This window comes from Megascapheus bottae, chromosome 11, assembly GCF_031878675.1.
Source record: "Megascapheus bottae isolate mThoBot1 chromosome 11, mThoBot2.hap1, whole genome shotgun sequence".
Taxonomy (NCBI): domain Eukaryota; kingdom Metazoa; phylum Chordata; class Mammalia; order Rodentia; family Geomyidae; genus Megascapheus; species Megascapheus bottae.
This window is the reverse complement of record NC_143519.1, coordinates 41,042,390-41,103,337: the sequence shown is the minus strand read 5'-3', so window position 1 is coordinate 41,103,337 and position 60,948 is coordinate 41,042,390. Positions and strand designations below refer to the sequence as shown.

At 41.2% G+C, this 60,948-nt stretch overlaps 1 long non-coding RNA gene across 1 annotated transcript; it reads right to left on the bottom strand.

The window, feature by feature from the left end:
- Positions 1–4,394: 4,394 nt before the first annotated feature.
- LOC150056934 (uncharacterized) lies at positions 4,395–13,052 on the bottom strand. The gene is made up of 4 exons (XR_016537020.1): positions 12,975–13,052; positions 8,352–8,431; positions 6,670–6,799; positions 4,395–4,481 (listed from the first exon to the last, which is right to left on the bottom strand). It is a non-coding gene; the product is annotated as an uncharacterized LOC150056934 (long non-coding RNA).
- Between the last annotated feature and the right edge of the window lie 47,896 nt (positions 13,053–60,948).

The window sequence follows — 60,948 nt, the reverse complement described above, 5'->3', positions numbered from 1 at the left end:
AAACCTTAATACGACTTTTGTTGACACAGAAGAACAAGCATGGAGAGAATGATTTAAACCAGCTTGAGGCTAGGTATGTGTCTCCATTGTTGTCTGCTGTTTCTGTGGCTGGACTAGGAGGTGCCTTGAGTGTGGGTGACACAGCCAGGCTGATCAGCTCATGATTTTTCCAGTGTTCTAGGCCAAACCTTCATAGCAGGAGAATGGCTATCCCTACCTTCTGATCTTTCCACATCAAGTTCCTTCCATTATGTTCCATCCAGATTGAACTACTTGCCATTTGCCTTGCATGCCACCCTCATCCCTTTTTTTCTGCTGCCTCTGTCTTTGCAAAAGTATTTTGGAATTCCCTCTTTCATCTCCTTCCCTGACTACTGGTCATTTGTTCTCAGCAGTCACCCTCTAGGAAGGCTAATGGATTGTACCTTTGTAACAACACTTCATAGCTTGCACCTTGAAGCCCTCAGTGTGTAGTCATTGTCTTCAGCTCCTCAGTGCTGTGTGAGGACAGTGACCAGGAGAATTTTTATCTCCGTAGGCTTGCCATTGGAGTTCAACTGTGGAGCTCAATGTTATGCTCAACAATGCATGACACTTAGGATACATGTGTCTAATTAGTTCATTGACCAATCCCTTCGATCTCAAAGTTGGGGAAGTACCAGAGACTTGGAAACTTCAGCAGAAATGTGTGAATCGACTTCTTCCTTAGGCTGAATTCCTCGCAGGAGCTGACTCTGGAGTGAATTAATGTTTACATTCTACTCCTTAAGATTGCTAACAGATTGACCCAGACCTTCCTACCAACCAGCTCAGTGAATCTTCACAGCAGCACTATAAAACAGGTGGAAATATCTTTGAGCAACTAAGGCCAGAGAAAGGTTATGGACTAGATTCAAAATCTCAGAGGGCCACAAAATGGCAAAGGCAGATTTGGATATGGTCAGTTTGTTACTGGCCCCACCTGTGACCACTCAGTCAGCCACAACACACATTCAGATATACGATGATGGCAGGGAGAGGAAAGATCTGGGTAGGACTAGCTTGGTCTGGTCTAAACAGTTCTGTCATCTTCAGGCTTTGAGTATGACCCCTCACAGAGCTCAGGCTAGAAAATTTGTGCTGTATGGCCAGGCAGTCTTGGAAAAAGCTCCACTGGGTCTCTTGGAACTCAAGGATCTATAGTATCAACAGTTATTACTAGAACCTGGTATGGTGGTTTATATGCTCATACACATGCATGCACATACGTATGTACACACACACACACACACACACACACACATTTCCCTAGATTCCTTTGGTCTCTAATTGAAGAATAGTGAGTGTCAAGTCTTGCACAGGGCCTGGTAAGGGGCAGCACAGAAATTCCAAAACAATTCCAGTAAGAGAAAGTCCTAGGAGCCAAAGTTTAGGTATTGCTGTGTTTGCTCAGAGTTCTGGGCAGGAGTTTGGGGTGGGAGGGAAAAGGCTTCCAGCTGTTCTCCATCAGCCCTAGGCAATGTCAGAACCTGGAATCTGTCTGTTTTGCAGCCCTACAGGGCTTTGCTGCTTACTGAAGACCAAAGTGCTGCCTGGAGTCCCCAGAAATTCTGGCAATAAACACTCACTGAAACCCTTTACCAACTGGCTCTGTCCCAAACCAAAATGAGAAATAAGTTGTTAGGATGAGAGGAGAAAGAGGGAGAGGGAGAGGAAGGTGAAGAGGGAGGGAGAGAAAGGAAGGAAGGAAGGGAGAGGGAGAGGGAGGCAGGAGGTGGGGAGAAATTTCTGGGAAAGGAAACTGTTTTAAATGGGAATGTTCACTTGGAACTCCTGAAAGTTGTGGTCAAGTGAATACAACAAATTTGATTTCTACAAATGGGTCTTCTGTGGGGGTGGGGTGGGGACCTGATATGCTGTGAAATCTTGGCATTTTGTTGTGTGGCATTGGGGAGGGGTGAAGAGGGAGTGTTCACTCATCTTGAAAACTGCTTCCATGAGCAGAGTTCATGGCCCAGTCACGAGCCACAGGGCAACTTCTCCGGACAATCATTGTCACAAAGCAAGCAAGCTGCTAATGTACAATATCCTGTATCACCTTTAAAACAACACTATGGTCTTGATTCTCTTGCCCTCACTGGACAGAGGAAGACATTCGAACTCAAGTTGTAGATGTCATTTGTTCAAGATTCTATGCTACAATTTGAATTCAACTCTTCCAGACTTTGAAATCCATGTTGTTTCTGTTACTCTTCTTTGTATGTATGTGGATATTTGTTATTAAAAACTCAAAGTCTCAGGCTGGATCGGTGTGCTGCAATAGGAAATGGAAAAACTATTTCTCAATATATAAATTGAGCATCTCAGATGAGCATGCAAGTAACCCCAAGAGAGGACCCAAAAGCCAGTGGCCCAATCCCATTTCTGGGATCTCAAGTTTTTCCCTCCCTCCTTAGTAAGATAAATGTGATGCCATAAGCCCTTATCCTCTGTTTTAAAATTTTATTTATTTGCTTGTTTATTTATTATCTTTACGTAGTTGTACAAAGTGTTTACAATTCCATAAGTCAGGTAATGAGAACAATGGTTCTTGGCCAGTGTCATCACTACTCCCATGTTACATAGTTCACTTTTTACATAATGTACATTGAGTATCATGTCTACATTTGCTCATCCTTCCTCCTTCCATTTCTCCTTCCCCCGTAAAACATGTGTCTACTTCCTGGTGTTTATTTTGATATTAGCTGTAACTAACTCAAGGACGTTACACCTTTGATATACCATCCTTTAGTAAGTATTTGGGTGTAAAAGCATATTTGTATTTTAGATCTAGTTTCCAGATATGAGAGAAAAAAATGTGCTATTTGTCTCTCCAAACCTGGCTTCCCCTACTTAAAATGATTTTTATAGGTCATCCATTTCCCTGAAAATGACATGATATTATTCTTTCTAATGGATGAGTAAAATTGGACTTGTAGATATATGTACCACATTTTCTCTACTCTGTTTTTTTTTATGACTTGGTTGATTCATGTCTTTAACTTGCTTCCAGTATTCTAAAATATAAGACATTTACATATTTTGCTAGTTGTTTTGCTTATTTTTAGACTGAAATCAAGGCATATATGGATTGTAATTGAGATGATATTTTTAAAAAGTTTTTGGTGTGATATAACTTAAACTTTAGGAATGATATGATTCATAGCATCCATAGAGGAGAAGGTTGGTGGACAGGCCTATCATCTCTCTGAGGCTTCTTCCATAAAGGGCATACTCGCAGAGAAATCACTGGGATCTGTATGATAGTAACAAGATCAGCCTGGGAATAAAGGATAATGTAAGGAAACTGAGGCCTGGTGAAGGTAACTCAGAAATATGGTCTGCTTTTTGTCTGCTGTCTGATTGCCTGCTTGTTTACTTATTCAGCAAAGCACTGCCCAGTTTTCTTACTATTGTGACTTTGTCCAGAAATTCCTATTCTGCGATGGAAGTCAAGGACCCTAAGTGAAGAGTTTCTACATTTAAAGGGAAGCTTCACTAAACCTTACCTCCCTCTGGTGACAGGAAGATCTTGATGTAATATAGTTCTTTTCGTATCCTAGTTTCATCTATACACCAAAGTATGCTTCATATAAAATAATGGCGATAAAACCAGAACTTATACTCCTTATATGGATTTAGCCTGTTAAGAAAATAATTCAATGAGCTGGGCACAGTGGCTCACACCTGCAATCCTAGCTACTTAGGAGGCTGAGATCCGAGAACTGAGGTTCAAAGCCCAGGCACTAAAGACCGTGAGACTCTTATCTCCAATTAACCACTAGAAAACCGAAAGTGGCGCTGTGGCTCAAGGGGTAGGGTGGTAGCCTTGAGCTGAAGAGCTCAGGAATAGTGCCCAGGCGCAGAGTCCAAGTCCCAGGACCAACAACAACAAAAAAAATTCAAAAGTTTGGAAGTATGGCTCAGGTGATAAAGTATTAGCCAATAAGCAAAAGCATCAGATTAAGAATTCAAATCTCAGTCTTAGACAAAGAAAAATAAGACTTAAAAAATTTGTTCCTGTAAGTGACATAACATTTAGGTGTATCTGTTAAATTGATAAATGTCTACCAATCCTCTCTGAGAAAATAAAATGCATAGATATGAACCCCAAGAATACCTAGTATTCCCCTTTACTGTTTAAAAAAGATTTACAAGATTTAATGAATCATTCTTACAACAATCTTGTATGCGTTTCAAGATGAGGAAAACTGGGCATAGAGAAAGCAATCAATTGCTTGAATTGAAACACTGGACAGTAGATGGGCCACCAAGGTTTATACTTGCTTTGTTTATACTTCCTTTCTTCGTTGAACAAATGTATACAGGTTGCTAGTCTTTGTAGGTACTTACTTTGAGCAAACTGATGAAAGGTCACCGACACCAACAGAGCAGAGCTAGAGTTGACCCCAAACTGTGGCTGTCATGCTTAGCAGGGCATCAGTAAATACTCTCTACAGCTCCTGATGGGATCAAAGAGGTGGCAAAGGCTGAGTTTGTTTTAATAAGTTGGCTTTACACTGTGAGTTTCTTAGGAATGGTTAAGTGTCCCTCTTATTGGATCCCATCTATGGATATGTGAAGTGTTGTTTGAGAACCATGGACATTTTTTTTTAAGACAATGAAAGTATTGATCCCTTACTAATTAAGGATTTTTTTTTTCTCATAGAGGAAAGTCTGTCCCTTTTTCAATGGAATAGCTGTGCTTATGTTCCTTTGCAGGTTACTCTGCTTCTTCCACATTTGCCTTGCTTAGGTTCAAGCTTATGTAGTAAAGGATTAAGACTGAGAAGAAAAATTTCTAAGCACCCAAAGGCCTCTATCCCTTTGATGATTCTTACAACCATAACAACAAATACCATGAATAGCCTTCTTTCCTTGTTCTCAGCTCTCAAAGAACTGGCTCATTGAAATGTGTGCAGAATGTTGACTGGATAAGTGAAAATACCTCAAGGCCGAGATTCAGGATGGCTTTTCTGATCTTGACTCCTAGAATCTTGATCAGGTCCTCATAAGTCTCTGGGCCTCGTGTCTTTGTCTTTGTGATTGGAAGGCAAGATTTCAGATCCACTCTAACTCAGATCACTGAACACTATTCTTTGTTTAGGAATTCTCTGGAACAGCAGATACAATAGCTTATAGTCTATAGTCTACCTTAAAATTCTGCTTCTAGTAAACCTATGGAAAACCCAAATCAAATCAACTCCAACTTTCCGGAGAATGCAGAGGAGCTGGAGCCTAAAGAAAAGGGGGTGTATTATTATTATTATTATTATTAATTATTATTATTATTATTGTGTGTGTGTGTGTGTGTGTGTGTGTGTGTGTGTGTGTGTGTGGTTTCTGTGCCTTGAACTCAAGGTTTGGGTGCTCTCCTTGAGCTTTTTTCACTCAAAGTGGGTACTCTACCACTTGAATCATAACTCTTTTCTTTTGTGGTGTTTAATTGGATATAAGAGCTTCATGGACTTTCTGCTCAGGCTGGATTTGAACCGTGATCCTCAGATCTTAGCCTCCTAAGTAGCCATGGTGCCCAACAATTTATTTGATCATTTATTAGGCACTTATACTGTGCTAGGTGCTATGCTAAGTACTTTATTATTATGTTTTCTTAATTCTTATATTTTGGTCCTCTCATTATCTTCATTTAGAAAACAGGAAGACCTATGTTCAAAGAAGTGAATTAACTTGTCTCCGCTCATAGTATAACAGGTGATAGAAACGAATTAAAACTAGGTTTGCATGGTTTCAAAAATCTGTACTTCAGGAGAGGTATTCAGAGAGTTCTTCAGAAGGCACCCACCTAGTGCATGTGCAGGTGCTGTATTCTTGGGACAGAGCCCCTTTCCCCCCATCCACTCCAAGGGAGGCTCTGTTCATTCTCTAGAGGACATTGAAGTCTGGCCGAGGTCCAGAGCTGAAATAAAAGCCCTGTTTGTCAGTCCTGCCTAACTCAAGCCAAACCAAGCCAAGCCAGCCAAAGTGCAAGAGTAAGTAGACTCTTTGTACAAAGGAAAGGAAACGAACGGACTTTTCCGGTCCTGGGGTCCTCCATGAGTAAAGCAATGGGAATCAGTATGGAAAGAACCCAAAGTGATTTCCAGAGTGAAACTGGAATGTCACAAGTTCTAAAACCTTTGTGCCAATTATACGCACGCATATGTACACACACAGTTAAGTGGTTGTACAGAAGGGTTTTAGTTCAACATGTCAGCTTATGACATGTTGGGAACATTTTCAGTTCAGTGTACATATTTGAGGAACTCATGAGACCTTGATTTCAAATAAATTAGTCTTGCTTTCTGTTCATATTAACAAAGCTGCCATTGATGGAAACCAAAAGTCATTGAAACCCCAAGCACGAGGCATCTTGGGAAAATAAATCAGGTGATGACTGCTTTGAGAAACACTGTATGTGGGCACTTTGATCGATCTCTTCCCTTCCAGGATTTCATTACCAACCACCAGCCATACCTCGTACACCTCCTGGACCCGAGACACACACACACACACACACACACACACACACACACACACACACACACCCATCTCTACTGGTAGACAGCCTTCTCTAACAATAGATTCACTATACTTCTGCTCTGGAAAAACACCACTTCTGCTCTGGAAAACACCATAAACCAAAGAACTCACGGATGCATCATCATCTGGTGGCTGGAACACTTTGGTGAAGAGGACCAATAAAATCAGCGGGCTGCTGGGTTCATCCCCACTCTTTTCACTGCCCGTGCTGAGCATTACGAAAGGTGTTGTCTCAGGTTTACTACCAATTGAAAACATTGCACACTCATTCCTGAATTTTCAATGTAGTGCTGCTTATTCCTGCAAAGCAATGGTTTATCCCTCAAGTTCTCCTCTCCCTCGTTTGCTCTCATCTGCTGGGGGAGGTCCCAATTAGCCTCTCTAAACCTCACAGTCTGAGTTCAGATAGGAATATGAATGCCTACCATCTCCTGCTACAGATGAGGTTACAGAGGCCCTGAACATCTGGCTAAGGTTCCAGTGTCTGGGGACACACCAGCTATCATGACCATTAGTCTTGGGACCCCTTTTTTACCTACCCAACTTCTAGCAAACATAAATAAACTTATTCTTTGGGGAGCCTGGAGAAAGTGTTGTGAAGCCTATGGATTTTAGCTTTGATGGCAGGCAAGAAACAATCAAAGCTGACCTTGCAGGGAAAGAGATAAGATTCTCCCCACTTTCCATTTTCTCAATGCAGCTCAAACCAAAGCAGCACAAAACCAAGATTCACTAAATAAAACCATTGGAAAACTGGGTCCAAATGACCAAGGCTGCAGGATACAACACAAATGCCTTCTCATCTTGTCTGAGAGCTGAGCTGAAGTGACAAGCGGTGGGACCAGTGGGGGCTCTTGTCCCTACTGCAGCCCAGCTCCGGATGAATTACCCACAGGAGAACAACGAGGCTATTTCTCACGAGTCATTTGTCAAGTTGACATCTCTGCCTCGAGTTATTTAAGGCTTTCTAAAGATCCTTCTCTCCTCCCCTGAGTCAGGAAGCACCTGTGCAGCTGCTGAACTGTGGTTTTACTCAATAGTACTTTGATATCCCTGACGGCCATCAATTACTCTCTGTTCCTGCTGCCCTAGACTTGGGCTGAAGGAAGCAGAGCGAAGCTTAGTAAGATGATGAAGGGAAAGTGGGCAGGGAGTTTCTCCAGGATCTGAGTCCAGACTGTCTGGAGGTGGCTTTTTGTTGAATCCTGTGGGGATCCTCTAGGTAAGGACAGTCCGAGGTTTTGGGCTATCTGGAATGTTCCCAAAAGACCAGGTTTCCTTCCTGGAGAAGAACTGTGTTCCTCAAGGAAAATGACGTGTGTTAAATGTGCAAACTCAGTCTTTAGATTCAGGTAAATGAGTTAAGAGTGATGGAACTTGGAAACAGATCAGAAGAGAAACAGAAATAATGAAAAGACTTGGAGAATGGATGCCTGAGGGTAGTTAGGATTAGAATTGTTGAGTCTAGGGAGGTCAAAGGTGTACAAAGAACCAGCTTTGATTATGGGAAAGATAATTGTGTACAGGTTAGGATCATTTCCACTGGAAATGTGATGCATGTTGGAGACACTTCAGTTGTTCTCTGAAGATTTTACACAGTTTGTGCTGGCGTGTCTGGATTTTCATGTTCTTCTTATTCATAACCTGAGGGTCTCCTTCCTTAGAGATTTGCATGAATGAAAATGACATCCGTCCAACTGGAATGGTTTAGGGAAAGTCTGAATGGCACACCCTTCTCTTCCTCTTGGTTTACACCAACCAGCACCTCAGTTAAAGCTTTTTGGGGGACTCACCTCTTTGTCACACTAGGTCCACTTTGCATACTGATGTCCTGCTGAGCTTCCTTAAATTCATCTTCTGTTATGTCAATGCCCTGCTTTAAAAAAAAATAACCAAACAAAAAACATTGAGGCTTATATAATGAGTGATTGCTGTCCTTAACGTACCATGTTATCTCTCATCTCTTTTGCTGTCCCTTGGTTATCTCATATTGTTATAGTATCTCACTTTGTTATCTGATATATTGGATATATTTGTATTTGGTTATTTGAAATTGGATAGGGAAGGGGGGAAAACAAGATGAGGGATGGGGGTGGGGGCGAGGGAAATGGGTACCAAGACATGAGAAAGGGTATCAATGTACGTGAATTAATGTACCTTCTATCTGGTGAATATAATGCAACCCTTCTAATAATTACAATAAAAAATATATAAAAAAAACCAAAACACTGAGGCTTGTGTTAGTTGGTTTGCATTATGCTAACAAAAATATTTGAAAAACAAGACAAGCCTGAAAGAGACCAACGATCTAAGGACTTCCCACCAGGCCCCACCCCTTAAATGTCTTCTCCCCCATCCCCACCCCTTCCCAACTGCACCACCTGGGAAGCCTTTATTATATGGGCTGTTGGGAGGGACACTCAAGATCTAAATTATAGCAATGCCTAGTCATTCACTTGTTCAAAAACTTTTGAGCATCTGTTGTTGTTGGGCATCTATTCTAGGCCTGCTGGTATACTAAGCCTTTGTGTACAGTGTAGCACAAAATAGACCTCAAGCTCTCCCAGTCTTTGTGGCCTTAACCTGGGATCTTCTAAGGCCCCTGTCACTATGTATCTGTGCCTCTCCTAATTTACAACCACCACAGACCTTCTTGTCTACTAGCTTAATCTATGTACTATGCCAGATACCTGCTGGAACCTTCTTCTCTCAATACTTCTGCACACAGTACTCTCATTCAGAGCTTTGCTCTTTGTTGAGGTTAAAACAAATCTTTCTAACATTACAATTTTGAATTCTCCAGCACCTTAGCTCCCACGAAGTTCTTTACCTGGCTCTAGATGGTTTGTTCTTGCTTCAAAAAAGAGAGCATACAGATCTGTACTTGCTCTGAGCACTTGTGTCTTTACTTGCTATGAGGAAGCCTTGAAATAACCTGTGGCCTTTTCTCCCTATCCAGAGCTTTTGTATGAGTTGTGAGGAGACATCTTAGTGTAGGCTGATCCCATCAGAGCATTTGACACGATGAAAGAAGGAGGCGAGGTGTAAAATCTCTGAATTTAAAAGGCAGAAAGGATTTGGGGATCATTTTAAAGCACTGTCTCATTTTTTCAGATGTGGAAGTAAGGACCAGAGGAAACGGAGTTATGCAAAGCCCCAAGGTGAAGTGGTAGCAGAGTCAAATCTGGTTTTCCTTGTCCACAGTACCACTCTGTGGTACTTACTTTGTGCACAATACCACTCTGTGGTCTTTGCATGGCTCAGCACCTGAGATCCTCAAGAACTGATTATCTCAGTGTACACAGGAAAAAACGAAAAGTATAATGGTTCCTTGTATTTCTAGCAAATGGAGACAAATTTATTGGCTTAAATAATACAGGTTTCTTATCCCATAGTTTTTAGATCAGAAATCTGTCATTGATCACATCAGGCTAAAACCAAAGTGTTACTGGGGCTGTGTTCTTTTCTGGAGGCTCCATATTTCCTGCACTCTTGCCTTCTTAGAGGGTGTCTATATTCCTTCACCTTTCACCTTCAACGACAACATTAGGTTGAGTCAAGCTAATGCGCCAACGTTGTTAGGTTGAGTCCATCTCACTTGATAGCACTCTAAGCTCTCTTCTACCACATTTTAAAGTGATGAAAGGTGATCTCTCACTTTAAGTGATATAAAAGAAACCTCAATTGCCCTCTGTCATGTAACATAGTATATCCACAAGTCTCAGGGATTGGAATGTGAAGATTTTGGTGAGGCCATTGTTTTTCTTAACACAAGAATCAAGGGGAAAAAAAGACTTTCTGTCTTGAAAATGATAATCTGATATTCTAGACCTCTGTATTCAACTTCATGCTTTTCTTTTCTTCTTCTTTTTTTTTTTTTAACCAGTCCTGGGCTTAAGCTCAGGGCCTGAGCACTGTCCTTGGATTTTTCTCAAGGCTAGAGCTCTACCACTTGAGCCTCAGCACCACTTCCGGCTTTTTCTAAGTATGTGGTACTGAGGAATCGAACCCGGTCTTCGTGCATGCTAGGCAAGCACTCTACCACTAGGCCAAACTCTCGGCCCCATGATCAGGGATTCTTGTATTGGAAGTGGAGCTGGAGCCTGGGAAGATACCCTCTTTACTCAGGCCATAAACTATGAGGAGGTGAGCTATGCTGATGCCCCCTTTCTGACCTCATGATGGAGTAAATCTGGGAAAATGACAGCAAGCAGGACATGAAAGAATGAGAGTGTTCTAAAAGTGTTCTAAGGTTCCTTAATCTGTTGTTCATTTATGAACAAATAAATTTCCCTTTTAGGTTTAAGTTGGTTTAAGATGTAATCGCTGAGTAACTTAGATCTTTTATCCTCAACTTTTTTTTTCCTAGAGAGTTAGAAAATCAAGGACCAGAAATGATTAGTCCAACCTATTTGTCATGGCTTGGGGAAGAATCAGCAGGACAGCAGTACAAAGTTACCCAGGTGTGAAGGGGTCCGGTTATTTTTATCCTTTTTCTCATTTCCATTCATATAAAATCAATCACAACCCCAAAGTCATATTGATTCAGGCCAACTGTTGGGGGCCCCCCAAGTGAGAACTTTTATATTTTGTGCATCAGGTATTCCAGATTAGCTGCTAAACCCAATGTTTTGGCAGTAACAGAGGAAAAATGAAAGAAGGGAAGAAGAGGAAGCTAAGAAAGTAAAAGGAGGCCTGTTACACTGTATACCTGATAGTCCCAGCTACTCTTGGGAGGACGAAGTAAGATGAATTACATTTTGATGACAGCACAGGCAAAAAAGTTGTTAAGACTTCCTCTTAATAAGTAATCTGCATGTGGTGTTGTGTACCAGTGATCCTGGTTATTTGAAAAGGATAAGTAAAAGGACCGAGGTTCAGACTGGCTCAGACAAAAAAAAATTAAGACCCTAATCTGAAAATAAATTAAAAGAAAAAAGGCTTGCCGGGAGTTTGACGTAGTGATTGAGTGCTTGCCTAGCATGCACGAAGGCCAGGGTTCGATTCCTCGGTACCACATACATAGAAAAAAGCCGGAAGTGGTGCTGAGGCTCAAGGGGTAGAGCTCTAGCCCAGGACTGGCAAAAGAAAAAAGAAAGAAAAAAAGCTGGATGGATGGTTAACGTGGTGAAATACCTGCTTGGAAAACTTAAAATCCTGAGTTCAAGCCTCATTATTACCAAACAAGCAAAAAAAAATAAAAGGAAGAAAAGTAAAAGAAAAAAAACATGGAGGGCACTGTGGCTCATGCCTGTAATCCTACTACTCAGGAGAATGAGTTCTGAAGATTGCGGTTCAAAGCCAGCCCAGCACTAAAGGCCGTGAGACTCTAATCTCCAATTAACCACTAAAAAACTGGAAGTGGGACTGTGGCTCAAGTGGTAGGGCCGTAACCTTGAGCTAAAGAGCTCAGGGACAGTGCCCAGACCCAGACTTCAAGGCTCACAACTGACAAAAAAAAATGTAAGGAGACAGTAGAGAGAGAGCAGGAAAGGTATGATCCCATTAACACACTACTATTCTTGCCTATGTATAAGATGATGTTAGTTTCAATTTGTCATCCCAAAGCAATAAGTAGAAACCTTATTTGTGATGACAGACACTGAGAGGAGTGTCTGGCTTAAGAAAAATGCACACCCAGATGAAACTAGCAAGTAGAAAAGTCAATGGACAATTACTCTATGAGGCCTGTCAAGAAAGAAATAAGAATGAATGGCCCACATTTAGACTTGAAATTAAGCTAAAACATCTGGAAGGTCTTTTTTTTTTTTTAATATTCATTTAAAGCTTGGAATCCTCACCACAAACAGGCCACGGCGTCTCTCTCTCAGAGTGTGGCTATTGAGAACAGTTTAGACTGCCTTCTGGTAACTTGGCTAAGCTTGATTATAAGCCTTTTTTGACTCTGCCCATCACATCTGCTTTTCAGTAACACGTGGCAGAGACAAGTTGTCTCCCAGGATCTTTCAACATAATTGGTCTATGGCTTTTGCATTTTTTCCTGTTTTTTTTTCATGTTTGTTTCATAAGGAAAGGACTCAGTATATTCTATTCTCTCTGTCTCTCTGTCTCCGTTTTTCTGTCTCTCTCTCTTTGCAATAAGCTCTTAAAGAAAATGTACATATTTTCACTCAAACTTCTGGGTACAGTGTTTATTTGTGCATTTTTTTTTTAGCAAGTCAGGATGGATCTGAAAGGTCAGAAGACAGCCTGAACTTTTGACTGTACTCTTGAGCTCACACTGTGGCGTTTACATTGTTCTCTCTTAAAATGGAAACCCTGAAGCTATTCTTTTGTGCTATCTTGCTCACAGAGCTCCCCCCTCCCGTCTTGTAGACTGTGCTACCATTTAAGAGCTTGCAAACACCCCCAGGAAACCCCACCTCATCATTGAGACAGGACTAATCACCACTCACCACTTAGGTTTCCTTCCTGGACGTCATGGACCAAAGTCCTGAGGTTCCCACGTTGTTTCTGTCATTGTCCCCCCTCCCCCAAGGGTAGTTCTTGATCCTGAGCCGGGCCTGGACAGCCAGTCTCAGCACGAACTCTTATGTAAGTGGCTATGGGGAGTGCTGGCAATAAACAAATATTTTTTTTTCTCCAGCTTTTGTTTTTTCTGGAGCCTTGAAAAAATATTTCTCTGGGGCTGCTGCTGAGCTCCAGCGACAGGATAGCAAATTCCCAGCTTTGAAATGCTGTGCGGTGAGTTTCTAGATTCTAAATTCAGAACAAAGCCTACCGAAATGCTTGAAGATGGGGAATTCTGGAGAGTCGTGTAGGTACGTCTCTGTCCAAGAGGTTTTGTAAGAGCCTTTCAAAAAGGTTCATTCATCTACATTCTGGGTAACCACTGCAGGAAATCAGTCCCTGTTGGCCATGGATACGAGGACCAGCAGACAGTTCCATCTAACCTGAAAGGAAGATCTCCCTTCAACGAAGTCAGACTCACAAAATCATATGAACACAATGGGACCATTCGTTTGCAGAATCCATTTTGCCTTTGATTTCTCCATCTTGGAAATGCAAAGGAGGAACAATTTACGAGAGCAGCCTCAAAGCATTTTGCCCCTAACTCTCATGATTCAGTTTAGAAGAAATCCAACCACAGTTCTTCCCATTAGACCAAACAGTTGGCAAGGGTGGGGTGGGAGGAGGGGATCTCACAGGGATGCTATGACAAACAGAACAGTCTCCTGGTTTAGTAAGGAGTGAAAAAGGGGAAAACTCCTGGGAGCCACGCTGTCACTCCTGTGGCAGCTGCCTGTGGGAGTCATCCGGCAGTAACAGCAGCTTTTTCTAAAACAGATGTTCCCCTCTCCTTCCCACACATTAGTGTACACTGTGAGACCCCCACCAGAAAGGCCTTCAGCTCTCCAGACTCCTCCAGTTCTCCCGGGATCCCGCACTGAAAGCCACACTAGTTCTCTAAGTCTCTGAGTAATTCAGGTCAGGTCCACAGGAAGTACTAAGTGAGCTGGTAGGGGTGGGGCCAGAAATCACAGGCAGAGTTTCTTTTAATTTTCCATCAGTTCACCAAGACCTCCTAAATGAAAATTACTGCCTATAGCCTGGAAATACTGCTACATGCCCCAAAAGTCACCATTCTGCTTCTTGGCAAGTCTGGGGCTATGGATTTATGAATCCTACCTTTTTTGCTCAGCCTTCCACTCTGGACACCCAACTTTAAATGAAAACTACGGTCAGCATCGTGAGGACATAGCCAGTACAGTTGCACTGGGCCCACACTCGTTAAATGTCTCCATGTCATGAAATGAGGAGAGAGGAAATAGTTGTCTGAGTTTACTTGGGTAGTCCTTTTGTCACATGTAACTAGGACTGCCTACATAATCTATATAGGTCAGCTTTTCATTACTGTAGGAAAAATAACCAAACCAAGTCAAACCAAACCAAGCCAACTATGATGAGTGCCAGTGGCTCATGCCTGTAATCATAGCTACTCAGGAGGCTGAGATCTGGGGGCTTACAGATTGAAACCAGCCTGAGCAGACAAACCCAAGAGACTTTTCTCTCCAATTAAACACCAAAAAACTGGAAGTGGAGTCGTGGCTCAAGTGGTAGCATGCCATCCTTCAGCAAAAATAAAAAAAAAAAAAATCAAGAACAGCACCCGATAAAGAAGTAACTCCACAGATGATCAGCTTAGTGAAAAGGTTTATTTTGGCTCACAGATTTATAGGTTTCAGCATGTGGTTGGTTGGTCCCAATGCTTTAGGCCTGTGACATGACAGCATGTTGCAGCAAGCTGCTCATGGCAGAGCAAGCTGCTGGTCTTGTAGTGGCTCACCAATGAGAAAGGAAAGTCCATCCTTCCACAGTCCTCTTTGGGGGAACAAAAGGCTCAGTGACTTAAAATTTCCTCCTAATTCCCACTTCCTAAAGGCTCACCACAGGCAGGGACCCGTGCATTTTAACACATGAGTCTTTTATGGGAGATGACAGTGTAGAAAGAATCCAGTTTAAAATAAACATGAGGGATCTCGTCTTAAAAAATTGTTAAGAATTTCCAGACAATAGAAGTTGCGCATAAAAGCAGTGTATGATCCATGTTACTGTCCAGGTCATATGTCTTGTGATGTCTCCCAGATTGTAGCTTGGATTTGATGACTCAGAGTGGAGTGGTCAGAAGAGGTAAGTATTTGGAGATACCAGCTAGTGACTGCCAGTCACTGTAAGTAAGCAGCAACTCCTGTATCACTCTGAACTAAGTATTTAGTATACATTGAATTGTTTCCTATACTAGATAAATAACTGGCATCCATTAGATCATTAATCTCATAGCAATCAGACTGAATAAGGAGCCAAAGAATCATGAAGCTCAGGAGGTTAATTGACTTAGATTCTCATCTGTTCTATTTTTCCAGTCTACTTGGAGCTTGTTAGACATTGGGAGTCTGAATCATGTTAAACTTACAGATAGTTGATATATTGACTATTAAAACAAATATAGTCCTATACCAGATAGGCACTACGATTCCAGTCATCGAGACACTTACTTCCAGTCATTTACAGCGCCTCTTTGGGGTATTGCAGTATCTGGGGTGACTAAAATAAGAATCAGAAGGTTGCTCAGTGAGCAGAGAACCAAAACAAAACTAATTGCAAAATCTCGGGGGAGATGTTGACTCTGGGAAGTCGTGCCTCTGCTTGAGGCTCATCTTGCAAGTGGTCATTGAACTTGTGGCTGCTGCACACAGAGTCTTTCTCCCATGCACAGGGCTTCAATCCTTCTTTATGCATCTCATCCCTTCTCCCCACCCCCCACACCTCCACCTCATGTCAGCTAGTGACATGACAACTGCGCAGGCTGCCCCTTTTCTTCCTGTTGTTGCACCTTGGGCTGGAATGCAATTCCAGACAACACGCTGGCTGAATCTTCTTTACAAAGCAGTGCTGAAAGTGTTGCATATAGAGAGGGACAGTTAATTTCTGTTTCTCTAGAACATAAACTAGATCCAGGCCCCTCCACACCCCCTAAATTTAGAATTTAAGGAGCTCCAAAGAGGAACAGGGAGTTAACACCTGAAAGTGAGATTATGTTGGTTTCATCATATAATTAGATAAAAAAAAAAACACCAGGCTAGGTAAATTAACAGCCTAGATATGTCTATCTGCATGATATTAAATAATGAAGTGATGAAAATGCACTTGGAACAAATGAGACTAAAGAAGCAAGCATCATATAAATGATTTTTTTCACCACCAGGGTGCTTTGTTTTGTTTTGTTTGTAACCCTCCACTTAAAACTTGCCTTTTTGAAAGCTTGTCCAATTGATTCATAAAACCATCTTCTACTCAGGATGCACAGAAGAAACTGCCTGAGGTGATTTCGAAAGGCATCTTTTAGGAGCCACTTTAGAGAGCAGCACAAAAGGATCACAAACATGATAATGTTGATAGCTAACACTAAATATTTTTACTAAGTAAGTGGCAGGCATTATGCTAATTGGTTTTAAGTATTGTTTTTAACAACCCTATGAGAAAGAGGAAATGGAAGGGGAGGGGAGTGTGGCTTAGTGGTAGAGTGCTTGACGATCTTGCATGCATGGCTCTCTGGGTTTGATTCCTTGGTACACATACACAGAAAAAACTGGAAGTGGTGTTGTGGTTCAAAAGTGGTAGAGTACTAGCCTTTAAAAAGGACAGTGCCCAGGCCCTGAGTTCAAGCCTCAGGATGGATGGATGGATGGATGGATAGATAGATAGATAGATAGATAGATAGATAGATAGATAGATAGATAGATAGATAGATGATAGATTAGATTTGGACCTGACCTGGTTGTAGAGGTAAAAATAGCAATCCTTAAAATTTTGGCTTCCATCATGGAGAATGGGTTTACACTCACAAACATCTAAGATAGTGGCTCAACATGGGCTTGATACTGATAGGACAGATGTGGATGGACCTGAAGCTGTAAGAGCCAGGCAATGAAGATATGAGGACAATGAAAAGATGAGACAAAGCCTGGGGATGGAAACTAACCCTTGTAATCCCAGCCACACATGTGTATATATATATATATATATATACACAAATATATATGTGCACACATATGTGTATATATACACACATATATGTGTGTATATATAAATGTGTATATATTATATATTTATATACATATACTTTATATATTGTGGAAGATAGTATTACACCACTCATCCTACAGCCATATGGTCTCCTCTTCCATGGAAGGTGGTTTCATCCTATCTGTAAAAGAAGAAATGGTGGCTCAGAGATATTTTCACAGCTTGATGCTATACAAGGACAGAATTTAGAATTCAGAATTCAGACCTCTCTCTTTCTGAGGTATGGAATGTCTACCACTGGCATTCTAGATAAACAGCAGGCCCACCAACAAGCTGCTTATCCCTGTTTCCAGTGAGCGTCTCACTGCCCTGCCAGAAACAAAAGCTCTCCCCCAGGGTCTGATCTCAGCTACACTGTCTCCCTTTGCTTATCGCCCTTCCTGCCTCCATGAGGTGACAGCAAAAAGCAAGGATATGGTTTATGATTTACTTTTTTGTTTTGTTTTGTTTTGATTGTAGTACAAGGCTTAAACTCAATGCTTTGCCCTTGTGAGGCAGGCAATCTAGTACTTTTCCACACCCTTAGCTTTTTTTCTTTTTCTTTCCTTGCTTTAGTTCATTTTCATACAGACTCTTGCCCAGGGCTGGTCTTGTTCCAGCTTCCATCTCCTGTGTAACTGGAATTACAAGCATGCAACACCATGTCTTTCCCCCAATCACATTGTTGTATCTGTTAATTAACTTTCTTCTCTCCCTGTTTTTCAGTCAAGGATCTCACTAACAACTTTGTTCAAGCTGGCTTCAAACCATAATCCTTTTACCTCCATCTCCTATATAGCTGGGATTATGAAATTGTGACACCTAATTTGGCCCCATATGCCTACTTTTCATATTAAAATAAGCTACTTGAAAACATGGCATGGTGGCACATGCTTGTAATTCTAGTTAAGCTGGAGTTATAGGTAGGAAGCTTATGATGCAGGCCAGCCTTGAAAAAAAAGTGAGACCTTATCCAGAAAAATAACCGAGACAGCTGGTTGTGTGGCTCAAGTGGTAGAGTACCTGCCTAGTTACTGACTTCAAACCCCAACATCACACACACAAAATGAATAGTTCCAGATAATAGTAGTAATATCAAAAAAACCACCTCTAGTTGAGAATGAACTAGTGCTTCTATATAGCATCTGTTCTGTGTCAGAAACTATTTCAACTATGTGATGCTAATTCACTGTATCCCGTATCTCCTTAAAGCAAAGAAATAGGTGAGGCCAAAGATGCTAGAATCTAAGTTTTGTGTTGTTACCATCTCTGAATTTTCCCAAATAAACTTTCATGAGGCCTTACCTAAATATAATTTGAATCTTATATGTAACTCCCAAAATAACTCTACTCTCAGGCTCCTCGCCTGGATTCTGCTCTCTTCCAGTTATAATACCTTTTCCTTTTTTAATAGTGAAGACCTCCATGTGAATTACTTTCTGAAGCCTCACCCATACCCCCATTTTGTTCTCCAGGGTCCAGGCCTCTCATCTTTTGGGACCTTTATTTGCCAGCACATCCTGGAAGAGTGGAGGCCAGCTGCTTTCTGGTGCCAGCAGAGTGATGAGAGACTCAAGGGTGTAGTCAAGGAGAGCATTTCGCTCCTGGGATCCAAAGACCTGCCCCAAATCCGAGTGTCCTTGCCAATCGTCCTCTGAAATCTCAGGTTTAACCACACATTATTTAGACTATCCAGTTTCACTTCCTTCTCCTGTCTTACCAGATTCAAAGGATTGTAGATTTAAGAGAAACATGGAGTCTGAATTAAACAGAGAAACCTGATCATCTTTTAGTCTCCGGTTTCAAATGGGAAGTTGAGAGTTAGGCAGGAGGGAAATGAGAGAGGGAGGGATCCGAAGATGTCGACAGGCAGGAAGGATTTGCAAAGCACAAGTGCCCCACACAGAAAAATCCCAGTGAAAAACAAAAAGGGCAGAGTGACACTGTGGTCTGTAAATCATTGCCCTGAGTGATACAATTACAGAAGTTCTGATAGGAGACAATTCAAGGGTTCCAGTAAAAAAAAAAAAAATAATGATAATAGTAATGAAAGCCTCAGAGAGTAGCTGCTGAAGTCCTCTGGGGTTTGGGGATGTAGTTCCTCCCCTTGGCCTTGACCATGAGTTTAAGGTGTTATTTGATCCCTTCCAATTTCCTTCCACCCAGTTCAATCAAGTACCTGCCTGTCTGAGGCCTCCTACTGGCCCAGCACACAAACAAGATTAAAATGAGAGACCAAACCTGGGTGTACTATTGCCTGAGGCAGGGATTTCCTGGGAGTTGGCATTTGTTATGGTAGACAACCTTTTCTCCTCACCAGGGTAAGAGGAGCCAGGAAGGAGGCAGAAAAGCCATGAGTCAGGCCTAGAGAATTTCAGTTTCAACACCCTCTCTGCAGGAGGCTATTTAATAATACCTGTTACCTTCAGTGGAGGGATGGAGGGGAGGTCATCAACTCTGCAGTAAAGGATTCTTTGCTGGCTTGCTTCACTTACTGTTTTGATTCTGATTCCTTTACTTTTTTTTTTTTTTTTAATTTGTAGAGAAGCAGTGGTGTGCTTTGTTTGTGCTTGGCAAGATGTAAACATAGTGTGAGGTCCATTAGTTAGCCCACTTCAGTTGGAAGGTACGTAAACAGTGTGGAAGACAAGACCCAGCCCTACAGTAACCATTTGTAGCTCACATTCTGGTATGGGTGGTCATCCATGTGAAAGGCTCATGGAATGATGGGGAATCCTTGGAATCATCACTGTGCCTGAGTGGGGGTAGGAAGAAAAGGCATCAGACTACAGCTCTAGAGAGAACAACTCCTTGTCCACTGCTGTGACTACATCCATGCTCTTCCAGCTCCCAGTGGGAGCCCACAGACTGACTGACTGGGGAAGGACATATGGAGCCCACTTAGGAGCCATTTCCTTAGTGGAGAGTCCCTCTCCATCCCACTTCACCTGTTGGCTAGCCTCCTGTAGTGTTTTGGCAAATGAGTAAGAAGAGATTTGTCAAAACTGGTCTGCAACTGAGTTCTGATCTTCACCAGAACTCCATCTTTTCATTATCCAGAAAAGAATAAAATACAAGAGATCAATTTGTGCAAGAATGTTTCGAGGAAGAATGGGAGATGTGGGAGATGTGTCAAATGCACTTATAATTGCTTCACCTGCTTCTTAAGCATTTCTATGTGCAACTCATTTGATGGCTACTATACTATCCTTGATAGCCAGAAGCACACTGCGCTTGTTTTTTTCATCAGTAGTAAAGCTAGACCTTGGTAGCTACTCAAGAGGAGGAAATCTGAGGATCGTGGTTTGAAGCTAGCCTGAGTAAGAAAATCTGTGAGACTCTAATGGCCAACTAATCAAAGAAAAGCCAGAAGTGGTGCTGTGGCTTAAGGGACAGAGTGGTAGTCCTGAGCAAAAAAGAGCTCAGGGACAGCATCAGGCCCAGAGTTCAAGCCACAGGACTAGTAAAAAAGAAAAGAATATTTTGATTTACTGATTTGGAGATAATAGTCCATGATCAAGTGATCCGGTTGCTTTGGGTCCCTAGCAAATCAGCATATTATAGTGGAAACACATAGTAGAGCCAAGCTATGGTCAAAAAGCAAAAGGTAATGAGAAGGCTGAGGGTCATATAATCCTCTTCAAAGGCACATCTCCAATAACCTAAAGACTTCCTATTAGACTCTATATCTTCAAGGTTCAACCATACTCCAATAATATCATCCTGAGATAACGATTCTGACTTATGAGCCTTTGAGAGACACTGAAGATCCAAACTGTATCAACACGTCACCAGTACCTATGTCCAGGACCTAACCTAGTCTCCTGGGACCTGAAGCTTACAAGTGTGAAAGCCTCATTTAGGAAAATTAAATCATTTTTTAAGTGGCAACAAACATCACACACACAAAAATAAGAAAATTAGCATATCAGTTTTTGTTAACTATCTGTCATACTTACAATAGTTTTTTCCTATACCTTTTTTTTGACTATATACTCTTTGATGTCTTTCTATGACAATACTTGTAAAGAAAAAGCAATAAAGAATGCAGTCTTTCATCAATGTGACAGACCCAATTTGTAATGTAGTTGTGATGTGTAAACCTTGTCTCACAGCCGGACATATTTTATCTCTTATAAATTTAAAGAAACAAGAATTTCTTTTCTGACTACATGCCGAAGGGATTGACATTTCCATTTAGAATTTTGCATAGATGATTATTTCCACAGACTGCCTTTATGGTCTCAAACTTTATGGGTCTTTCCTGACCCAGATTCTGCACTGTACTTTGGGAACATGGTAGACTTCTCTCTCTGTGCCTTCATGTCAGGTACTGCATGCACTTTCTATCCTGTGACAAGTAGTAATAACAATTATGCATAGTGGTGACTGTAAATCAATTACACTTATATCCATTAAAGCCATTAAACTAAATGTATATCTATCTCAACTGCACTTCTGCCAAGTCCTCAAAATAATGTGGCACCTCCCAGCACAAGGTGGTCACAGATGCAGTGAAGGGGAAATGAGAGAACAGTCTAACTTCACCACAATTTGACCAAGGGCTTAGAGCTTGCACTTCATTAACTTCAGTGTAGTTTTTCTTCTTGCAGCAGTTCCTTGGAATTATCTGGGAGATTGGTCCTAGGACATTTTGTAAATATTCAAGTCTAAGGATGCTCAACTCCCTTATATAAAATGGCATAGTACTTGCACGGACTTAGGTATATCTTGTTCTATTCTTAGTTTAAATTATCTCTAGATTATCTGTTGAAATAAGGAAATACATCTAAGTAATATTACCTTGATCTCACAAGCCATCCTGGCACCTAGCTGGGTCATGGGGGTTTTCCACCCAGCTTCAAAGCCTTAGAGGTGACACAAATGATCCTTTGAATTGCAGATGCTTATCTCAAAGAGAGCTCTGCTTCAGAGACTATGCAGGTGCACCATGTAGTTCAGCCACGGGAAAAGCCCTGCTCCTTGCTGCTGTGTTTGTGGTCTGCTTTTGTTGAGGCTTAATCTCCATCCTAAGCATGTACGATTGTTTCTTTCAAAGCTTGGTTCATGCTCTGAACTGGACTGAGATTGTAAAGTACTTCTCAGTCATCGAGAACATCTTCAGTCAATGCCAAATGTACTCCAGACAGGTAAAGTACTCGTCGGCTGTTACTGACCTTTAGGGACTTAATTGTTATAGCACCTGTAACAAATGTACGACAATTGTAATTTCTAGGTTGTCCAACACTATGAAAATTGTAAAGCTCAGCAACCCCTTAAAACTACAGCCTTCTGGCCTTTTCAGTGCTACTAATTCATTGTGTAATTCTATATAAAGTATTTTACTTTGCTGATCCTTCCTGTTTTCTCATCTGAAACAAAGGCAGTGTGGGATTTGACCCACATTGGCCCCAAATCTTTAAGACTGCAAAGCACAGGAAGAAAAAAATGCATTTGACTAAGGACAAGTATTCACGTTATAGTGATTAGTATTACTAGTATTATTATTACAAGCATGTGAATCTGAAGTCCACAGAATACAACATTCCACTATACTTATGGGTATAAAGAATGTGAAAGAAAATGGGAGAGTGATGAATTTTATTGTGCTGAAAAGCAAGAAATCTTTACTGAATTCTTTCTCATGGCAATTACTTCGAACACTATGCATGGAAACTCATTTTTTGCTTAGAAATGTTTTCTTAATGAAAATGAAACATAATACTACATTTTAAATCCAAAGAAAACTCGGATCTGGCTTCCACAACACTTCTGACAGACTGTATAATCTATAAAGCGTGGTGAGAGGAAAATACACTGTATCCATCAGAAATTCTACGGAGTAGAAAATAGTATTATTTGCAGTACTTTCCAGGGGCCAGTTCTATATAAATATAGAGTATTATGCTACTTGCCTTTCTGAATTAGAAAGAGAATATATTTTGAAGCTTTTCTTTGTTAAATAAGACTTTTAATCTAAGAAACTGGCTCTCATAGACATTTGCCAGGACACACAGAACAAATTCTAAAGGTAATGTTTCTGATCCTAAACTCATTTCTTTCCTGGAAAAAATCCCGAGTCCTAAATTTACAGGAGAAAAGGACCCTTGGTAGAAGTGCAGGAAGTGAAAGAATCTGTTAAAAATGCCCTTTTTCTAGAAACTTCAGTGGAAGATTTCATAAAAGGTAAAATATAATAGAGCAAATAAGAAGATAGAAGTATATTCTTTGTGAAAACTAGTTTTTTCCTCTAGCTCTTCATAATTGCTTCCTTTCTGATAAAGTCTGATGGGGTTATATATTACTTTGTTATTTGGTGCAGATATTGGTGAACTGTTTAGATATCTCTCTGAGGAGTTGTATTTTGTTATTTACAGCATAGACACCTCCCAAGGATGGGAATTTTCTGGATTTCAATTGCCTGTGCAATCTCTTTGGCAAAGGCTAAACCAAGTATCAAGGGCACCATTATCTTGCTTTTTCCACTCAGTACATTAATGACTCACACCTCAATAAGATGAAAGGGAAATATGAGAGTTAAGAGAGGGAGAATGCAGATCTGAAACAGATCTAAGGAAAAGAGAGGGCCGCCTTGCAAAGGAGATGTGCAATACGGTGTTAATTGTTTCAGAAAGATAATGGAATGGCATCCCATTATTATCACCCTTCCTAGAACTCTATTACCTTGAAATTTCTGGATGACCTAATTAATATGCATAACTATGATGATAGTACAATAACAATAGCTATAGTGAACATCTAATGATCTTTAAGTGTTCAACTCCAAAGCAAGCAACTTATGAGTATTATATCATTTAATCTTCACGGTAATCTAAGAGAAAAATGTTACTTATATCCATTCTGTAAAATAAGTAAATAAATACACTTAGAATATATGTAATAAAGTAATAAAATAAATAAGTAAATAAATAAACTTGAAGAGGGTGAGTAACTGTCAAGATACCAGAGTGGAGAACTTGAACTTGTGTCTCTTAGAACCACATTCAGGCTCTCAGTCATGGGTTATCTGCTTAATGCCCACCAAGGGTACTCACAAAAGTACCTGTGATATTCTAGAACAGGCCTCATGGGTAATGATGTTAATGTGCTAGTTGGTGATGAAATACATTTTTGTTGACACCTTTGATTTTTAAAAATAATGTTTCTCTCCCCTCGCCCCCCCCAAAATCTTACAGGGCAAATTCTGATACACTGTGAAGACATTTCTTTTTGCTTCCATAAAACTTGTCAGTTTATATTGTCCTCTAATGAACCATATCTGGAAGTAAATCCACTTAGTTTGGTCATGTACCACCTTCGATGTGACCCAGGCTCAGTCACAATATTAATGCTCAAACTTAAGCACCAGATCTCTCTGAACCCATCAAAATTTGCTTTCCTGGCTTTCCTTATATAACCTCCCACCTTTAGTTCTCATTCTCTGCATGCCTCCATCTCCTGCAGGTGGGTAGTTTGTTCTCCCTCCTTAATAAACTCTTTTCTGCCTGAAGTATGTGGTGGTCTCCTTCAGGCAAACCTTACAGTTTGGTATCAACAAATACCAAGATATATGTTTGAGAGCAAACTAAAATTGTGGCAAAGATGAAAATGGTATAAGAAACATCTTCAACATAGATGTTAAAGGTACCAGTTTAAGGAGAAACTTTAATCTTTCTTCTTAAAAAATTTGTTTAAACATGGAAAGAAACTTGCTCAAATAGAGATGCTATAAAAGATGATGTCTTGCTTTGGCAGAGGAGAATCCTGAGGATTTCTGCATCTAATCTTTACTCACTTATGCCAAGTTTGAGGACTTAGGATACTTCAGGTTTTCTAACATATTTCTCCTCTGGGCATTCCTGGTTGCATAAATTTTCTATATTGGGTATGCATATTTTTCCAGCAGAACCTTTCTTCATTGTGTACATCTTTTTCCTCCCCTGGGGACCTATAAGAAAAAAATCAACTTTTATTTTAATAAACAGAGGTTTGTGCTAAACACAAAAATCTAGCTGCAAGTAAACTATGCTCTGATCTTGAGGGAAAAAATAAACACAAAAGCAATGCAGAGTTATGTTTGCCCAAGCCAAAAAGAACATGACGTTCAAAAGTTTCCAATTAGTTCCAAAATTAGACTGAATCTTGGCAAAATACATACTCATGTCCCATTAGGAATCTTATCATTTGAACTCTAGTCTGGCTATTTCCATGCCTTACTGATTCCAGTAGCTCCCAGGAGGCCCGAGGACCTTTCTCCCTGTGTTTTTGGAACTGTCCCAAGACTGCTGAGTTTTCCTTTGCTATTGGCAAGACTGTGCCCGAGTTAGGATGGAAATAGGACATCAAAACCTCAGTCAGTGATCTAAGATTTGAAGGCAAACTTCTAGCCCTGTTTCTTCTAAGAAGCCCAGATATTGCTTCTGCATTTGGGCATTGCATAGCCATGATAGTTTAATGTTCCTGAAACCCTTTTTACTAGTATTAGTTACCATGTTTAATGTTTAATCTCTTTTCTTTTTTTTAGCTAGTCTGGATTGAAGTTTAGATTACTATGAAAGACAATCTGGACTATATATTCTACAAAATGTCATTCATTTCCAGGTTAGAAACCTTTTGGGATAGGTACTCGGATTCCAGTGTGAATGTAGGAATTTCTTCCAGGAAGGTTTTTGTTTGTTTTGTCTTTTAATTTCTGTTTTGCTTATGTGATACTGAGGACTCAAACCCAGGGCCTCATGCATGCTAGGCAAGCACTCTACCACTAAGCCACATTCATAGCCCTAGGAAGTTTTTGAGGGCAGTTCTATTATTGATTGCTAATTAGTATGAATCAAGAATAGGTAAACAACTTGCTGTGTTCCTCATTCCAGGTACCAAGACACCAAATTTTATCAACAACAATGACTTGGAAGTTCTTTATTCTATTTACTTTCTCTTTTCTGTATGACTCTCCCCTACTCATGAGTCAGAATGGAGACACTAATGTTAACATCTTAGTTCAACATCATCTTAGTCCCATGTTGTATTCACTCTAGCTTCAAACTTTTATCTTACTTATTTTACTTTCCTTCCCTCTCTAAATTTTAGAGTAGCCATGTCAGCAGTTTTCTTTTTGCTCAATTTCTCCATTGCAAAATAACTACTTCATTAATATTCAAAATCTTGATGCTAAAGTATGTATTTCAGCATTTCTTGAGAGGTAGGCATTTGACATTTATCTCAAGTTTAGTGTAACTTAAACCATGTGCAAAATCTGTATACACAAGTTTGAAGATATTTATTTATTGAGATAAATTAAAGAAGACCTAAGTGGACCTTAATTATTTCCACCTCTCTCTCTCTCTCTCTCTCTCTCTCTCTCTCTCTCTCTCTCTCTCTCTCTCTCTCTCTCTCTCTCTCTCTCCCTTTCTCTGTCTCTCTCTCTCTCCCTCTCCCTCTCTCTCTCTCTCTCTCTCTCTCTCACACACACACACACACACACTATGTAAAGTTATGGATAAAGTTATGGGAACAATGTAAAGTTATGGATATCTTCATTAACCTGATTGTGGTGATAATTTTACAATGTATACACATGTCCAGATATCACATTGTTTATCCTAAATATATGTTATTTTTGTCAAGTATACATCAGTAAATCTTGAAAAAAGCCACATAAGTTTAGCTCTTGCTCATTGACTGTATTACTAAATGCTATGATACACAGAATATCTTAGTAAGTGTGTGAAGGGCAAAGAGTCCATAAAACAGACATTGTGATGGTTAATCTTGACTTTCAACTTGGATTGAAAAGTGCCTAGGATTTTAGTAAAATATACTTCTGGATATTGGTGTGAGGATGCTTCCAGAGAGAGGGAAAAAAAAACCTGTCGTGAATACAGGAAGCTCTACTCCATAATTTAGGGCTCCAGGTAGAACATGAGAAGGAGGAAGCCAGCTAGTATTAGCATACATATTCTCCCTTTGCTTCCTGGAGACCCTGAAGTGAGAATTGGTTCCGCCATAGTCTTCCACCATGATATTCTACCTCACTATATGTTCTGAAGCCTTGAGCAAGAAGAAATTCTTCCTCCTTTCAATTATTTTTCTCAGATGCTTCTCACAGCAAGAAGAACCTAACAAAAACATAACATTCAAATTTTCCTGAACTTAGAACAAGAATGTCTAAAAGGAGAAAAGCATTCAATATCAAGTATAAAGTGTTGAAGAGAGTTAGACTACTTGGAATTCTTATGCACAAGGGTATGCATGCTAAGCATGCCAAAATATACAGCATCCACATATCCCAGGGATATGTGAATACTCGTTTACCCAATGACATGGAGAAGGAATATTCATGGCACACTAGGAATAACAACCCAAAGCAAAAACAATCCAAATATCCAACAAACTGAGACAATAAAAGAAATGTCTATACAATGAAATCCTTTCAGGAAAAGAACCAATAAAGACTTGTTCCGGGCAGCCTTTTTCATGACTCACTCAGACATAAAGAGTACATTTTGTAGTCATTTCAGTTCTTCACAATCCAAAAAGATGCCATCTATGGTAACCTGAAAAGAGACATGGAAACAAAGAGGATCACCAGTGGGATTTGAGGGATAAAAGAGTGGTGATTACAAGTATTTGGGGTTGGGTTTTTGCTGTTGTTTTGTTGTGTTGCGTTTTTTTGGTACGATCATATTGAATTACACATGAATGGTTAATAATTAATTTCTGTCTATAGGAAGTTTTATGTTTGGAAGGAAAAAGTTGTGTCCCAGAAGGATGAGTTGCACCAGCAGGGACTTTTTCCTCTGCTTCACTTCTTCATGTAAGTTTAGCAGTAGAAAATGAGCAAAGCATGGCTGACCAACGGACTAATAAATCAGATTTCAAACCTCATGACCTTGAAAAGGCTAAAGCACTGGTGTGAGCTCTTCCTGCTTCAATAAACTGACTCATAAAACCATTTTATAGATGTCACTTCATTTTGCTTTCAACAAGCAAAGCATCTTTATTAATGACATTCTTGTCCTCACTTTCTCTCTATGGTAGCACATCTCTTGGCTTAGCATTTCATAAATCTCATGACTATAATCTTATTGAAATTTGCATCATAATTGGGTGTATCCTCTTTTTCTCCCAATATCTTCATCTTCAGGGCAACCCGGTGCTTCTTAGCTGCGTATGTGGAAGAAACTCAAGGCTAGATTTAAAATTTTTAATTGGATCAATTTCAAGACTCAGGCTGCCAAGGTAAGTGGGTGTCTCGAGTGGTGAACAAAGGACACTTGGCCTTTCCTTGGATTCTCCCCTCCGTGAATGGGGACGGGATCCCATCAGCCCTACCCTCACAATGCTGAGCTGGCTTCATCTAAAGCTGCAGCCTAGCAGGCTGAGTTACTAAGTAGGTTTCTGGATATGGATATTCTAGAATGTCGACAGCCAATCAACACGAATATATGCATATATTATATACTATTAAATATTCTATTAATTTTACTAAAATAAGGTTAGTATTGGACTTGTAATTTAGAAGATTTAAAACATTTCTACTTGAGCACTTAATTTTAGCACTTCAATGGTATTAGGGGGAAGGTAGGAATTTATCACTCTCTCCTCCTCCAGTAAAGTGGTACTGCCTCCCCTCAGGATTATGGGGCAGCCTCATGTGCATGCACTCATTCAGCTTTCAACACATAACATTTCTTTGGAATTTTGTCTGACTAGACCCTCCATCGGCTAAAGGAATGAACGAAAGCTGTACATTCAATTGGTAAGAAGACATAAACAATTATTTGAAATTTGATAGGGAAGGGGGGAAACCCAAGATGGGTGGGGGGTGTGGGGGGGAGGGTAATGGGTACCAAGACATGTGAAAGGGTATCAATGTATGTGAATTAATGCACCTTCTATCTGGCAAATATCATGTAACCCTTTTACTAATTACAATTAAAAAAAAAGAAGACATAAACAAATACATTCAGTATTTCTCACTCTTATTTATCCACTATTGGCTCTTAGTCATTTTCTCTCCATAATTATCCTCCACACCCATGAAATTGTAATACCAAAGACACACTGTATTTGTTTGTGTATTGATGCATATTTGCTCTTTATACCAGAACAACAACAAACATTTTTTTTCCAGTTTCCCCTTGCAAGAGTCACTTCTGGCTCATGCAGGGGAGATCTCTCCCACAGAGAGGGAGCAAAGTCAGTGCCTACAGAGGAGGTCAGCCAGGTCAATAGGAAAAAGGTACAAAGTACTGTTTGTTTCACTGTGGGTGCAATAACTACAACGGAAAAGCTAGGAAAGACTTAGAGTGGCCGGATGCAGATGGTCACAAGGAGTGGGTAGAAGGAAGCAGGCTAGCTGGGGAGGGGGTACTGGAGGGGAGTCTAGGCTAGCCACACAAGGTCAGAGAGCTGAGGCTGGAGAAGTAGACCTTAACCCTAAAGCATTAAGAATACATAAATATTTTAAGAAAGGGACTGACTTGCTCAGATTGGCATATTTGCAAGCTCATTCAGGCCTGTGTGTGGGTGAGGAGGGAAATGTTGTCAGAGATCCAGGCAGAAATCACAGTTGACCTCTGAGGATGAGAGACAGAGAGAGAATTTTGAATTGGATTAAGCAAAATTATGTACAGTCCGCACCTGCCCTGCTGTAGGCAGTGGATGGCAATGCTTCTTATTAAGAATTGGGCATTGACAATAACCGATGCATTTTGCAAAAACTTTTCAAAGGCCACAGACTCTCTCAGGGCCTGTGGTATTCATCTAGTGCGTGTTTGTCTTTGAGATGAAGCTAAGCAGAGCAGAGCAAAGCTGTCCAGTGAGCTATAAGCACCTTCACAGGCAGCTCCTTGGCTGCATCCAATCAGTAAGTCGACTGACTCCACCAGTGATGCAGAAATATAACAACAGAACTGGCTGTGGACTCTGTGAGACGTGTGCAGGGTCTTACTCGGTGAGTGCTCTCTGGCCTCAACTTCAGCCCAACATGTACCCTGACCTATCAATTGTTGAGCTCTTCTTCCCTGCTCTTCCACCAAGACCCGAGCTAGCTGACCACACTCTCCTGTTTACTGTAAATTAGATGCTTCCAACACCAGGTTATCCATAATCTGTTTGCTGGAGCCTTTGAAGCTTATGAAAGGACGCAGGAAAGCAGCGGTGATGTAAGAGGCACGAGAAAGAGCAGAGCTCCAGGTTTTCCATGACGTGCATGGGAGGAGGCATATTGACTTTCGGCCATGGGAGGATTGTGACTCCACTGCTGGAAGCTGGGAATGCAGGAGGCACTGCTTGAGGGGTGGATGCTGCCCCTGTCTCATCCCCCTGAGGCCTGGGAGTGTGCTGGGAGGCATCTGTCCACGGCCTGCGGTCCTGTGATATATGCTGACTCCTTTCCCTTTAGCTTTACCCCCTTTAGCATTAAACCCACCCACAGGTCGCCAGCTTCTCAGCTCCATCACAGCATTTCGCTTCCAAGCTTCCAGTGGCCACCATAATGGCAGAGGGCATCAAGAACTGGAGATGCTTCCCTGGTGACTACCCCCATTTGAACTTCCCTTCTCTGGCTTCCCTGGCTCCCTTTGGCTTCCCACACTGGTTTCCAGCTTTGCCTAATCTCAATTGGACTGACAACTGGATTTGACTGTTGACCTTGGATCTACTATTAGTGACTTTAGACCACTGATTTTGAAACTGCCGTTGAAGGATTTTCAATGAGACTTGGACAGAGGCTCCTAGCCCTATACCAGCCCAGGCTTCAGGACTCAGCTGGGTCCTCAGAGCCTTCTAGATTTCATTTACCTGTTAGATTTAGCAGTGCTACAATGTTGAAGCTGAAGATCATTATCAAGCTTACAAGGGAGTCCCAAATGTTGCTGTGAATCAGAACTCCAATTAATTCAAGTTTTATCCCAGGAAAAAAATGTACTTAACTACTGCAAGGTCATACCCAGAGACTACTGACTTGTGCATGTCTGTGTCTGGATGAAGGTTTCAGTGCTGTGCCACAGCGCCTAGCATAGCTAATGTTTACAAATTAACCGCTTTAAAGTTTCGGGATTATGGTAAATGACTAGAGAGAGGATGCAGAGCTGGGAGTAGAGACCAGTGTGCTGTCACAAATTTAGGATTTAGAGCAACTTCCAGAGGTTGAGAAATGATGTAAAAGAGACACATGTGAATTTTTCCCCCCATTAACTGTATCTGAGAAGAGAGAAGAGATGTGGATGCCATCATGAGTAAGGACACAATTCAAGGCTTCAGTGGAGACAAAGCCCAAGATCTGTTACCTATCTTTCCCATACCTCAAAGTGAGCATGTCAAAATTTTTCCTTCCTACCGATCCCAATTTCTGATGACTATAGAGATGATCATCTTCTGAGATTGTTTTTATAGGATTACAAGCTGAGACCAGTTACTTTTGGAATATATTCATCCTTTCAAGGAATACTTATCTGTTGAATAAATAAGACCCACATATTATGGTAGAGGTTGGAAACAGTAGTAACAGAGAGTGACATAGCCCTGCCTTCCCAGGGCTGATTCTATCAGGCTAGGTAGACATTAAACTAGTCAATGGAACATTATTCCATAATAGTCTTAATAGTTTAATGACAGTATAAGGTTCTAGATTGCATATAGTGGGGAAATCAGGCCTGGTGTGAGGAGAGGAATTCAGGGTAGAATTACTTGAAACAGTGAATTTTGAATTCATAAAAGGTTTAGATTTGAATTAGTTGACATTAAAAGGAAAAGTTGAGTTTCTTAGATGCATTAGCTATGCCCAAATGCTCAAAAGACACCTGCAGCTAGGGGCTACCATGTTATATTACATTGAAGTGTCCCCACTGCTGGATGCTCTACTATGCTGTTAGGTAGGCTTGTGTTAGCTGGAGAGAGAAGCACATGGTGGGGAAGGAAGCATCTCGAGCAAAAACAAAGCAAAAAGATATTGCTTACTTTAGAGAAATAAAGTTGTTTGACTATCAGTTGATGGTGACACTGGATAAAGCGATTTGGTGAAGTTCAAGGGAAAATGGAGAATTCCCCTTCTCCTGTTTTCTGTTGCAAGCTCTGGGCAGTTAACACTTAGCCATTTGTTCAGAGATTATTCCCAATGGACCCTGTTCTGAGCTTCTGCTTAGGTTCCCAAGTATACAAAATAGTTAGAGAGTGACACAGTATCGCACAGAACAATGATATCTAGCAAAATATAAGCTGAGTGACAGAGAATAGAACAATTAACAATAAACTTCCAATTATGTGGTTAAAAATCACTCATAACTAAATATAGTCAGCCCTCTGTATCCATGAGATTCTATCAAATACAGACCAAAATTTTTCAGAAAGAATTATGTACTGAACATGTGCAGACATTGTATTTTGTCATTAGTATCCAGTGTAACACAGTGAAACAATTACATAGCAACTGGGATCCTATACTTAGAATTCTAAGTAGCTACCAGCAGGCTGAGATCTAAAGATCTCAGTTTTAAGCTAGCCTGAAGCAGGAAAGCTGATGAGACTTTTGTTTTTAATTAATCACCAAAAAAATCTCAAGTGAAGTTGTGGATCAAGTAGTAGAGGGCTAGCCTTGAGCAAAAAAGTTCAGATTAGTACCCAGAGGCTAAAGTTAAGCCCCAGGATAGGTACAAAAAACAACAATCAAAGAACACTACATAGCATTTGCATTTGACTAGGTTTGGTAAGTAATTTGGAGGTGATTTTAAAAGCACATGGAAGGATGTACATAGGTTCTATGCAGGTACTATCCCATTTAACATAAAAGTCTTCCATGGACTTGTTATCTGAAGCAGTGTTGGAACAAATCCTTTATGTATCCAAGGAATGACTATCTTAGCTGTCACCCACCCCTGACTAATCTTTATTCTCTGTCCATCTCTCAAGTGTCTTTGCTGCCCAGAACCCTATTGCATTACTCTATATATCTCTTGAGTGTGATCATTCAGGCTACGACTTTGCAAATAATCCACATACTGCCCATTCCTGCATCTATATCTCCAACCTCAGTCCCCTCTTTTGTGTTTCAGATCTCTGGGTTAAAAAGCTCAGGCAAAGTCTCCAGCTGGCATACTGACACTGCGTTCCCAGGTATCTACCTAAACTACACCTCCTTCTCTCTTCTCATCTCAACCATGGCAGCGCTTTCCTAATCAGAAGCCAGAAATCTGGGCCTTCTGTTGACTTCCCCATGACATTCTGCAGTCATTATGTCCTCTTGAGCCTGTCTCCAAATACTATCTTGATTTTTCCCCCCACATCTTCATTTTTAACACACAATCTGGATTATGTAACTATTTCTTAAGCAGTCTCTTTGATTCCAGTCTTAGCCTGTCTCAGACTATTCCTTGAATGCCAACCATATAATCCTCTTAAACTGATAATATTCTTCTAATTCTTAATGCCCTTCAGTGTTTCCTCATGCCAGGGGGTCCAACCTGGTTACAGATTTTTAAAATTTTGGCTCTTATTGTAACTCTAGCCACTTCTTTTACTGTGGGACTCTTAGTTGGAAAAAGTGTCTTTAAAGCCATAATTAGGATGCTAAGATCAAATCGCCTTGGATTACCCAGATGGGTCTAAATGTAAAGACAAGTGCCTATGTAAGAGACATATGGAAAGCAGACAGAAGATGAAAAGGGCAAATGGAGTGGATCAAGATCAATAATTTCCCAAGGAAAGGCATGAGATGTCAAAAGATGTCAGAAGCTGCAAAGGGCAAGGCATAACTCTTCCTGTAAGCCTAAGGGAGCATGGTCTAGCTGATTCCTTCATTTAGGACTTCTATCTTTCAGAAATGTGAGACAATAAATTTCTGAGATGAGCCACCAAACTTGTGGTAATTTGTTACAGAAATCTGGGAAATAAATATAATCTCCCTTTACTTCTGTGATAACTCTGACCATACTTCATTAAAAGATTTTTTTTTTGCCAGTCCTGGGCTTGAGCTCATGGCCTGAGCACTGTCCTTGGACTTTCTCAAGGCCAGAGCTCTACCACTTGAGCCTCAGCACCACTTCTGGCTTTTTTCTATGTATGTGGTACCGAGGAATTGAAACCGGGTCTTCGTGCATGCTAGGCAAATACTCTACCACTAGGCCAAACTCCCAGCCCTAAAAGATTTTTTTTAAAGAAAGGTACACACCTATGGACATGGTATTGGAAATATAAACACAATTATGTAGACATAAAAATTTATGACTCTATAGACATAATGTTTTATTACATAGATTAATATGTATCTATGACATACAAGCTCTCAGCCCAATTTTAATTATGTTCTAAAATCTAAGTGCTAGTGATTGTATATAGCAATTCCCTTCTTGAATACTTGTTGGTTAAACATGTCATTTGTAATATGATGTAAAATCAGTTTAATAAATTCTTTAATAAAATAAAGGAAGGTACACGCATGTGTTACTTATAATTGTGTTGCAATGCTGCTTTAGTACCTAGTACTGATTAAGCAATCAGCAATTGTTTGACTTAAGAATGAAATGCTGTTAGTTGATATGCGTGGGGTAAGCTTTATAGAGGAGGTAGACTTGAGCTAGTCTGATAAAATGGGTAGGATTTGAGTGATATTAAGAAGAGTGATTATTTTCAACAAATGGAAGTTATAGTAATGAGGGTCTGGAAGTGACAATGGGTATGATATGTAAACTTATATAAATATTATCCTGGTTGCAGAAGGCCTGGAATAAAATTAATTAGTACTAAGATAAACTGAAAGGATTTTTTTTTTCCTGCAAGGCAGAATTTCTCTTACAGCTATACTCAGCAACATTTTTGTGAGGGCCCTTACTTGTCATGATCTTTGTTTTCTTTCACAGAGCTAACACAGAATTGGAACTTTACAGCCCCCCACTACAGCATACAAATATTAGATATTTGTGCTTTCCAGTCTGAAAATGCTACTGAGGTCAGGGGTCATGGAAGCTTCCTGAATGGAAACATGAGTAGAAACAGCTATGCATTTATTGCTCCCACTACAAAATAAAAAGGTTAAAAACACATTAGAAATGTCGAAATTGAGTAGTAGAGCATTAAGCCAAGTGAGGGGGCCCTTGTAAGCAGGGATTTCATGTGACCTCACAGGCCTCATACCCTGCCCATGAGCAAATATTTGCTAAAGATAGATGATGTTGTCAACTGTTGAATAGTTAGCAATGCATCAGGAGGGCAGGATGGGAGGTGACTGCAAGAATCCAGGGAGGAGGAAGAATCCAAGTGCAGAGTCCCTGGGATGAGAAAGCTTCACAGGAATGCTCTACAAAGGGGAGGAAGCCTAACTGGCAATATGTGCTTAGACTCAAGGATGCTGCTGCCTCGCTGATTCCTCAGCAGAGGAAGCAGGTGGTCGGGCAAGCCCTTGAGGAATCCAGTCAGGCACATCAAGGAGTCATAGACATCGTACTAGGATCCACCTCAAGCAGGGATGACTAGAATTTAACAGAGATGGCAGTGAGTGCAGGCATTTTGCGTCCCCAAATGGCCCTTGTGCTATGGAACAAGTTGTTGCCTAGCAACTTCATGGTGGTTGATGAGGGACATGGGTTGAACAGCGATGGAAAGAGCTCAAACCCTGGTAGGAAGAGGAATGCATGAGCATGAAGACTGTCAGGAACCACAACCAGCTCCTTTAAAGTCCAAAGCTGGCAATCATCACACAGCCTTAGCTTATCACAGCCATGCGTCAGCTTTTAAGAAAGAAACCTCAGATCCAGAACTGTGAAACAGTTCCTAATTTTTAAGTGCTAAACACTGAGTTAAAATAAAGAATTTAAAAAATAAATACTGTGAGCCAAAACAAACATGACCACGGGCCAGTTCTGGTTCATGGCAGCTAGCTTGTAGCTTGCAGGCAGCACACAGTGGATACAGTTTGAGCTGGATTCAGCCCTGCCTCTGTCTCTTCTGGCCATGGTCCCTGCGGCAGACTATGTTTCCAAGCCTCATCTTTCTGTCTAGTGGGAATAATATTACTATTTACATACCAGGAAGAGGGTGGGGATTCAATGATGACCTTTAGGTAAATTTTGGATGCCAACTTTTGTCATATAAAACCAAAATGAATGTTGGCTAATTCTGTTCTTCAGCAGCCACTAGCCACCGAGGTCTTCACTGTGTCCTTCTTTCTCTATTCTATGTTCACAGCCACCCTGTCAAGTAGGTCTTATTATAGTTTCTAAGCCATTTCCCAAAGGCAACATCTAAAAAGTTCAAATCAGCCAAGAGTGTGGCTCATGTCTGTAATCCTAGCTACTCAGGAAGCTGAGATTTGAGGACTGAAGTTCAACTCTAGCTCCAGCAGAAAAGTCTGTAAGATTCTTATCTCCAATTAACCATCCAAAAGAGTTGTGGCATGGTAGAGTACTAGTCTTGAGAGAAAGGCCAAGTAGGAGTTCAAGGCCCTTAGTTTAAGGCCCAATAAATGCCTTCCTCCTCCTTCCCTCTCATCCATTCTGTCTCCAAAGACATTGTTTTTAAAACTTCTCTTACTTTGTGCTCATCCAATCATTGGAGGAGGGGGAAGGAGAAGGAGAGCTGTTCCTGAGCCTCTGAGCTCAAGGCTCTACCACTTGAGCCATAGCGCCACTTCGTGTGTGTGTGTGTGTGTGTGTGTGTGTGTGTGTGTGTCTGCCGTGTGGGACTTGAACTCTATTTTGGTGTTTTTTTTTTTTTTAACTATATATATTTTTTTGTATTTTCTTTTTTGGTACTGGGAATCGAACCTAGGGCATTGCACTTGCTAGGCAAGTGCTTGGCCACTGAACTACATCCCAGCCCAGGGACTTGATCCTGGGCTGTCCCTGAGCTCTGCAGCTCAAGGCGACCATCCTGCCACTTCCATTTTTATGGTGGTTAATTGGAGATAAGTCTCATGATCTTTTTAGTGCCTGGGCTGGCTTTGAACTTCGATCCTCAGATCTCAGCCTCCTCAGTAGCTAGGATTACAGACGTGAGTCATCTTGCCCGGCTTGCCACTTCCAGTTTTTGAGTGATTAATTGGAGATAAGACTTTCACAGGGACTTTTCTGCCCAGGCTGGCTTTCAACCAATACCTTCAGATCTCAGCCTCCTCAGTAGCTAGATTACAGATGTGAGCAACTGGCACCTGGCTGCAAGTATTTTCTTTAGGCTGTTTCTAGAAAGAATGCTCTAGCAAAGGGATTTTTTCCAAAGATAATTTTAATAAAAATGTCAACTTTAAATGAAAAAATAAATTCCTCCCCCTCACATATGCAAATATGTTCACAAAGATACGTGCAAATATCTGCTTAAAACCAGTATATAAAAAATGTGCCAGTCTTATTTCACCAACCAATGAACCAACTGTAAGATCACATTGTTTACACATATTATTCTTTGTGTTTTCTTCATTCCCTGGGACCAAGATTGTATTCCCATTCTCCCATTCTGCTTCAAAGATGAAGAAGTTGACAGTTTAATGACCAAGGGACTAGATAGAGCCCTAAGGCAAGAGATCAACAGGGATACCTTAATGCTTTTTTTGTTTTTTTTTTTATCAGAATGTTTCCCTTGGGTCCACTCAAGAATTGTGACAGGTGTCAGAGCCAAGCATGGGGCCCTAGAGCCTCTGTGTCCTGAGAAGCAATTAAGTATTTGATACACACTTTGTGTGTATCCTGCAATCCTGCAAATTGATCATCCTATTTCCTTCTCCTGCTGAAGATCTAGCAACCAGAATTTCCTTTTATTAACAAAAAGAAAAGAATGCAGAATCCCCATGGCTCACACCTAACTGCTCAAGAGGCTGAGATCTGAGGATCAAAGTTCAAAGCCAGCTTAGGCAGAAAAGTCTGCGAGATTCTTTATCTTCATGTAACCAGTAAAAAGCTAGAAGTGGTTTAAGTAGTAGGGTGCCAGCATTGAGTTAAAAAGTGAACAAACCATGGCCAGACCCAAAGTTCAAGCTCTAGTATTGAAATGAAAGAAAAGATTTGCAGTACTGCTAAATCTGAAATTAGCAGAAATCATGAACTGTTCCTGGAACAAATTCTAGGGCATTTGAATTGTGAGTGGGATTGGAATAAGGGTTGGGGGAGGACTCAGCTGGAAAAGGCAGAATGATGGATTCATGGCAAACAGCTTTGTCTGAGTCTTTTGATATTGCCAAGCCAGTAGGGCTAAGAGCAGGATGTTCTCAGTCACAGCCCTGACAATGACATGATTTGTTTCTCTCTCAAAGCTGAAAATGGCAACTCTGTCTGTGAAGAGACAGAATATGAACCTATGGGAGGGGAGGGTGGTTTTGTCCTACAGTTTAGAAGCTGAAAGCATTAGGCAGAGCAGACTCCAATGGAAATGCCATCTAGCAATGACATTTGCCTAAACAATGCAAATTTTATTTTATTTCAGTGGAACTTTTCCTGTGTGTTTCCATGGATTGGATTCTAGGTTCCAATGCTCCTCTTTCCTAATTACCAGGTTGTAGGTAAATGAATATCTCCTGAGTTCAAGAGCTATTTTCTCTAATCCACAGCAAAAACAAACTCCCGAAGCTTGACCAAACAAGCTATATTTTAGGAGCTGGTCTTGTACTTGCCTACACCATGGATTTTGTTGGTTTGTTTGTTTGTTCTACATTTTTACGAATTCTCTCAGGAAATCAGGAGATATAACATCTCAGTGGGGAAAGCTGAAGGTTAATAAGACATTTAAGCTTTGAATAATGATCACAAATGACTGCAAATCTCTTGCACTACAAAAAAATGCTACAGATAAACGTGAGGATTCTATTGCTTTCTTGATTAGTGAAAAGCGTGGATGAAGCTCAGATATGGCTGAATCAGTACTGTAATCCCGTAGGAAAACAGTCACCAAAAAAGCATTATTCCTCCTCTTAACTGTATTTGCAATCTAGAGTAAGAGAAAAATGTCCCTAGTTGCATGCCTGTGCTCACAGTGAAAGATAGTCTGTCTCCAAGGTATGTATCATGCATGTTCATTCCATGTCCAGGTTTCACATTTACAGTCCCCAAGATGGCCCCAATGATCTTTGCCTCTTGTCACCTCCCTCAGGAGACCACAATTGGCCGTGTGACCATCAACCAGTCTATAGAAATGGAATGATATATCACTTCCAAGACTGAGTTACAAAAGACACTGGTGACTCCATCTTGAGCACATGCTATTTCTTTCTTTGTTTAGACCACTTGCTTTGGAGGAAGCCATTTTCCACATTGAACAGCTTCTCTGTTGGCTGCTACACAGGACCAAGAGTTAGAAGGCTTTGTCACCAGACAAAAATGAGTTTTAGTGAAGTTTCCCTTTAAATATAGGAACTCTTCACTTAGGCTTGACACCAAAAAGAGAAAACTATACAAGAAAAAAAATAATCAATAACAAATATAAAAACTTGCTCTCTAACGATCCCTGAAAAAGGAAAGAGAAGCACACAATTGAAGAAAATATTAACAAAACCACATAGCTGACAAAGGAATAATATCTGAATAGACAAAAAATTCTCAAAAAATTAGAACATTACAAAATCTAACCAACCCAGTCAGAAAATATAAAGAGGCATTTCATCAAGGAGAATACAGAAGTCATAATAACCCCCCAAACAGATGTTCAATATCAATAGCCAGTAAGGAAATATACAAATTAAAGACATACTAAGATAACCACTATACACTTATCTGTATGGCTAACTTGAAAACGTCATGAGAGCTTGGCTGGTGGCTCAGGCTTCTAATCCTAGCCATGTAAGGGGCGGAGACTTGTCCCTGTAGACACTGTTACCTAGTCTGACCAGAACTTCCCAGCACTGTACTAAGAATACCATGACAGCTGCTGTAGCTCCAGCATGCTTTCCAGCACAGTCTTTCAAGCATACTCTACTAGCTGGACCACTGGGGACAAGTGAGGAAGGGTTCTACCTGAGAACTGAGAACTGCTAAGCAAGTCAGTGACTGTTCTTGTGCTTCCTAGCCAATGTAGGTCTATATATTTGACCATGTGCTAGAGTTTAGTTGAATACTTTTGAGGTCACAGGAAAGGGACTAACTAGAAGCTCTTAATAGTCACCTAAAGAATCTGATAGTTTCTGGAATACCAAATTTGCCAAAATTACAAGTGGTGTTCTCCATCTTTCTTTCAGACTATAATAAACTCCTTTAGCCAGGCACTGGTGGCTCACATCTGTAATCCTAGCTACTCAGGAAGCTGAAATCTGAAGTTCATAGTTGAAAGCCAGCTGGGACAGGAAAATCCACGAGACTCTTATCACCAACCACCAGAAAACCAGAAGCAGAGCTGTGGCTCAAAATGATAGAGCACTAGCATTGAGCAAAAGGTGCTCAGGGATAGTACCTAGGCCCTGAGTTCAAGCCCCATGACTGACAAAATTGAATAAATAAATATAAAATGAACTCATTTAAAGGAAAGGACCAGGGCATTTTGGCTAGCCCTTTTCAGTGTACTAGTATAGAGCTCTGTAAGTACAAGAAACATCAGTAAATATGTTTAGTGAATAAGAATATGAATTTAGTGTAAAACTTCCTGTGTTCAAATTCTGGATCTTTCATTCAGAAAATGGAAATGATAACACACTATCCTCTTCATAGGGTTCTTGTAGAGATTGTTATAGATACAAGGAGCTCAGAACGGTACTCAACCTCCAATAAATATTAGCTGTTCTCATTAAGTTGGGGTAAAAAATGTTACATAAAATAATTATAGTGTACCTTTCAGGTTATTACACAAGAACTCTTTTCAGTCCAGATATTACTGTGCAATTACTTGCCATAAGTCTGTTCTAACTTCCAAGAAATGTATCTCTGTCAACAAATTGTCCTGCACTTCATACTCAGTCATGCTTGGCAGAGGTCGAGGCCAGTCACACAGCCAGACTATTTCTAGTCTCTGTTTCTGGGCACAAGACCTTTCTAAGGACACGTTTCCTGGGATCTGGTCTCCATTCATACCTAATGGCTTCTACATTTTTTACAATAAATGAACCCCCATCAGGATAGCAGTGGTGAACACTGGTAGACATTCTTCTTTGTTCTAGTCCATCACATTCGTTCTTATCTTCCTCCTTCTTTCTGACTCTGCTGAGTGATTTCCAGAATGTAATTTGGAATGAGCACAAGTTACTTGTCAACTCTTGGAAAATAGTGGACTTCTCTCCTCAGAGTTGAGTTTGTTCTGTGGTTAGAGCTTTTGCTGTTTACAGTCTTACATAGATTTCCATATGCATACCCTATGGCACTAGTACAGAAGATGGTACATGCATTCCATTTGTGTGTGCATGCATGCATATACACAACCAAGAGCACCTTCTCCTCTCCACAGGATTTGAAACTTATCCTGAAAAACAACTGGCCTAAAGGAAGAGATGGGGGAGGTGGAGAGTGGGGGAAGCAATCGCTTCCATCCTCTCATCATGTTTGCTTCATACTTGCTTTGAAAAATTGGGGTCCCTGCCCTGTGGTCTGTTTTCTTCCTCTCACCCCATTTGGCTTCCATCCTTTCCTTCTCCACACCTGGGAAAGCGCTGACATTTGGGTTCAGGTGTGCCTTCACAGTGACGTTTTGCTCAGGCAACCTTGCAGGCTCTTTGTTTGCTGACCCTCAGAGCCCATCCTGTGTGCTTGAGGTTGCAATGGGGACAAGAGTCACAGGGAAAGGATCATTCCAGATTGAGGGCTGAGATTCTCTCTTCCTGGAACTGAACCTTTTATTTGTGGTTACTGGGTATCGCGGGAGACTCTACCTTTGAAATCTGAAAGCATTTAGAGGTTGCTGCTTCCTATTATCTTTGAGGTGGATCAATTTTTAGGTTCTTCCCTAGATTCAGTTCACACCACACACTCTAACCAGTAGGACTTATGACACACAGCGCAAACAGGAGGAAAGGCTTGTACTTGCCTTCTCATACAAAGGAAGTTATTTATAGTTAGTATCTACAGTCACTTAGGTGTGTCTCCATAAATAGAACTTTCCAGAAAAACCTTCCTAGCAAATTTTGCTATCAGTCTACTACCAGCTTTTTGCTGGGGACACTGTCTACCTCAACTGAGGCTGAAGAGCAAACACTCCTCTAGAGACCAATGAGCAGGTAAGATCTGTTTAAGACATGTGGCCTCTTTTACCTGGCACCTGTATTTTCTCCCCAGTAATTATTCACTGGTGTTCACAAAGAGATCAGATAATGCCAGGAAGACATGTTTGTATTGTGGTTGCCCAGGAGACGGGGAATCTGTTTGCTTAACCTCAAAGCACAGGCAAACTTAATAAGCACATCCATCCTTTAGATTTCAGGATCTTTGCCAGACCAATGTTGAGTTCATTGATTTGTGGCATGTTTCCTTCTCTGTAAGTTTTTTGTGATCCCAGTCCACTCTTTCATCTGTGAAACTGATCACATAAAATGAAATTCATATGGCACAAGTTTCAGGTCATGAAGACCTTACTCAACATAGGCCAGTCCCAAGAATAACAGGCAAGAACAGCTACAGCCAGGCCCCTAGCACCTGCTTCTTGGGGTTGAGAAGAAAGCAGAGACTTCTTCATCTCCAAGCATTGGCTGGTTTAAATCATAAGGGACCTACATGGACAAATGTGGCCTGAGAAGTCTGGTAAACAAGAGGCACATGCTTGACCTGAGAGCAAGAAAGCAGAAGAATAGCTGTTGATTCCACCAGAGGCCCATTGAAAAGTGTCACTTGAATCTAAAGGTGACAAATGTAGAATTCAGGCCAGGAAGGACAGAAGTCAAAATGAGGAAACATGTCAACAAGGTGTCTTAGAGCCAGGTGCTGGGATATCAGGGTTTATCTGGCAGGAAGGAAGGAAGCTACAGGACCAGTTAGGTGAATTCTGCCAGCTGTTCTGATTTTTCTGGGAGTATCTTCTGAGAAGTCTATTTCCCTATAGTCAGTTGCTAAATCCTCACAGAGCTTGAAATGGACTATGTGAGAATATTCTCCAGATTTCTTTGTGTGTGTGTGGGGGGGGGGTGTCATGGGGCTTGATCTCTGGGCCTTGCCTGTCCCTGAGCTCTTCAGCTCAAGGCTATCTTTCTACCCCTGGGCCTTCAGCTCAAGGCTACCACTCTACCCTTGAGCCAAGCCCCACTTTCCATTTTCTAGTAGTTAATTGGAGATAAGAGACTAAAGGTCTTTAGTGCCCAGCTAGCTTTGAACCGAGATCCTCAGATCTCAGTCTCCTGAGTAGCTAGGATTATAGGCATGAGCCACCGCACCCAGCTTGTTCTCCAAATTTCTTTACTATTAGATGCAAATGAGAGAGATAACACAGGACTGGATTTTTCTTGCTCATCTATTGCTCCATTGAATCTTTGTCCTTCCACAGTACGAACCTCATTTCTGAGCTCTGAGTACTCCAGGGATCTAATGTTTTGAGCTCAGTTCAGCTGAATGAGATAGCATCCAATTTTAGAAATACACTCTTTGGGCGGTCCTAGAGCTGTTCAGAAGACAGAAGCTTAAGTGACTTAAGTTTAAGTTATATATAAACTTTTCTCTTTAGCACATACCCATCCACCACCGAAATGGATAGTCCCAGAAGAGTCCCACAAATGCCTGGCTCTCCCCTCACTTGTCTCTCTTCTCCAGATTGTCATGCCCTGGAGGAGATTCAACCTTCCTTTCTGTCTGCCTTCTTTTATCTTGTCCTCCTTTATAGTTCATCAGGTAAAGAGGCAGAGGTCAAGGTAATACTATTTTGTGGATGAATAGATCAGTAAATACAGGTAAGTGTAGAGCAATCTGTTTGTAGCAATTTGAAGGAGCAGATGAAGCATCAGACATAGAAATCTCCTGAGGCAGATGAGTCTAGCTGGCCAAAGAGAGAGCCGAGGGGTAAGGCTGTAAGATAGGTGGAAGTAGAGATCTGATATGTTTCCATAGCAACTGAGGCTTCCCTCTGAATCACCTGCCAACATTAGGATGCCTTCTAATTGCTGCTCCTGCCCTCTCACACTACTCTGTGAGCTTCAGAGATGGACGCCTTAATCTGTGTTCCCAGAATCCAGCTCAGTTGCAGGTGTTCAAGATACAGAAGAATGGCCTGGGGAGTAAAAATCTGGAAGCCACACAAGCCAATTGTGAGCCAGGAGCCGTAGACAAGATTATTTGGTTTAAAGTGGTGGACATGTGGAGGGAGACATCTTTTGCAATGGAGAGTGATAACCTGACAGCCTTGGATGTTTAGATTTGATTGAACTGTATGTGAGTCTGATGTCCAAATCAGTCTTCCAGTGTGGATCCAATTTGTTTGGAGAAATTGTGGGTGGGCAAGGAGTGGAAGAGGAGGAAGGAGGCATCAGGCTGAGAGATTTGCTAAGATGCTACGGTAATTCAGCCTAAGCCCTGGCTCATGCAGTCTCCCTGAGATGGAAAGGGGCTGAAGAAACACTTGGAGAAATAAAATGAAGGGACAATGAGGAAGTAAGCAAATATGCAGCTATAAAAACTATAGTCAGCCGGCACGGGTGGCTCACGCCTATAATCCTAACTACTCAGGAGGCTGAGATCTGAGGATCAAGGTTCAAAGCCAGCCTGGGCACAAAAGGACCTGAGACTCTTATCTCCAATTAACTTCTAGAAAACAGGAAGTGGGGCTTGGCTCAAAGGTGGTAGCCTTGAGCTGAAGAGCTCAGGGACAATGCCCAGGCAGAGTTCAAGCCCCGTGACCCACAAAATAAAAATAAATAAATAAAAAACCGAGAGTCAATGTCAGTATCGTAGAGTGGATTCATTCATTTGCTTTTCTGTCTTTTTCTTAAACGCATGCTTGCTTTAGAGTCAACACCAGGCTGGGCCTGTGCACACAGGAAGTGCTCTCCTTTGTCATCTGTCAGACGGAAACTACAGAGGACACTACCATCAGAGAGTGACCATGCAAGATAATGTGGACTCCTGGTTCCTAGATTCCCTCTGTACTGGTTTGTGGCATGTGAGCTCATGTTTGTGCAAGTGTGTGTGTGTGTGTGTGTGTGTGTGTGTGTGTGTGTGCGCTTGTGTCTAATATCAGGGCTTGAACTCAGGGCGTGGGAGCTATCTCTTAAGCGTTTTCACTTAAGCCTGGCACTCTACTATTTGAGCCATAACTTTACTTTCAGATTTTTGTAGTCAATTGCCTGGGCTGGCTTCAAACCTCAGTCCTCAGATGTCAGCCTCCTGAGCAGCTAGTATGAAGGTGTGAGCCTGGCTTTGGGTCATATTTTTTAAAAACCTCACTGTTCTCATTGATAATTATCCACCTTCATGGTATATTTTGAGGACTGCATGAGATGACTCAATATTATAATACTAGTTATTCTCATGCAGTCCTTAAAATATAGCAAGAAGGTAGATAAATACCATGTCCAAGCACAGTGCATCGGGCACTGTAATTGACATTAGAGAATCAAGACAGGTCAGACCTCATTCAATCTGCCAGTACTCCAAAGACAACCTGGCTTCCAGGAGCTGGGGAGTTTGTAAATCAGGCTGTATAATCCAATGTGGTCAAAGATCTAATAGAAAAATGATGTTAGCAACGTGGAATTTAGATAAAAGGATTAAAGGGATTTGGAAAGTTCAGGAAAATTCTACAAAAGAAACAATCATTGAACTGAGTTGTGAAATGGAGTAGAACTTTGGATGGTAAAGGAGGAAGGAAAAATGACTTGACAAAAGGGCAGTAAGTAACACTGTTCAGCTGGGACTCACAAATACTGCTCCAGGCTATGAGCTGTAGAGAAAGTGGGAGAGTCCGCAATCACAAGTGTTTTCTCTCTCTCTCTTGGTTTCCAGTGATGCTTTCTTTAGACCCCAAGTAGGGCAAAATCAAGAAAATGGAGGATAGTTTCCAAAAAGATAAGGTAAGAGAGGAAGCAGGGGTTCTAAGACCCAGGTTTTCATAACTATGGTTAATGAGCAAATGGAGGGAAAAAAATACATCTGTACAGGAGGCCAGTATAGGTCGCTGAGGGCCACAAGGACAGAGACAAGAGTGTTTGGGGTACATACAGTGAGGAAGGCAAAGTCTCCAAATTACCTGAGCTTCAGTGGCTCATGCTGGTAATTCTAGGTACTTATGAAGCTGAGATCTGAGGACTGTGGTATAAAGCCAGCCAGGCAGGAAAGTCTGTAGATGTATGGCTCAGGTGGTAGAGTTCCAACCCTGAGCAAAAAAGCTCAAAGACAGTGACCAAGTTCTGAGTTCAAGCCCAAGTTCTGGCACACAAACAAACAAAAAAAACCCCCAGTGTCTCAAGAATGAGTATGGTCAGTTAAATCAAATGTAATGAGGGCACAAATAGAAGAACATTGCTAGGCTGCTTCCAACAGCCTTGGCATTCTTCTTAGAGATGTCCATGGTAACAGCAGTGGCTGCAGGGCAAAGTCTGGCTTCCCTATAGCTTGGCAGCTCAGGCAACATTTTTCCTTCCCCTGGCATTCCATTTGTCTTTTGTGTGCCAGCACACCAGCATCATGGTGATGAAAGCTCCAAGAGATAGGAAGAAGGGAGTATGCAGCTCTACCCTTGCACCACCTTTATAGATCAACACACACACACACACACACACACACACACACACACACACACACACACACAGAACCTTTTGTTGAGTTATAGCTTCAACAGGTAGATTCCATTGTCAGACAGCACACACTTAGCATTCAGCCTCATGGAGGAATTTGGTAAGACACAAAGCAAGGCCAAGTCTAGAGCTGGAATTGTCAGTGTCACTACCATATCAGAATTGTGGCATGATTCTCCCTGGAGATGGACTTAAAGGACCCAGACTTCAAATATTTAATGGCAAACACACTCAGTTGTCAGGCTGACATCCTTCAAGAGAAGGCCATTTCCAAGTGCACTGGGAATCAGTAAGAACATATAAGCCCCTGTCTGTCTATTGCAGTCTTTGGTGAGCTGTCCCAGGGTCATTCAGTTCACATTCATTCCAGGTGACCATCTTATGACAGTGCAACAAGACATGGGATCTCACTAATGTTTAGTTTTATTTTTTATTTTTTGTTGGTACTGGGGATGGACTCAGGGCCTCTTGGCTTGTTAGGCAGACCCTCTACCACTTGAGCAATACCTCCAGGCCTTTTATGTATTGGTTATTTTTGAAGTAGAGTCTCACTTTATGCCTGGCCTAGCTTGGGCTGTGATTCTCCTGCATGTCTATCCCTGTGTCACTGCAGGTGAGAGGCAGATTTTACTGTACCCAGCCATTGGGCTTCTTCCATAATTGGGATAAGAGGTGCCACCCCATCCCACCCCACCCATTGGTTAAGACACAGCCTTAAAAACTTTTATGCCTGGCTTGGTCTCTAACCATGATTCTCCCGATCTGTTCCTCTCAACTATCTAGGATTAGCTTGAATCACTGTGCTTGTTTCCCTCTGCTGTATTAATTATAAATCATGAAGATCCACCTGAAAGAACAGAAGATGAACATGGTAGGATATTGCTTTCTTTTCTTCTTTCTTTCTTTTTTAATGACAGTACTGAGATTTGAACTTAGGGCCTAGTCATTCTCCCTTCCCTTTTAGCTTTTCTGTGACTAATTGGAGGTAAGAGTCTCACAGATTTTGCTGCCCAGGATGGCTTCAAATCTCAATCCTAAAACCTCAGCCTCCTGTGTAGCTATGATTGCAGGCGTGATCCACAGGTTCTTGGTCCTCCCTCACCTTTTTCATCTTTGCTTCCAAATCATGTCACATTTCCTGAAGTTGAAACAATACATCGAATCTGAAGAACTACCCTAGACAGTGATCACATAAAGTCAGATGTTAATGCTCAATTCAGTTTTTGGTTTATGAGTACTTTTTAAATAAAATGGACTAAAATCCCTAAGATGGTTAGACATCTTCGTAGAATTTTGATGAGGGGAAATATATCTAAATCAAGTAATTAAGATGGAAAAATTAAGGAAAACAAGGTTTTGTTAACCTAGCAAAAAGCCAAAAAAGTGGCTGAAAGCTGAGTACCCATGAGAGAAAAATCTTTTTTTGTAGGGGTCTTGGTTATATTTTCATTCTGGCCCTGAAAGTTTGCTCACTCCATACTCAATAAAACGAATTGATCATTGAATACCAATTTGTTTATTACAAACAGTACGTTTAGCATTTAATAGAGTACAGGGTAGAATGCCACTGTATAAACCTTCTTCACCTTCACCCACCTCAGATACCCTTTCCTGAATACCCAGAGTGGGTGAGGGCACCACCAGAGCCTGTGCAACAACATATGGATCTCTGTCACAACAGTCATCTAACTCTTGTGTTTACTCATTCATACCTGCCTCCCTATAAAACTGTAAAGCACAAGACTGTAATGACCTGATGACGTATACCCAAACTATCTTGAGAGCACAGAGACAAAAAAAATTCTTTAGTACCTAAAGAAGTGAATAAATGAATGAACAACTAATAAAAGAAAACATACTCCAGGCCATTGATATTATTAACACATCCCACTCTAAAACAGAAGTACAAGGCAAGTTTTGCTTTTTAAAAAAAAATTACTGCCATATGCTTTAACCCTCTTACTAGTCCTTCATATTAAAAGAAAGCCCTCAACAACAGAGAAGTGCATGCTGATGTTCTGCATGTTGGAGGAGACAGAAGTGCAGAAACAGAGCCAGGTCTTCTGCTGTGTCTCATGAAGATTTTATGTAAGAGGAACGTGCCAACTGGCATGGTTGAGGTCTTATTGTGGCTTCAAATTCAGGCCAATTTTTCTGAATTTTTGATGATGACAAAACAGGTCAAAAAGAGCCTGAATCCCTCATGCTCTGTGCAAGGCAGGAAAAAATGCCTTGCGGCCATACTGTTTAGAAAGAGAGTCAGTAATTGCTGCAATGGTGAGCCCGACATTCGTAGTACTCAATTGTGTGGCGTCCGACTAAGTTAGCAAAATAAAGACAGATGGCATTGGATTAACTCTAACACACCCACCAGACAATGGCAGCCAATGCGGAGAACTGAACAGTGCTTGGGGGTGGGGGTGGGGGTGCCTCCACTGGACGCCATCTAGTGACCCACCAAAACATTGCACTTTGCTCTGCTATGTTACATTTGGGTTAGGACGTGACTTAAGACCGTGCCAAGGATTCTTCGGCTGTATTTGAATAAGAAAAGGAAACACCCGGGATCATGGAGGAATTGGAAATTTAGAGATTGTTAGAGTTGGGTATTTAGTTCACTGAGAAATAATAGTTGATTTCTGTATCCTGTGTGGTAGGCAGGATACAAAATACCAGCTTTCTTTTCTTTTTTTCTTTCTTCTTTTTTTTTTAAAGTGGTACTAGGAATTCATCCTAGACAAAAACATGAGAAAAATGAATATGAGAAGGAAGAAAATAAACCTTGTGAGAACAGACAATCATTTTTTGTTAGGAAATAGAAATACATGACTGGGAGGTAGATAAAATATTTGAGATCGTTTATGAATGTGGTTCTGGTTTTATAGTAAATATGTTCTTTTTTTAAGTACTAGCTCCAACTGTAAGCTCTCTGGAAGATAAAAGATTGACCCTAACTCTGGGACTCTGTGGTCATTGAAAGTTGACATTCCTGGCTTGGGAGAAGAGAGAGGTAGGATGGATTGGACAACATGTATCAAGCATGAAATCTCCTAGATTGTTTAATGAGTATTGAAGAAAAGAGATCTATAGTTCTTCGAGGTAGGGAGAAACATGAGGGAATTACGTTTCTCCCCACCTTATGAGGGGCCCTATATGATTGGCAACTTGCACCACTATCATATGTAGTTTATGACTCAGAGTCTACAATATGTGCCAAGAACTTGGCAATGAGTTCTGACTACCCACAGCCATAGTAGCTATTCTTTGAATGGAGATCTAAATAATCTCAGTAGCTGGCCCAGAGTACAAAGGTGAGAAGAGAATGGACTCTTCTGCCAGTACCTTCCACACCAAATTATCACTGTCCTTCTTGTTTTCTCCTAAGCAGCACCTAGTACCTTAGTTAACTTGCTGTTATATGTAAGATAATTAACTTAAAGAGAGGAAAGATTGCTTTTTTTGGTTTGTTTGTTTTTGTTTTTTTTTTTTTGCCACTCCTGGGCCTTGAACTCAGGGCCTGAGCACTGTCCTTGGGCTTTCTCAAGGCTAGAGCACTACCACTTGAGCCACAGCACCATTTTTGGCTTTTTCTATGTATATGTGGTACTGAGGAATTGAGCCTGGATCTTCGTGCATGCTAGGCAAGCATTCTACCATTAGGCCAAATTCCTGGCCCCAAGAGAGGAAAGGTTTCTTTAGAAAGTCTCGTAGTTTGCTTTAGATCTGTAGTGAGCATATGATGGAATAAAGTTACATAGGAAAGGAGGGAGAAAAAGAAAGTCAGGGACAGAAACAGAGACAGAGAGTGGATGTCTTAAGGGCACATCACCAATTACCTAATTTCCATCTACTAATTTCCCCTCTTAAAAGTTCTATCCCCTTCTTGGGAGCAGTGCTGGGGCTCCAAGGGTAGGGAGATAGTCATGAGCTGAAAAGCTCAGGGACAGCACCTAAGCCCAGAGTTCAAGCCCCATGACCAGGAAAAAAAAAAAAAAAAAAAAAAGCCCTATCCCTTTCTAATAGCACAAAGGCTAGCGACCAAGCCTCTAATACGTGTGCTTTGGGGAGACACTTATTCAAACTATAGTACCTTCTCAGTGTTTCTAGTCAAAAGAGAGTTTCTCTTCTCTTTTTCTTAACATCCTTTGTAGATCACCAAACAATGCTTCCAGTCTGGAGGATCTAGTAGTTGTGTAGTTATTGGTTCCGACTCTACCACCAGAGCCCATGTGTTAAGGTGAGAACTTGAGTCCTAGGTGCTTCACTTTGGCTTTCTCCCTTCAGAGGCGTAGGTCTTTTTAGTCCCATTTATTTCAGGGGAGAAAGCTGTGCAGACACACAGCAAACTGGGTTCGAGCTGAACTTGATATGCACTAATGAACCCTCAAGGTGCTATGGGTAACTATGAGTCAAAACCCAAGCCAAAACCCTACAGGATTCTCACTTCTGCACAGGGTTCCAGTCCTCTCTGGGTGCAGGGCCTCATCTTGTGAGACCTCCCTCCCTTCTAAATCAAATGAGAATACTGAGCTAACGTTAACCTGAATTGCTTTCTCACTCTCAAGTTTGATGACTTTACTATCAGAGTACATGAGCATATGAAGCCAGTGACTTAAAGCCTGATTATTTTATTCCTTCTCCATTTAGGAATATTTTTGAGTGTACCCCAATGTATCAGAAGTTAGTTTTGTGCAGTAACTAAGACAAAATTCCTGACCTTGCAGAACTCAGCCTCTAGAGTGGGGAGGGAGAATGACTTACACAATACACAAAATAAACAATACATGGAAACTAAAAAACAAAAATGTCAGATGAGGCCATGAAGGAACAGAGGAAGGAGAGAGGCGGAAGATCTGGAGGATAGGAGGGAAGAGCTGCCTGAGATGCAGGACAGAGTTCCAGGCAGGGACAGCTGCGGAGGGAGGGAGAAGTAATTCATCATCATCTATGGCAGCACAGATGAGAAGCCTAGACCGGAAGCCCCATGGATCCTGTAGGTGACAAATGTCTCCTGTGAACTAACCCCTGACCTAAGGTAGGGGACAAAGAGTCAGGAAGGGACATTACTTATGAAGGAAAAGTTCACATGATTATGAGCAGCCAGAGACATACGTATGAAAGACTCATATTATGAAAGTGGGACTAGGGTTGTGACTGAAGGCCCAGGAGTTCAATAGGGAAGGTGATAGACCTTCCTAAAGATGAAGGCCCTCCAGGATATGGAAACAAGAGCCATATAATGAGTGATGGTTGTCCTTAATGTACTGTGTTATCTCTCATCTCTTTGCTGTCCCTTGGTTATCTCATATTGTTACAGTATCTTACCTTGTTATGTGGTATATTGTATATACAATTATTTGGTTATTTGAAATAGGATAGGGAAGAGGGGAAAACAAGATGAGCTGAGGGGGTGAGGGGAGGGAAATGGGGACAAAAACATGAGGAAGGGTATCAATGTGTGTGAAGGAATGCACCTTCTATCTGGTGAATATAATGTAACCCTTCTATTGATTATAATAAAAAAAGAAAAAGGAAAAAAAGATGAAGTAGCAATATTTGTGAGGGCAGGGCCACAGGGAACTGCCAAGTTTCCCCAAATGCCGACAAGATCCAGGTTGGAAAGCACAAGTCAGTAAAAAGTCCTTCAACAAAACCACGAAGGCCTTTGAGTATCCTCTGGTTTGACAGACGTTACCTCATAGGTTAATGGCCTCAGCATTCACTCTAGAAGACTCCTTTTCTTTACAAAAATATTTTTATTATCTTTAAGTAGTTGTACAAAGGACTTGTCATTCAGCGGAGCAATTTAAAAATGCAACACATCTCAATCAATGCTACTCCTTTCATCATTTCCAGGACTTCCACAGGAGTCTTTCTTTCTCACGAATCCAATACTGAAATTCTTAAGAACTAATTTGTTACCCTTCTGATTGCCATAATTTCATCAGAGCCAGAGATGTCACCCATTACCTTTCTAAAATAAAACTTGACACCTTCCCCAATCTGACTGCACAGGGGAGTTATAGCTAAATAGCGAGTAGGTATTTACCTATTATCTGCCTGTTATCTACTATTGTGTCTGGTCTTCTTGGCATAAATGCACAGTTTTGCCCCTGGATTCTCAGAGTTCAGGAAGTCTCTAATTAGAACTATCTCTCCAGCAGGGGAATGACAGGCTCAGATCTCAGAAGGGACTGTACTGGGTAGACAGGAGGGAGGTTCCGGCTGGTCTAGGTGACAGAGGACAAGGGCTTGGTTCAAACAAATCGGGTGGGACAGAGCTGGGAATAGGTTCTGGAAGCAACCTGCGGTTAGAAATTCCTCAGTGCTGGGGACCAGCTGAGAAGTGTAACATAGCTGGAGGTGCCAAAGTTGGTTTTTGGATCCTACGCTGAATGAGTCAATGGCCTATGATGGCCAGGATATGAGTTAGAGAGGGAGGCAGGGTGGGGCAGGCAGGAGCCTCTTTCATGAAGTTGCAGGTATGATGGCCTCCAGTCACCCTTTCCTCTCTGACCTAATAACTTGCCCAGCATTCCCTCTCCCTTCTCCCCCATATGAGAAAATACCAGACCCGAGTCACATTTATATGAACTCAAAAGCCCTTCTTATTCCTCCTCCTCCCCCTCCTCCCCCCTCCTCCTCCTCCTCCTCCTCCTCCTCCTCCCCCTCCTCCTCCTTCTGTCATGGTTCTTAAACACTGGGCCTGGGCCCTGTCCCTGAACTCTTCAGCTCAAGGCTACCACCCTACTCCTAGAGTCACAGCGCCATTTCCAGTTTTTCTAGTGGTTAATTGGAGAAAAGAGTCTCACAGACTTTAGTGCCTAGGCTTGCTTTGAACCATGATCCTCAGATCTCAGCCTCCTGAGTAGCTAGGATTATAGGCATGAGCCACTGTGCCTGGCGTTGTCGTCGTCGTCGTCTCGTCCTTCTCCTCCTCCTCTTCCTCCTCCTCCTCCTCCTCCTCCTCTTCCTTCTCCTTCTGCTCCTCTTCCTCCTCCTCCTCCTCTTCCTCCTCCTCCTTCCTTCTTCTGTGCTATACTGGGGTTTTGAACTCAGGGTCTCAGATTCTGGCTCAACCTTTTCTTTTAAGGCCCGCACTCTATCATTTGAACCACACTTCTACTTCTAGCTTTTTGCTAGGGTTAATTGTTGATAAGAATATCTCAAATAAGTTTGTCCACGTTGGCTTCAAACTGGGATCCTCAGATTTCAGCCTTTCAAATAGCTAGGCTTACAGGCATGTACCACTAGTGCATTCATTTCCTTTTATTGGGCATTTTCTCCTTTTCAGCTCTTCTCAGTAGTCCTTACCATGCCAATTTGCACCAAGCATTGGAGCAAGTCTCTTGATCGGTCTGGGGGATATTTTAACCAAATGTATTCTATGTGTTGTGCCGGTAGAGAAAGTTGACCTATCCTCCATTAGACAGCAATCTCATCTGTGAAGAGAGTTTCACCTTTCGCAGGAGTTATCAACTGAGCAGAAGCAGATGCTGCCTCACTGCCTTTAGTAGCAGACCTGCACTCTTCAACAAAGCCAGCCCGCTGCAGGAATCAGAACCTCACCATGCAAAGGTCTGTTGTATGGTGCTGCTTGGGGCATATCTCTTTCCTAGCAGGATCTGCATGATAAAATTTGTTTGAACTTTATGAAGTCAATTAAAAACAACTTGGAAGAAATGAAGCCGCACTTAGAACAAGCTTTGTTTTACTCAGTCTGTTCTGTTTGTTAAATATGATATATTCTGAATAACATACACTATAGGCCACAAGGAGAGACCTTTATCATGAAATAAGAATATTGAGTGTAAGTAACAATGCCTTGGGTGGTAGGGGCTTTAGAGGTGAGAGAGGCCATTCATTGAATTACAGATGTCATGCTGTTTAGCCCCAGGAAAGCTTTGCTGTAGAGAATGCTCACCCTGGAGTATTTCCCTACATGGTTTGATTTGCTCACCTCTGATCCATCATCTATATGGTTTGTTTTTGTGGGGCCTGGGTCCCCATCCCAAACATGTGACTTTTGCTTTTAAAAGCTTTGTGCTAAGAGCATTCTGGCCTTGGAATCAGAGTCCACCTGCAGCTGCCAGCTTTCTAATAAAGACTCCCAAATGGACCTCTCAACCGCTGGCTTCCCTGTTTCTTGTGATTGAATTCCCATGCAACAGTAATCCATAGTGGGAGAGGACAGAGGTAGGTGTTAGGGATAGATTAGGACTTGAATTTGAACTCCATTAGATCTGCTAGAGCTTAACTATCCTGATCTGCAAGTCAGTGACCACAGAGGCAAATGGCTGTGCTGTTCTAACACTGGACTGAAGCTATGAAGAGCATAAGCCTTGCAAGAGACACCAAGTCCGCAAAAGGCAGCACCAGGACTATTGTTCCATGCCCTTCCTTTTAGTGTATAGTACCCTAACCCAAAATGTCCCTGCCTTCCTTTTTAACCTAGTTTCCTTCACTCATCACCACTGTGATAGTGCATGGTTCACCAACTCAGCCACGCTCTTCCCGCTCCAACCATGTCAGCTCATCACTTCTTAGGCCTAGTATCAATCACAAGGGGTTCTATCTACAAAGAGTAATTTGTTTGCTGGAAATTGAAGCTAACCAAGTATAGTAGTTCATGCCTGTAGCCCCAGTTATTTGGGAAGCTGAGCTCGAAGGATTATAGTTCAAATCCAGCTAGGGCAAAGTTGGCATGAAACTATATCTGAAATACAAATAGGGTTTGGAACTATGAGGTTTTTAGTAAGGATGAGGTTCTGAGTTCAAGGTCCAGGATTACACACACACACACACACACACACACACACACACACACACACACACACTAAAAGTATAGTCGTACAGTCTACAGGCTTCTGTGGTCTTATATACAACAAGCTGAGTTGAGTTTCCATTTCCTGCCCAACGAGACTATGCAAGGACTGATGGAAAGATTTACTTGCAGTTTTTCCCAGACTCCCTTGGAATACTATCTGTTAGTAGAGGAAGAAGAGCCAACTCCATGCACTCTGCCTGTCTCTGCCTTTTAGCAGGAGAAGACACGTTTTCAGTGTACAATCATCATGTTGCTCAGAGTTAAATTACTGCAGGATCTAACTTATCATTATTTATGTGAACAGCAGAAGTGAGTGTTAAAATGGGAACAATTGTGGCCTTTCCACATCTTTGCTATTCAACCATTCCTTATCCATTTATAACTAGGGTGGCTGAAAGTACCAGGCTATATGTGCAGTGGGCAATACAGAAGATTCTACTAAGATATATTCAAGCTGCTCCACAAAACCTTGCCAGGATAGCATCTGTAGGAATATTCCAATATTTGCCAATAGGCAAAAATATCAAAAAGACATGCTTCTCCACTGGGCCTGCTTGGTGTCCTGGATATCTTTTGGGTCTCTTAATTCATTAGCTTCCTTCTATTTCTTCCTGGAAGAAACCAGAGGTTATCAAGGTAACATGAAAAATATGAAGAAAGTTACATGTTGACTGAGGCAGTGTGGTGGGAGGGTGACTGGACTAGGAAAGGGTTACATGGTGATGGACGAAAGGAGTAAGAAGCAGGCTTCAATGATCTGAATTATGTCCCGTCCCCCAACATCCATTCCTGTTTTGAAGCCCGAGTTTCCAATTCTCAGAATGTGACAGGGGCTTTAAGAGCTTTGAAGAGGTAATTGAGTTAAAATGAGGTCGTTAGGCAGACTCTAATCTTGTATGACTGATGTCCTTATAAAACAAGGTTAGCACATAGCCACACACAGAGAGAAGACCATTTAATGACACAGGAAATAGGGGATCAGGTACAAGTCAAGGAGAGAGGCCTAAGAAGAAAACCCAGGCCAATACCTTCATCTCAATTCCAACCTCCAGAATGGTGGTGGAGGGGGCAGAGTGGGGTGGGGGGGAATTCCAACTTTTGTTGCGTCAGGTATTCTGTGTGGAATATTTTATAATGGCAGCTACAGAAAACCAATCCACACAACTTATTGGTAGGTAATAACAGAAGCAAAGTTAATAAATACCAGGAAGATGATTATGTTATCTATACGCTGTTGGCATTTTATATACAGTTGAAAATGCCCTGTTCTTTTAATGAAATGGAGAGTCAAGCTTGAATGCTTAGGATCTGGGGATACACTTCAACTAGAAACACACTGGTGAGTATCTCTTTTGGAGAGAAGAAATATTGCCTGTGTAACACTTACGCTCTTGAGGACAAACAAGGACAAATTTTACTTAACATAAGGTTATAACTCCATAAACCCAATTTAAAGGAAAGTCAGGCTACTTTAGACTCCCTTCCCAGGCAAATTCACTACTGCCTCTCTTGTCTCTTACTTGCCTTTAGGAATGCCAGGAAAGATAAAAGCTGCTGTCCATCTGATTCCGTTGTCTGCACTTCAGTTATAACAGTTCTGACAGTTTGTTGTATGTCAGTGGCTTTTGGTACACTTTCATCTGCTTAATGACAACCATTCTCTTATCGCTTGATCTATCAATCTTTCATAAACATAGTCTATATGGAGTTGACCCTTTGATATGACACGTCACAGATCCACCCAGTCAGCCTAACAAAAGCCAAGGACAGGCTTGTGCTCATGCAAGGCCCGTCTGGGTTTTATTTGTGCATCAGGAGGCCTCATGTTCCTACCCTTCTGCCAAACTTGTGACCCAGATTCCTTTCTAAGCCTATTTGCCTAGTCCAACTGTAAACATCATTCCTGCACTGACCCAGATCCACTGTCTCTACTTGCTCCAGCTTACCAGGGTCTCCTGTCCTGGCTTCATCTAGAAAACCTGATGTGTGTCCAAAACAACACTGGTGAAGAGCCAGATGGGACAGGCTGGCACTGCTGAGTCCCTGGGTGACATCTGAGTCTTCTACATGTTTCCAAAGCACTGTTCCTAGTGCCACGAAGAACAGGCATTTAGAAATACAGGATCAAATGTCCAATGTACTCCCCACAGTAAGTCCCACAACAGGAAGCAGTTACACACATGGGTCAAAGTAGAATGCAGAAGGGTTTGTCATGCAGTTTGCTCTTCCTCTGGCTGTCAACATCTTATCTCAGTGAATGAGACTGGACCAAGTGTACAAGGAAAAGAAAAGAAAAGAAAAGGAAAAGGAGGTGTAAGTACAAGCAAATGAGGTAAAAGGATACATTCTATGTAGACTCACCCCTAATAGGGGGTTCAAAATTTTGCACCACATAAAACAATATGTCCTAACTCCTGGTAACTGAGAGTATGAATCTATCTGGAAATGATACCTTTGCAGATGTAAGTTGAGGATCTTGAGATGAGAATCCAGAATTTAGAGCGTATCCTAAAACTATAAGAATAAAGGTAGAGGAAGATTTAGGATAGAAGCACACAAGGAAGACAAAACCTCAACAGTGAAGTTACACTAGTAAAAGGCAAAGAGTACCTAGAGAAATCAAGAGCTTCAAGAAGAAAGGACGTGTTCTCTTCAAGATCCTTCAGAAGAACATAGCCATAGGACACTCTGATATTAGACTTCATATCTCAAATGGCGAGAGAAGCCATTTCTGTCGTTTAAAACCACCAAGTTTGTGTTATTCTCTCATGGTAGTTCCAGAAAGCCAACATACTCCTTTGCTCATCTACCAGAGAAATGGGTGTGCAATAGAATGTTTTGATCAACAAAGAAGGTGCTCTTATTCTGAGGAGAAAGAAAACAAATGACTGTCTCAGTGTTACACAGAAATGGCTCTTATTCTTCCAAAACTATCATCAGAGACAGAAATATCTACAGGAAGGCTTAAGCCCACCTCAAGAAAAAAAATTTTCTCTAAACCAGAGAAATAAAAGTGTTAGAAATAAGAAAGATAATTTAAATATCCTATGTATAAGATGCTATTCCAAGAGATTCCACGTGTATCCATTTTCTTATCAAGAAAATCTAGGCTCAGAATGACCCAGTATACTTACATGGAGTGCTTAGTAATATGCCAGGAAGTCTTGCCTGAAAGATTTTGCTCCTAAGTTCTACTCCAAGGTTTTAGGTTAGAGAAAAAGGCTGTGAATGCAGGTAGATCTGATCTCAAGCCCCTCGCTCATTTTGTAAGCTGGACTCAAGTAAACAAGGAATGACTCATTCTGTGAATATCAGTCCTGTTTCCATGATGTCTCTTGCCAGTCCTGGCTCCTCTGGGATCTAGGGCTGTAAGATTTATCTGCCTATAGGCCTAATTCCTTTCTATTGCCTATACAATCATGATGAGCAGGATACCCAATGTAGAGGGAGGCTTAGCCTCAGCCTTAGATGGAGACTAGTGTTGATTTTGTGTCAAGGGAAAATCCCATCCCCCCTCTTCCCTTACCCCTTCCCCATGCCATCCCACCCATGTTTGCTTAGCTATGTCACTAAGGTTTTTATTGTTGCCAACAAATATTTGTGAGGGATCTATTGTGTACTCTTTGGTGTGCCAATAAAAAACCAGTCCCAGCAGAAGGTGTGTCGTGTCTAATTCAGAATGACAGGTGCTCTCACAGAAGAATAATGTAATAGCTGCTGTCTTCAGAGTGTTGGTTATATCCCAGTCATTATGTAATCTTCCCAACATCGGCTGCTACTCTGGAAGAAGACAAGAGAACCACTACTTTGGTTTTTTCATGGTATGTCCCCACAAAAACTCATGTTGAAATTTGATTTCCAGTGTAATATCCTACAAGCTGGTAGGACCTTCAAGAGCTAATTACATTCTATTACATCAACAGATGAATGTCTTCCTTGAGTGACTAAGTCAGGTCTTCTGAGAGTGAATGAGGACCTTACCAGAAGCAAAGATCATGCTGTTGCTGACTCAAAACCAATACCAATTTTTTTTAACCATCCAGGAATTTCTCAAACAGTGCAATGGCTAAGTGCAAGAGGACTGGAGACAAATATCCTGGGTTTGAGCAGGGGTTATATTACAAAGTCATCCTTGGATGGTTTCAGGCAGTTTTGAAAATCTGTGCTAATATCCAACTCTCAGCCAATACATTGATTATTCATTGGGTTATCTTTTCTGCCTATTTTCAAATATGTATCTCTGTTTATTTGCAGCTCCTTGTAGTAATACAACATAAAAGATTGAATTTTATAAGTATGTGTGAATTGTGAAAGTGTCATGTTTCTTTAGCACGGACTCCACTTTTGGTTGCTTTTAGGTATTGTCCTTAAAAGGAATGGAGCCTGGGTCAAGAAATGTTTTTTTTTTTTTTTTTTTTTTTTTTCCAGTCAGTTATAGGGCTTAAACTCAGGACTTGGGCACTATCCCTGAACACAACACTTTGAGCCACAGCACCACTTCTGATTTTTCTGATGGCTAATTGGAGATAAGAGTCTCATAGACTTTCCTGCCCAGGCTGGCTTTGAACTGTGATTCTCAGATCTCAGCCTCCTGAGAAGCTAGAATGACAGGCATGAGCCACCAGTACCCAGCTAAGAAATGCTAATATATATATATATATACATATATATATGTATATGTCGGTGATGAGGCTTGAGCAAGAAATGCTAATATTTTTAATGTCAAAGCTTCACCAAACTGCACAATGAATTCTGAATTCAATAATAACTATAGTTAATTATTTGTTCCTAAAGGATAAACCATATATATCATAAATTCTGGTCCTAAGCTTAGAATATATGATTATTTGGATGAACCAATATTCTGATAATAAGAGTTGTCACTTTTCTGTACCTGCTTTAGCACTTTTTAATGAATCCTAAAATAGTAAAAATGTATATAACATGAAAAGTCTGACACATACAAGTTAATCCTACTTTTAGGGATTCCAAAGACATGTGGCACTTGAGTGATTATAAATATGCAGAGAGAATGACAGATAAAGCCAGTTTTAATTTGGCTGTATCTATGATTAGGGTATATATGAATATCCATATTTGCATACATTCATCTTTTTGCATATAAATATGAGCAGTGTTATGTAATTGGTACTGGGAGTATAGTTGCTCAGGGTGCAGTAGGAAGCCCAGTGATTAGAATGAGATTAGATAGACATGTAAATGAAGATAAAACTTATGTAAATTACATTAAGTACACATAGGTTAGATACTGAAAACTGTATATCCCTGTATATTGTATTGAACATATAGGACACTTGGAAAATAGAGATGCCCTAGAGACTCAATTAATAGAAGGGTTACATTATATTCA